Source organism: Solanum lycopersicum, chromosome 9 (assembly GCF_036512215.1).
Source record: "Solanum lycopersicum chromosome 9, SLM_r2.1".
Taxonomy (NCBI): domain Eukaryota; kingdom Viridiplantae; phylum Streptophyta; class Magnoliopsida; order Solanales; family Solanaceae; genus Solanum; species Solanum lycopersicum.
The window spans coordinates 68,337,040-68,409,128 of NC_090808.1; the positions used below are offsets into that span (position 1 = coordinate 68,337,040).

Below are 72,089 nucleotides of genomic sequence, written 5' to 3' on the forward strand. Positions count from 1 at the left end.
ACGGTAAGAAATAAAAATAAAAGCACATTTATATATAAAAATACAAAATCTTTAATTAATTAATATATATATATATATATATATATATATATAAAACTTTAAAATAATAGCTATGAATCGTAATCAAGTAAAATATATTAGAAGTATACGTTGAGATTTTTGTATCAACTTGTGTGCTAAAAGGAATTGAAATTCAACGTGAGGGTATATTAGACTTTTGACAGAATCATCAAGGCAACGTGTCAATCAATCCTAGCCTTCTCATTTGTGATTATGATATTTTTTTGTCAATTCTTATATATACATTATTAATTATACTTTACTCCAATGTCGTACAAATTCTTTGAAAATGTTGATAGATTGCAATGTAAAATTCGAAAATGTTGATATGTTATCTTATAACGATGAATGACACCCAAAGTTTTAATAAGCTACGTCACAAACCAACCATATTATATTGTAACTACGCCATATACATATTCGCAATATTTCCACCTAATATATTATTCTCTTCACATGTTTATATGATATTTACACAATTTTACATGAAATACAAGTGCAAAGAATACATATTTAGATGACAAGAAAAATATACAATTAGTTTGATATGACTAATTACATGATTGAACCTCTTCAAATTGAAATAATTATATACATCATTGCATTTAACTGCTAATAAAAATTTTCATTGACCATCTTCGCTTAAATAAACGATTTTATTTACTACAAGATATATTTTTTGAATTGGTAATCATGTGCAACGCATGTGTCGAAAAGCTAGTCCAATAAAATAGTAATAGCTCTTTTTCATACATTTAAACAACACTAAAAGATAGATTATGTGGTTTTAAATTAACAAAACAAAATCTGCGCCACATTTAATAATAATTTGATTTTTTACTCTCCATTTTCTGAAATTTCACACTTCTGTGGGCTAAATTCTAAAACCTTTCTTTAAAAAGGGTTTCCGTTTTGGGAGCAGTTCGTGTGAAGTGAAAAATGGAGCGACTATTTTTGGTGGATCTTGAAGGCAAAACTTATAATTGCAAATTCTGCAAAACCCAATATATCATGAAATCAAATATGAGTGAACAACAAGAAGAATATCTATTATGTTATAATTTATAAAGTAAAAATTACTATACAAAAAAAAATAATTTTTAAAAATAAAATACATTTGTTCTCTTCACATGTTTATATGACATCTACATAATTTAACGTAGAATACAAGTTCAAAGCACGTGTGCTTAGATTACAAGAAAAATATACAACAAATAACGTTTACGAGGTAATATTAGTGAGATATACTGCAATAAAATTTTGTGCAAAGTTAATTATTCAAATCTTCGTTTAAATAAACGATTTTATTTACTACAAAAAATATTTTTTGAATTGGTAATCACGTGCAACGCTTGTGTCGAAAAATATGAAGATGAATCAATGGGCTTAGTTTGGGCACAATTAGGGGTGTCAATATGGTCCAAAATTGATGGTCCATCTTATGTTAAACCCTAACCCTAGTTGTTTCCCCCCATTTTATATAACTCTAACTCTAGCAACAAGCAGCCACAATACATATCAAAATGCATAAAACAATACCATTCCCATGATACTAAAACTTTCTGTGAAATCACTTCTAAGGTTCAAATGCGTTTATAAATCAGGTCCAAACGTTTTTGTAAATCAGGTTGTTCTTCAATTAAAGATGAAAAATTCATCGATCTTTGTCGAGATCTATGAAAAAGTGATATAAATAGACAAAAATCGTTGGTGTCTTTGTTCTGCAAGAAGGATGATCCTTACTCCTCCTCCTTTGTAGACGCTGTACTTCAACATGATTCTGTTGTTTCTCTTGTTGAGGTAATTCCTTGAATTAATTTAGTAACTTTCTGTGAATCATTTCTAAGGTTCAAATGCATTTGCAAATCAGGGTTCAAACGTGCTTGCAAATCATGGTGCTCTTTAATAAAGTGATATAAATAGACAAAAATTCTTGGTGTCTTTGTTTTGCAAGAAGGACGATCCTTACTACTACTACTCCGTAGAGGCTCCACTTCAACATGATTCCGTTGTTTCTCTTGTTGAGGTAATTCCTTGAATCAACTATGATCAATTTAGTTGAATATGCATTATTTCTCACAATGGCATTAATACTTTTCATATAAAGATTTTGCGTCGCTCACTAAATTCTGTGGTTAATGAGATTTGTAAATCGATTGTTCGTATTTGGAGAAGAATCAACAGAATAGCTAATAACATAAAGACTCGATTTTATATTTTGAAGTTTGGTATATGGAAAAGAATGCATCATGGAGTAAGATTATGGTTGAGCTGCTGTGAAGTGAAAGATGGAGGGACTAATTTTTGTGGATCTTGAAGGCAAAACTTATAATTGCAAATTCTACTAAACCCAATCAATCGTGAAAACAAATATGAGAGTCAACAACATGAAGAATATCTATTATGTTATAACTTACAAAATAAAAATTAATATACAAAAAAATAATTTTAAAAAATAAAATGTAGTTGTTCTATTCGCATGTTCATATGACATATATACAAATTTAACTTGAAATACAAGTCCAAAGCACGTGTGCTTAGATGACAAGAAAAATATACAACAAATAACGTCTATGAGGTAATATTAGTGAGACATACTGCAGTAAACGATTTTGTGCAAAGTTAATTATTCAAATATTCTCTTAAATATATGATTTTATTTGCTATAAGATATATTTTTTGAATTGATAATCACGTGCAACACACGTGTCGAAAAACTAGTCCAGTAAAATATTAATAGCTCTTTTTCATATATTTAAACAACACTAAAACATAGATTATGTAGTTTTAAATTATCAAAACAAAATATGCGCCACATGTATTAATAAATCGATTTTTCACTCTTTTTTTTTCTTAAATTTGACAATTATGTGGGCTAAATTCTAAAACATTTTTTTAAAAAAGGGTTTCAGTTTAGGGAACTTGAGGCTGAGTTGCAGTTCGTATGAAGTGAAAAATGGAGGGACTATTTTTGGTGGATCTTGAAGGCAAAACTTATAATTGCAAATTCTGCAAAACCCAATCAATCGTGAAATCAAATATGAGTGAAAAAGAAGAAGAATATCTATTATGTTATAATTTATATAGTAAAAATTAATATACAAAAAAGTAATTTTAAAAAATAAAATGTACTTGTACTCTTCGCTGACATCTACACAATTTAATGTGGAATACAAGTGCAAAGCACGTGTGCTTAGATGACAAGAAAAATATACAACAAATAACGTCTACGAGATAATATCAGTGAGATATACTGCAATGATATTTCGTGCAAAGTTAATTTTTCAAATCTTCACTTAAATAAATGTTTTTATTTACTATAAGATATATTTTTTGAATTGGTAATCACGTGCAACGCACGTGCCTAAAAACTAGTCCAGTAAAATATTAATAGTTCTTTTTCATACATTTAAACAACATTAAAAGATAGGATTATGTGATTTTAAATTATCAAAACAAAATTCGCGCCACATGTAATAATAAGTAGGTTTTTTACTCTCTTATTTCTTAAATTTGACAATTATGTGGTCTTAATTCTAAAGCCTTTCTTTAAAAAGGGTTTCAGTTTTGAGAACTTGAGGCTGCTGCAATTTGTGTGAAGTGAAAGATAGAGGACCTAATTTTGGTGGATCTTGAAGGCAAAACTTATAATTGCAAATTCTGCAAAATTCAATCAATCATGAAAACAAATATGAGAGTCAACAACATGAAGAATATCTATTATCTTATAACTTATAAAGTAAAATTTAATATACAAAAAAAATAATTTTAAAAAATAAAACATAGTTGTTCTCTTCACATGTTCATATGACATCTACATAATTTAACGTGAAATACAAGTGCAAAGCACGTGTGCATGGATGACAAGAAAAATATACAACAAATAACATCTACGAGATAATGTTAGTGAGATATGCTGCAATAAACGATTTTATACAAAGTTAATTATTCAAATCTTCGCTTAAATATGCGATCTTATTTGCTATAAGATATATTTTTTGAATTGGTAAACACGTGCAATACCCGTGCCGAAAATTAGTCCAGTAAAATAGTAATAGTTCTTTTTCATATATTTAAACAACACTAAAAGATAGATTATGTGGTTTTAAATTATCAAAACAAAATATGCGCCACATGTAATAATAAGTCGATTTTTTACTCTCTTTTTTCTTAAATTTGACACTTATGTAGGCTTAATTATAAAACCTTTCTTTAAAAAAGGTTTCAGTTTTGGGAACTTGAGGCTGAGCTGCAGTTCGTGTGAAGTGAAAAATGGTGGAACTATTTTTGGTGGATCTTGAAGGCAAAACTTATAATTGCAAATTCTGCAAAACCCAATCAATCGTGAAATCAAATATAAAAGTCAACAACATGAAGAATATCTATTATGTTATAATTTATATAGTAAAAATTAATATATAAAAAAGTAATTTTAAAAAATAAAACGTAGTTGTTCTCTTCACATGTTCATATGACATCTATATAATTTAACGTGAAATACAAGTGCAAAGCACGTGTGCTTAGATGACAAGAAAAATAATCAACAAATAACGTTTACGAGATAATATTAGTGAGATATAATTAATTACATGATTAGACCTTTTCAAATTGAAATAATTATATATTATATTGCATTTAACTAATAAAATTTTTCGTTGACCATTTACAATAATATTTTGTGTAAAGTTAATTATTCAAATCTTCACTTAATTAAGCGATTTTATGTACTATAAGCTATATTTTTTGAATTGATAATCATGTACAATATACGTGTCGAAAAACTAGTCCAATGAAATATTTATAGCTCTTTTTTTTTATACATTTAAGTAGCACTAAAAGATAGTATTATGCGGCTTTTGAATTTTAACAAAACAAAATATACGCTACGTGTAATAATAAGCTACTTTATTTATGATAACATACATTTTTTGAATTGTTAATCACCTGCAATGCACGTGTTAAAAAATTAGTCCAATAAAATATTGATATCTCTATTTTATACATTTAAACATCGCTAAAAGATAGACAAAATTTGCCTCGCGTATAATAATAAGCGATTTTCTTTTTTATAACATATATTTTCTGAATTGATAATCAAGTGCAACACACGTGTGGAAGAATTAATCCAATAAAATAGTGATAGCTCTTTTTTATACATTTAAACAACACTGAAATATATGATTAGGTGTCTTGAAAGATTAACAAAACAAAATTTGCGCCACATGTAATAATAAGCGACTTTACTTGCTATTACATATATTTTCTGAATTGATAATCGCGTGCAACACATGTGTCGAAAAATTAGTCCAATAAAATATTAATACCTCTTTTTTATTCATTTAAAGAGCACCAAAAGATAAAATTAGGTGGCTTTGAATTAACAAAATAAAATTTGCACCACATATAATAATAAATCGATTTCCTACTTTATGTAATTATGGAATTTGACACTTCATTTTTGTGTGCTAAATTCTAAAACCATAAAACCCCTCAATAAACCTTTGTTCTTTTCATCTTTTCTTCGAAAAGGGTTTCAGATTTGCGGAATTGGGGGTGAGCTGCAGTTTGTGTGGTGAAAAATTGAGAGACTATTTTTGCTCGAGTGAGCCTTATGGGTGCCTTAGAATAAATAGACAGACTCAGTGACAATCTAAAAGAAGCTCATGAGTTGTCGTATACTGAAGTGTGTAGAAAATGCTTAGATAAATTCTTCTAAGCATTTCGATGTTCTTGTTTCTTGTTTGGTAGCCACAACAAAAATCTAGTCGATCACTATAACGAACCAACGTGTATTGTAATAATGAAATGTATTTTTCTTTCTATAGTAAATATTTCTATTTAATCATTTAATCAAAAGTTGAATGATACTTGGTGATCTTTTATGTGCATTGTCAATCCCATTAAACCTCTAGACAAAAATAGTAATCAAATCAACAAATAGGATTGCGGTAGCTCGACAATAAGAAGGCATCAACCTGTAAGTAAGCAATATCGCATTTATAATTTTATGGCACAAAGTGAAATTATTCTCTAAAATACAGTAATATGGATAAAGCAAAGTGTAATAACTTGGATGTGCATGCTTCATAAGGTTAGCTGAGGTATAATTTCAGTCATAGTCATCATCTGTTACATAAGTTAGAGAGGCGAGGGACTAGTACTCATGAATCACATATATAAGATTCGTCACTTAAATTATTTGAGTTTATTAGAATAAACATAACTAACCATATCCTCGATGACATAGTGAAAGGTAGTTTCATCCATATCAGCTAAATTTAAGCAAAAAATGTCGTTCATAAGCAAAATAGTTAGAAGACTCCGTTTTAGAAATATTCATTCTACTTTTCTAGCTTCATAAGCAGACATCACGACGACCACCAGCTTCCCCTTAGATAATTCTATAATATAGTAACTCTTTAAATAGAAACTCATTTAAAATATATTTTATATTTACATATAAATCCAAACTAAGGTTTCAGTTAAATTTATTATTTTTCCTTTTTTAATTTATGTAGAACACTTAAAATTTCGAGGTTCAGTTTTTTAAATTTAGATCGTAAATTCAAAAATATCAGCTTTTAGAACACCCTTTCCACTAGGCCAAAGCCTCTATTAATGAGGTAGTGCAAAATGAACTATATATTTGTATTTAATAAATTTTTACTCACTTTAATAGTGAAATTTTTGAATGAAGGATGATCACGTGCACAATCTTATCAAGCTGTAGCTTCAATCCTGATTATAAATCACGAAAAATATGAAGGTCAACCAAAATAAAAAAGAAAATATTTTTTTCAATCAGTATTTTCTTTGTCTGTCTTTTTATTTTAGGTTATGATTATTATAATTTATAATTTTTATTTTATGTTATTTTTAAATATACAAATTTGTATCAACATCACGTGCCAATTGAGCTAAAGGGATGTGTATATATTAACATCTCTTAGGGGAAAAAAAGATTTACTGTAACCAATTAAATTTCCATTTACCAACTAACATTAAAATTTGTTAGAGTCAAGCCTAGAGTTGATAGTAAGTAAGACATTAAATTATTTCCATTTTTTGAATTTTCTATTTGAATTATCTATTTGAATTATCATCAATATTCTTTTAATTAAAAGTTTAAACACACCTCAATAATAAAATAGTGTTCAATTTTATGATTTAATTTCGTTGATATAGTGCGTTTGTTAAGTTGCTTAATAATAATATTGTTGAAATCGATAAAAACTAAAGGTATAACTTTTGAATTAATATTTGTGGCTAATGATAAATTTATTGCGTATTTTTTAGGACAAACATCAATTTATTTAGTAGTTTTGCATTTTTCGTTTTATGAGTTTGAATTAAATTAAGGAGTCTAAACTATATTTAGAAATATTTCAAAACATAATGGGTAATGCATTGGGCTACTTCAGACTCTTGACAAATTATTAACATACCGCCCGAAAATTCATCAACTCCAGAATCAAAATTTTGTTTCATTTCCAATGATTATATAAGATTTTTTTTTGGGTGGGCAAATTTTCTAGTATGAGGTTTTTATTTTGTTATTAGTTTTAGCTATTAAAAGTGAACTTCTTGATACATATATCTATTCTTTTTTTAAATGTTGTTGATTGTATGCAATTTTTGGCTGAATGTATCTATCCTTGTATACACACTCATTTGTTTCTTTTGTTTGTATTTTTAGTTTATATATATGTAAATATAACAAGTTCAAGCGAACAAATCACAATGTATTCAGTAAATTTTTACATGTTAATAAAATTAGATTGAACGAATAGATACACAAAATATAGAGAGAAGAAATACCATCTAAAATAATATCTATGAGTTGTAATAAGTCAAACTATTGTTATGTTTGATAAGTAGGCCTCAAATTATTGTTGTTTATGAATTGTGGGCTTAGTTTGGGCACAATTAGGGGTGTCAATATGGTCCAAAATTGATGGCCCATCTTATACTAAACCCTAACCCTAGTTGTTTCCCCCCATCTTATATAAAACTCTAACTCTAGAAACAAGCAGCCGCAATACACTTTCTATGAAATCACTTCTAAGGTTCAAATGCGTTTGCAAATCAGGTTAAAACGTTTTTGTAAATTAGGGTGTTCTTTAATTGAAGATGACATATTCATCGATCTTCATCGATATCTATGAAAAAGTGATACAAATATACAAAAATTATTGGTGCCTTTGTTTTGCAAGAAGGATGATCCTTACAACTACTCCTCCGTAGACGCTCTACTTCAACATGATTCTGTTGTTTCTCTTGTTGAGGTAATTCCTTGAATCAATTAGTAACTTTATGTGAATCACTTCTAAGGTTAATGCATTTGCAAATCAGGGTTCAAATGTTTTTGTAAATCAGGATGTTCTTTAATTAAAGATGGCAAATTCCTCGATCTTCGTCGAGATCTATGCAAAAGTGATATAAATAGACAAAAATTGCTGGTGTCTTCGTTTTGCAAGAAGGATGATTCTTACTACTACTCCTCCGTAGACGCTCTACTTCAACATGATTCTGTTGCTTCTCTTGTTGAGGTAATTCCTTGAATCAACTATGATCAATTTAGTAGGGTATGTATTATTTCTCGCAATGGCATAATACTTTTCATATAAAGATTTTCCGCCGCTCACTAAATTATGTGGTTAATGAGATTTGTAAATTGTTTGTTCGTATTTGGAGAAGAATCAACAAAATAGCTAATAGCATAAAATCAGATTCAAGTAAAGTATAAAGGAATTTTTCCTTTATGATGAAGTTATTTTATGGAGTCCAACTACTGGAGAATCAAAAAAAAAAAGAAATCCTTAGTCTAATTTTTTTTCTAATCCTTAGACATTATTATTTCCGGGTAGAATTAAATTTGGGGATAATCCACAACTGTATATTGTAGGAGAAAATCTTTGTTTGACTCGATTTTATATTTTGAAGTTTGGTATATGGAAAAGAATGCATCATGGAGTAAGATTATGGTTGAATTAATAAACTATACAAATTATTATGAACTTTGTTGGATCCAAAAATGGAGACTTGGTGTTGTTGAGATATGGAAATGAATTTATGGTTTACAAATTAATAAACCATCTGATTTGGAAACAATACTTCTTGAATAGTATGAAATCATTTTCTCTCTGGCTTTTTTTTTATTCGAAAGAACCAATAAAACTTATTTTATTGAAATGATTGATTCCTGGTAGAGCTATCAAAAAGGATTGGCCCAGCCTAGCGGGCCCAAACCTCGCATGTCAAGAAATTTGAAGGGCTAGGGCTGGCCGGCCCTTCATTTGTAAGGACCTAAAAATGTTTAACCTAACCCAACCCAGAAGGGCCAAAAGGTTGGGGCGGACTAGCCGTTCATTTTTTCTTTTCAAATTTATAATTCTATAAAATTAAGAAAATGTGAAGATTTTCAAATCAAATATGATGAATAATGTTGTTTCAATAACACAAGCAAAAAATTTAGTGTAATTAGCATGTATCTTGCATACCAAATATTCTAGCGAGATAAGAGAATGACAAGTAAGATGGGAGGGAAGCGAGAGTGAGAGATTTGTGTATGTATCCTAGACACATGAGAATCTACTCGGATAGAGTGTATTTAGAACAAATTAACTTAATTTTGAGTCCATATATATTGAGATACATGTATCTGAATGTACTAAAATTTGTTTGTGTGCATTGAAGTAACTAGATTATATATTATTGGTATTAGTGTAAGTTACCCTTAAATAAAAGAATTTGGCTGATGTGTTGATCCCGACCCGACCTTAATCAAGCCTCAAGGACCAAGGACTTATATAGGTCGAACTTATAAGCCCTAATTTTAAATGAGCTTCAATAATTCTATTTCAACCCTACCCCAATAACGGGTTGGGTCGGGTCGGACCCAACCTATTTGACAGCTCTAATTCCTGATATCGGAGGCTCAAGAAGAGAGGCAACAAAATCATATTGAAGTGTAGCGTTTATATAGTAGCAATAGTCGTTCCTGTGTCAAATAGACTACCATTTATAAAAAATTTATGACGATTTACATTACGTCTAAGACATATCGTAGTGATGCTTGATGAATTAAAGATTTTCATAAAAATTAATGAGAATCGTGATTTTGCAAACGTGAATTGTAAAAGCGATTAGACTGGAAGTCTTAGAAGTATATTGATGGTGATATCATTAGGCATTTTAAAGATCTTTGGATTTAGTAATTGCTTGGTTTTGGATAGTGTTCGAGTTTGAGTTTTTCTTATGCTATAAGAGGGAGTATTTAAGCTCTTCTCTGTCAACATATTTATTTCTTCACAAAGGTAATCTTGTCATTTAATGTGTTTCACGAGGATAAAGATCATCATTTCACGAGCATATGATTGCAAGTAGAAAGTTCTTTTGTATAAAGATTTGTTTTCTCAGTAGTTACGGTCAAAGTTGTGATTTTCTAAACTGACAAAAAGGGGAAAGCACATGTTTATGCAAAGATTTTTCTACTTGCAACCATAAGTTCAAGAAATGATGATCACTATTCTCGTAAAGCACATGAAATGTCAAGAGCCCTCGTGAAGAAAATATGTTGACAAAGAATAGCTTAGATACTCCGTTTATGGAATAAGAAAAGCTCAAACTCAAAACACTACCCACAGTCAATCAATTGCTCAATCCAAAGAAAGATCTTCAAAATGCCTAATGATATCATCATTAACATTCTTCTAAGACTTGTAGTCGAATCGCTTTTACGATTCAAATGCGTTTGCAAATTATGACGCTAATTAATTGAAGATTCCTAATTCATCAAGCATCACCGTGATATGTTTAAAAGTGATGTGAATCGTCATAAAATCTTAAATAATTAATTTTGAAGTCATAAATATTAAAATCAACAGTCATATTAATTTATTTTGAATCGTGCAAGACTCGTGAGAGTCAAGTGTTTACGATAAGAAATAAAAATAAAAAGCACATTCATAAAATAAAAATACAAAATTTTTAATTAATATTTTATATATATACAACTTTAAAATAATAGCTATGAATTGTAATCAAATAAATTGTATTTAATAATAGATAACGCCTCAAACTATTATTATTTCTAAAACTATAAGCTAATTTTGGGCATAACTAGAGGTATCAAATATGATCCAAAAATAGATGGTCCGCCCAAAAATGGAGGCCCACACTCATACTTTATCATATGAGAGATTAATAGTAGTTTATCCTTAATTTTTTTCGAGTAAATTTTAGGTTTAGCAGACATAAAAATTAGATTTGTATGCTATAATTATAGTTTGTATTATTACGCTCTATAGCAATTTTTTTGTTTGCTATGGCTATTAATCTGTATATTTTGGTATACATATGTATTTGATCTATTTGTATATTCGGTATACAAATGGGTCTTCTATTTGTATATTTTGGTATATAAACGGGTTTTGCATTTGTATATATCAGTCTATTTATATATAGTATACAAATGGGTCCTGCATTTGTATATTTCGATATTCAAATGGGACCTGCATTTGTATATTTTGATAAATAAATGAGTCCTGTATTTATATATTTCGGTAGACAAATGGGTTGGCAAAAACTATGAAGTGTTTGCTGCAAATTACGAATAAAAAACTATGGATATCACATTTAATTTGAATTAATAGTTTTATTATTTCGTACAATTTTCTTTCCTTTTTTTTTCAATTGTTAAATTGAAATATGTGTATTGCATTAATTATGGTTTACAATTCAATAAATGGGAAAAGAGAGAAATCATATACTTTTAAAGCAAAATTACCATTTGTTCCTTGTAAGTTTATAATAACAAAAATCCCTCAAATGATACAATAATATAAGCGCTCATACATTAATATGATGCGCGGAGATACATTAATTGTTAAGTAAGATAACTTACATTTTATACATGATACACTATATACATTTTATACACGATACATTAATTTGATGCGCGAGATACATTAATTTGATGCGCGAGATACATTAATTTGATGCGCCAATACATTAATTTGATGTGTGAAAATAAGAGATTTTAAAAATTTATAAAACTAATAGGAGATAATGGTAATAAGAGAACTTAAAGGTGAGATTTCTGTCATTTATCCTTCAATACACCATAAATTTGAAGAAGTTAAAGTTAGTGGGCTTGTACCTTACTACACTTTATTCTCTCTTCATTAAATTGTGCTTCATCCTTAACCAATAATCTCGAGTAATAAAATTGATTCAACCTTAATCATAATATTGGGTTCGAGATCTGGGATTCGATTACACGATTTGAAGTTAGGAAAAAGGCAAATGATCTTGGAGTTTATGTTTCTTCTCTAACTGATAATTTAATTTGCTTTTAGTTATCTTTCATTGATTTTTCTCCAGTTGTTTCCTTGTGTTGTAGTAAGATTATTTTTAGGAAAAAATATCAAAACACATAATTTATTTTATCACATTCATTAAAAAAATTTATTCTCTCTTCTATTCTCGAATACATCACTCTTGACATTACACATCGAGGCATGTGTATTTGTATCAACAAAAGTAATTTGTCGGGACGCAATGTATTGGAAAGTTGAGGAATGTGTTTGTAATACCCTAAAAAATATTTGAGCTAAGGCTCAAACTATCCTTCGTTGTGAGTAGGATTCTACCAATGAATCTAAAAAATTTTAAGTGTTAAGGTCACTAGATGTAGCACCTTGAATTCAAAAAAGAACTAAAGAGAATTCATTCAAGTTATTTGTAAGTTCTTTACATTTTGGGTCAACTTCAAATAACCATAATTTTCGATACAAGATAGTTAGATAACCCATAAGATATCAAATGAAACTCAAACAATGAAAATTGTTTATTAAAACATACCTCAACAATTGATTATTATTCAATTTTTCTTGTTAACTTAATGTTCAGGTATGAAACTCAAACAATTAATAGTTGAAATGTAATTTAATAAATGATATGAAACTTAAGAAAATTAGATAATTCTTATATGGCGACTCACATTAAAAAAAGGGGAAAAAATTATATATAGTACCTTAATATAATACTACTAATTTCTTGACACGTGCATTGCACATGCAATATACGTATATGTCTGAATTTATATAATATACAATTTTATAAATAATACACTAGAAAGGATTTTCTCAATTTGTGCTACTCTATAATATATTTATTTTTTAATCAAAAGTTTGATCAAATACGTTTACTTTTAAAAAATAAGCACTTCTTATAAGAAAATAATGATATCATTTGTAACCTCTTAATTTAGTAATTGTAATTCGAGTTGATATAGAATTTCTTAATTTTAATCAATTTTAAATACTATTATAAAAAGTAAAGATTTAATAGAAACTCTAATTAATTTTGACATCTTAAATAATTGTTTTCAAAGTCATAAATATTAGAATTAACTGGCATGTTAATTCTATTTTGGACCGTACAAGACTCGTGACTATCAAGTGTTTTCTGTAAGAATTAAAAATAAAAAGCACAGTCATAAAATAAAAATACAAAATCCTTCATTAAATTTTTTTGTATATATATTAACTTCAAAATAATATCTATAAATCGTAATAAAGTAAACTGTGTTTGATACTAAGGCTTCGAACTATTATTATTTCTAAAACTTTGATCTAAATTTGGGCATAACTAGAGGTATCAAATATTCACAAATGTATAAAAATAAAAAGATTAAAAGTAGTGTTTGTAATAAATGTTAAACATATGAAAAAATAAATAATCCACACAAATAAAATATGAAGAAACATGATTTTATTAATAAAGATTGTGAGTACAAATCTGTTCCTCCTTGATTCTCATCTACAAAGATTTATCCATGATTTGAGGGCGTTAGTGCCGTATTTCTCGAACTATGATGATTTAGATTTAACCTCTATATGACTTTTATGGAATATTTCGAGATCTTGATCTCTTTATGAAATTTTTGAGATGCATTTTATTTGGTACCCTTTATATAGGCGTGAACTGGGATTTAGGCTTGAGTAGCCTCCAAGAATTCTAGTTTGAATTGAACACACCTTGTAAAGTTCCAGTTCGAATCGAACACATCTTGTAAAGTCCCACAAAATTTCAATGTCTACATGTTATTTTCAATCCTTTAATATTTTTTTTTCAATTGTCAATTTATAATTTGTATATAAAATTCACTTCTTTATCAAGCAAACTCAAAATCGAAGCATCTACAACATCAAATTAGGCCGTGAAATACAATAACTTTGAGCAATCTAATATGAGAAAATTGAAAAATATATCTTTATATATCTGCATCAAGGTTTTCATAATAAATTTAGAGAAACATCAACGAAAAAAGAAAATTAAAATATTACAAGATGATTTGATCATGTCAAACACAAAAGATAAAAGTACATTGAAATGATTACTAAACAAAAGTTAACTAGACCCTAAGGTTACATTCATTTTCTTGAAATCTTAAATCCGTCTCTGTTTAGGAGAAAACAAACTTTCTACATATGGTACAATACAATTGAAGAAAAGGGAAGACTGAAGCCCAGGAACTTCAACTATTTCGATTTGCTCTCCATCTGAATTATAGATCTCGAAATCACCCTTATGCTTCAGAAGCATTATGTATCCATCAATCTTCATCAAACACACCGGACTCAAGCAACGTCCACAATGCATCGATGGAATCGTCAAGATCTTACTCCATATGTTGTTCATTGATCCATCTTTTATCATATGCCAAACTTCAAAATCTCGACTAGTTAGATTGTGCATCCTAGTCAAACAAAGATTTTCTCCTAAAACATACAAAATAGGATCTTGGAACCTTTGAATTTGATCCGGAAACAAAACATACTCAAACTGTTCATTTTCCAAGCTAAAACTTAATATAGTAGATCGATCAATATTTCTAGATAAATCCGCCATCTCTATCATATAAACGATACCATCGATGGTAACAATGCCCCCTTCGAAGCAAAAGTTGTTAGGAGAAAACATGCCAATTAATTTCCAAGCGTTACTTTTGGTGGAAAATAATTCGATTTCAAAATGTGCATGTGAGTTATATTTTCCCCCTACCCTAAATATTTTATAATCATCGATAGATGAAACATAGCCAAAACCATAAACAGCAGGAAATTGTCTTCTCTCTGACTTTTTCTTTTTAGGAATAGGGCTAGGAATTTTTCTCGATTCTCCGGTGGCCGGGTTCCATAAAATGATTAAATCATAAGGAAAAACTATAAGAATTATTCCATTACTGGAATAACTAATGAAACTTACTCTACTTAAGGTATTGATTCCGGGTACCGGAGTCTCGAGAAGAGAGACAACAGAATCATGTTGAAGTGGAGCATCTACAGAGTAGAAATAGTTGTCCATATTGTCAGATACACCTCCTGTTATAAAGATTTTATGACGATTCACATTACTTTTAGACAGAGCATAGTGATGCTCGATGAAATTGGGATCCTCAATTGAAGTGCGCCATGATTTACAGACACATTTGAATCGTATAAGTGATTTGACAGGAAGTCTTAGAAGTATATCAAGGATGATGTCATCATGCATTATTATTTTTTTTTAATTTGGATTGAGAAACTAATAGGTTCTGGGTAGTGTTTTTCTTTGTGATTTTGTTATTCCACAAGAGGGGTATTTAAGCTTCTCTTAGTTATAGTCAGTTCACATGCTTCTGGTTGAATGTAGAAGAATCTGTTGTCTAAACACGTGTATCCTAATGTCTGACTGTAACCGTCGCGTTATTTTGTGTTCTTTTGCCAAATTTCTTGTTATGTTCGCCCTTTTCCCATTGCTATCAGTAAAGCAATAGCCAATTTGTCTGATAGTAATTTCACATGTTTCTGGTTGCATGTAGAAGGTTCCTCTATCTAAACACGTGTATACTGATGTTTGACTGTAACCGTCGCGTTATTTTGTGTTCTTTTGCCAAATTTCTTGTTATGTTCGCCCTTTCCCATTGCTATCAGTGAAGCAATAGCCAATTTGTCTGATAGTAATTTCACATGTTTCTGGTTGCATGTAGAAGGTTCCTCTATCTAAACACGTGTATCCTATTTTTGCCAGCTAGAAAATTATTATTTTACTGTAACGATCGCGTTATTTTGTGTTCTTTTGCCAAATTTCTTGCTATTAGTAAAAGCAATAGCCAATTTTTCTGATAGTCATTTTACATGCTTCTGGTTGCATGTCAAAGGTTCCTCTATCTAATCACGTGTATCCTACTTTTGCCAGCTAGAAAAAATATCATTTGATTGTAATCATCGCGTTATTTTGTGATCTTTTGCAAAATTTGTTATGTTTGCCCTTTCCCATTGCTAATAGTAAACCAATAGCCAATTTGTTTGATAGTCATTTCACATGCTTCTGGTTGCATGTAGAAGGTTCCTCTATCTAAACACGTGTATCCTACTTTTGCCAGCTAGAAAATCATCATTTGACTGTAACCGTCGCGTCATTTAGTGTTCTTTTGCCAAATTTCTTGTTGTGTTCGCCCTTTCTCCTATTGCAATTAGCGAAGGAATAGCCAATTTATCTAAACTTTTATGAGATCAAAAATATTATTATTATTATTATTCCTTTTAAAAAGGTGTTTGTTTTTAAAAATAAAGATCTTTGATCAAACTTTTGAGAAAAAAATAAATATTTTGAAACTAGCACAAATTGATTTTCAAAAGCTAAGAGATAAAATTTTATTAAAAATACCTTTGAAAATAATTACACCGCAACACCCCGAAAATTTCTAAGATAAGGCCGAATCATTCTTTAATTGCATGTAGAATTGGATCGAGTGATCCTTAAGTTACTCATACATGAAGAGTTCATTTCTTTGATATTCGAATGGATTTGGATATGAATTAAGGTCAGAAAACCCCCCTAGCACAAAGTTAAGTTGGAATCATCACTTCGGATTATGTTTTGACAATCGATTCTGCTTAGGTCAACTTCAAATGATCATATCTCCTATCACATGATGAATTAGGTGGTCTATGACCTATCAAATTAAAGGTTTTTTGAGTTTCCTTTCCAACGCCACCAAGTTTGCCTCATTTCATGTGTGGAGTAAAAAGTTATGACTGTTTCACCAAAAAATGTCAAACAAGAGTTTTCTGAGTCTGTGAAAGATGATCCCAACCGATGACTGTAGCTTAAACGACGACCAATCTTGTAAGGCCGTCGGTAGAGTACTGGGGTCAACTCTTGCGACCCAAATCCTACGGACCTACCAATGGGCCGTAGGTGGACCTACATGCTGTCATTAGACCCATAAATGAACTTTTGAGCCTGAAAAACTCAACATAGATCCACGGATGATATCTACGGTCCGTGGGTCAAACTACAACATGTAAATGGACACATAAAAAGGTTTTTTCACTAGTTTTCAGAAGAATAGTTTAGTTTTTTCCTGACTTTTCTAAGCTTAACCCACTACCTTTTTTCACCTAATTAAGGTCTAAACAGTGTTATAATACTATTTTACGTTTTTTAACACTTTAAAAACTTAGAGCACGGATTCAAGAGGAGAAAAGGTAGGATTTTCTACTATTTTTCAAATTTCATCAATTTCGCCAAGAACTTTGTTCTTCACATGTATGTAGGATATTACAGTGATGGAATGTGTTCGTCCTCACACCCTACATATACATCTATCAGTAAATAATAATCTAGGGTTACATCCTTAGTTTTGTTAATTCTTGAGATGAGTTTGTTGTTGAATTCCAAGTTGTTATTCCTGATTTTCGAGTTGCTATATATTATCGAGTTGCTATATATTATGTATTGAGATTTTTGAGTTAATTATTCATACCTGATTTTCACCATGAACAGTAGTATTATTTGAAGTATTAACTAATTTATTGATGAGAATCTTTTTAACCGAATAAAGAGACGTTTTCTAGGAAAGTTAAAAGAGACATTTTGACTAAAGCTCAAGGGAATTATTGGCTCCAAAATTTATCAGTTTTACGTTGACAAAAGAGAAACATTGATTTCTCGACGAGTAATGAGTTCAATGTTGATTCAGAGCAGTCGTCTCTTTTAAGAGGATAGTCGAACAATTATCTCAAACCAGAGAAAGAATAATGTTTTTATTCATTGAGCAAAGGTAAATATTATCGGGAGTAGTATTGAGCATCGATGTAAGGGAGAGTTTAGACAACTCACAACCCCCATAATTCATGTCTTGTCAATATGGGTACAAGATAATGTTTTTTAGATGAATCCTTAGCGCCTTCGAGCATAGCTTAGTGAATCCACTTATTTGAGGTGTTCTATATTTCGACACGATATATGACAATTCTGAAAGCATGGACAAGACGTTATATCATTGCTTAGCTCACAATGATAGTTGTCGATAAGAGAATATCCCAATAGATTTAAAGTGTATATTCATATATCACTTATTATGTTAAAGCTTATAAAATGAAAAAGTATTTTCCTAAATTTTTGATGATTTCACTTCCTTATTTATTTACATTCAGTCGATTATATGTCTACACATATTGTAGTCCTTTCATTCAATTGTTCGCTATTCAACTATATTACATACTCGTACACTCAATTTACTTATGTCATTCGACTTGAATCTTTTATGATGTAGATACAAATGTTCAGATCATCAACCGTTTCGTTGAGACCATTTTGCGCTTCAGATAGCGTTGGTAAACCTCCTTGCTTTCCGGAGGATTACACAATTTACTTTTATGTTAATTGTTGAATTGTCGTGGGTCTTATCCCGAATTCTATCCTAGTATTAGAGGCTCATAGTATAAAAAGATTAATTCAAAGTAAACTAATTTATAAAGATATCAATTTCATTTTTTTTTACATTAAAGGCATTAATGTGTTCGGCTTTTAATTTAATTGTATTACATTGATTGCTACATGAAGCAAAAAATAAACATTATGTTCTACATAACTCCAAATTACAACTACTTACACATCATAATTATATAATTTAAATTAAATAATATTATTAATATGAGTTATAGTGTAGTAGTGAGTTCCTAGGCCTTAATCAGAGGTTTCGAATATGAGTCCTCGATATAAAAAAAATCTTATTACGAGTGTCATCCCAAATCTTAATGTGATAGTTATATTAGTGTTTACGTTTTAACTTAACTCTTCATACTTCTTAATCACTTACTTAAAGTATATTAAAATAATTTTCCTAATTTTCCTCTTTTGTAAATGACTTAATTTTGGACTTTGAATTCTTTGTTCTCTCTCTCTTTTTTCCCTTTTCCTTTAATTACTTTATCCAATTTTGCCTATAGTTTTTCTCACTAAGTACTTTAAAAGAAAACTATTGTAAGCAGTTTTTAAATATTTGCTCAAACACTAATTATTACTCACAAAATATTTTCAAAATAAACTGATTTCAAAGAATTGTTAAATAGTCTATAAAATGACTTTCTTTTGAGGTATAGATAATAATTTAGTTACATTATTACAACATGAAACACAAAAAATAAAAATTAAATTCTATATTAGCTTTCATTATAATTACCAAACCAGACACCTTATAAGTATATAAATTATGTTTAATTAGAATTATATCAAGTAGTGTAATTTGAGATGATGCTAAGTGCTTACCTTTTAACTTTTACTCCTCATACTTCTTAATCACTTATTAAAAATATATTAAAATAATTATTTTTAATTTTCCTTATTTTTTAAAGGGAAAATTGTATATAATAACAAACTAATAACCTAAATTAAATGAAATAGCTAGGGTTTGATTTAATTGTGCTCCATAGCAAACGTTGGCAAAAATTTGTCAGGCGTCTCTCTCCCAAAAGTCTCGCTCGCCACTCTCTCATTCTCGCCTCTCTCGCTTTATACACAGAAGTGTATAATTTCTGTTTCTGTTTTGTATAAAGCGAGAGAAAACTGTATATACACATGCAAAAATGTATATCTTCGTGTTATACACTTAATTATATAATTTATAAACATTTTACTTCAAATATTGCAGAGAAAAATGTCAAAGAACTATACAATTGTGAATTATACAATTGCAGTGAAATACCATTTTTTCTAGCTTTATACAACAGAAGTGTATATATTGTGTTTCTGTTTTTGTATAAAGCGAGAAAAATATATATCTTCTTTCTATACACTTATAATTATGCAATATACATACATTTTAATTCGATTCAACTGTATGCAAAGCTAATTATACAACTGCAGCGAAATAGGCCAGCGAATTATACAATTTAGGCCAGCGAATTATACACTTGTATATGTATAGCGAATTATACAGTTTTTATGTTTGCTATGGAGCGCAATTATGCAAAGTTTGCTATAGCATACAAATATGAATTTTTTGTTTGCTATATGTGAAAGTTGCCCATTTTTAAATGACTTAATTTAGGACATTGATTTTTTGCTCTTTCTTCTTTTCTTTTCCTTTTTTTTTAAATTAAATTATTCCAATTTTGCCTAAAACCATAATTTCTTCCCCTTTCTTATCTTTTTCTTTCTTATTTAATTTCCTATCAAATAAATCCTACGTATTCCTTAGATATACTCCCTCCGTCCAGAATTTTTTGTCACGTTGCGTTTATCGAAAGTTAATTTGACTAATTCCCAAAGATAAATTAGATTACATTAATTTGATATTTTAAACAAAAAAATTAGATATTCTAAAATTATATGAAAAGTACTATAAATTATAATTTTTTGCATATTTATATGATGAAAAAATGCATCTTAAAATGTTAGTCAAAGTTTTTATAGTTTGACTCTAAAAATAGAAACAATATCGGATGAAGGAAATAATTAATATACATAAAACCATGTCATATATTTATTAAAATTATATAAATATTAAATGCCATATACTTTTGGACCCCCTACCAATGTAGTCATTCCAATACAATACATTTTATTGAGGTGGTTTTAAATTGTTTTTTTTATCAAACAACTGTTTTTAATTGTCAAAATAATTATGTTGTAAGGAGCAAGTAGTTCTAAACTATTATTTAATTTTCAAAAATAATTATGTTGGTAAGGAGCTAGTAGTTCTAAACTATTTTTTAATTTTCAAAAATAATTATGTTGGTAAGGAGATAGGAGTTCTAAACTATTTTTTAATTTTCAAAAATAATTATGTTGGTAAGGATCTAGTAGTTCTAAACTATTTATGTCGATTGCTTGACAATTATATTCTAAGTATTTCTTATATGCTCGTTCCGTTTAAATTTATTTAATCTTATTTTATTTTTAGGTTCATTTAAAAAAAAGATGTTTCTTTTTATTTTTGACAGGTTTAATTTTAACTTTCAACGTAGCATTTAATATCGTTACTATAATTTTACTTTTAAAATCATAAATTTTAATTTTTTAAAATTTCAAATAAAAAACAAACAAATAAAAAAAAAGTATAATTCTTAAATAACTCGTTTTATATTGATGTACAATTGAGAAAGCATCTTCAACAAGCGAAAAGTTATGCCCATCTTCAAATTTAACAAACAAGACCTTTCCAATTGGTCAAAGAAGCTATTATTTTGATGGAATTTATGACAATAATAACATATTTAATAAAATTTTATTATTATTTTATGAATTTTTTTTGAAAGATTCTCTATTCAAATGTAATAAATTTTAATATAAAGAAGAAGATAATAACGAGAAAATTGAAATAGAAAACAACGCAAAAATAGCCGAATCAATAATAAAATTGTGTGACAATTCAAATGTCATGAACAACACACTAGGGTAGATTATTATTAACAAATAGTAAACCATGCCATCGCAAACACCAGCCACCTAATGCAAGACGACACTACACTGCCTTCTACTCTTCTACGTACCCTAATACGAGTCCTCCATACCTCATATTTAATAGGTATTTAGCCATACGATATCATCTCACGATAATCAGTGTTTGAACATACAATTTCACGCTAATTCCATTTCGATAATCTAAAACTGCATTATATTCTATCTTATCACTCTCCCAATATAGCATCATAATTTATTTGTTTTAAATAACAATTCTGTTAAATATTTAAGTTTTGTTAATTTGAAGGATCAATTAAATAATACAAAGGAGAAAAATTGTTTTCAGACGGGTATTTATGGAAAATCACATTCTTCTTTGCCGCCCCTTTCACCTTCCCATTTCCCGCCAAAAATATAGCAAAGAACACTTTAGAGAGAGAGAGATCGGAGAAGCCATGGATATGGAGTTTCCAGATGCAGCAGAGCTCGAATGGCTCGAAGCAAACGCTACTTACCCTGATGAACAAGAAGATGACCTCGAGTTCGATGACGATTTTCTTCAACAACCTCCATCACCACCCGGATCCGAACAAATTGCATCCCAACCCGACCCGAAACCAACTCTCTCACTTCCCCCGAAACCTTCACTACTGAAGCCCCAACTTCCGATCAACAATAGGAAACGGTTCCTGCCTGATGATCCAGAGTTGTCGTCGGATGATGGAAATGTAGTAGTTATAACTGAGGAGAAGAGGAGTAGAGTTGAGGATAATGATGAGGATTGGCTTAGGTATTCGCCTCCGAAGCAGCCTGAGGAGGATGGACCTATGGTGGTTGAGCAGGAACCGGAACCGGAAGAGAAGATTTTGGCTAAGTATGCTTTGGAGATTGATGGTGATTGTACACCGGTGACTGGTTTGGACGGTGAGAGGGTTTATGCTAAGATATGCAGAGTTGAAGATGAAAGGGTTAAGAAGCTAGAGGTTAAGGAATATTCTACTGGTGAGTTCAATTTTTATTGTTATCTAAAAATGTGGCTTTTTTCTTTATATCACGTCAAGTGCATATGCCTAGTCATTTATTTTCACAATGGATTATAATTTAATATGTCTGATGAGCTACTCACTTTGTGTCGTGATTGTTGGATGTCTGAGTCTTAGTGTAATGGTTAAAGGCATAGATTTTGGGTTGAAGTTTCTGCTGTAGGTTTATGAAGGAGTAAACAAAGAGAGATGCCAAACACAAGAATGTGTGGATAAGTGAATTTGAATTTTTTATGAGAAGGAAAGGGAATAGAAGTGTGTTAGAGTCCCATATTGGTTGGGAATCGAATTTGGAAATCCCCCTCATGAACTAGCTTTTTTGGGTTGAGTTAAGCCCAAATGCCATTTCTTTTACATGGTATCAAAACCAAGTCTATTCTTGTTTGGGCTCTTGACTGCTCCAGTTTGGCTTGGTGTGAAAGCGGTGATAGAGTGGCCTAGAATTCCCCATTGGTTGAACAATGGATTGATGATCTACTTATATGGACTTGAACAATCCTCCCTCACGAGTTAAGATTTTGGGTTGAGGAAGGCCTACAGACCATATCTTTATTAAGTGTTAATCGGTTGATTTTCATTCACATACTCCCTTTGTTCTTACTTTTACGTACTTTTAACTTTTTACCTGGTTCCTTCATATCTGTCCTTGTGTAATTAGATGATTGCAGATACTGGAGTTGATCAAGCATTTCAGTACCTGCTGTAAAAGCTTATGAATGTGAAAGTACTACTCCAAATTATATGTGTTCTCTGTGTAATTAGCCATCCTCTACATCTTATTGGCATACTCTGTGGCCTGTGCTGTTTTTTCCATCTTTTGTTTACTCGGATCTGCAAATCGTAGAATATCTAAGAGAGTGCAAATGTTATCCAGGTCTTATTCAGGAACCTGTCAGGGCCCTAATGCAAAGAGTGGAACACGACCAATTCACAAAGGTGCGGTTTCTATTTTGCTATCCCTGCTCCACTATCATTCTATCAATCAAATCATTTAATCATTTATCAACTACGCCTCAATTCTTCTCCAATTTATAACTATAATTTTTTTTGGTGATCAAACTTGAATTAATCACCGAAGTGGAGAAAAATTACAAAGCTGAGGTCCAGTTAACACAACTGGCCTTCCACAGTTGAATATATAGCTAAATTTACTCTGAGTGATCCTGTCAAATTGAAACAGAAGAAAGATGAGAGGAGAAAAGAATTTGAAATTCTCTTTGACCTTTGTAGATTCTTCTCAGGTCCATGATTAGAGAACAATGAATTCATACTTCTCAATGGAATAAGTAATAACGAGTAGTTGTGAAATGCAAAAGGAACCCGATCAGTTCATAAGAGTTGAGTTATTGAATAAGGTTTCCTAAATCTCTGAAAATACCACAACAGTTCTGAATCGTCTTGCATATTAAATGGAGGAAAACAATTCGCTACTACAAACTCCTTTTAAGAAGATGCAAAGGAGATATTTGTCCAATCCTGTCAATTATAGTTCTTTTTGAAGTCCTTCATTGTTTTCCTTCTTTCTTTCTACTAAACATACTAATAGTACTTCCTCATTTCATCTCAACTTTTTTTATTGAGAATTCATCTCAACTTGGATTTTGAAGAAAATATCTTAGTTCCCCAAGCCCTTTTGCTTAATAGGAGGGATAATATCTTTGACGGTTCACGGGTTGTCTCTTTTGCCCAATTCCACTCCCAATTTTCCTTTGGATGAATTGGAGATTTGTGAAATGAAGCATTAACCTTGTAGCTAAAGTTTCCAACAATTTTGTACGTGCTTTTTACTTTTTATGTATAAGATCTTTATTCCTCCTTGAAAGCTTTCCTCCTTTCTCTTGAAGGTCCTGGAAGCTAGTTCTGAAGATCTAAGTGAAGCAAATCTTCCAATAGGAGCTGTGGTGAATGAGAAACTTTGGGTGGATAAATATGCCCCTAGTTCGTTTACAGAGCTCCTCAGTGATGAGCAAACAAATCGTCAGGTACTGCATATCTTAGCAATTTATTTTTTCTTATAATAGTTTCTATTTAGTACAACAAACAACATACCTAGTATAGTCCCACAAAGTGGGGTTTGGTGAGAGTAGAGTACGCAGACCGTACCCTTACCTCAAAGGTACAGAGATTGTTTCTAATAGACCCCCGGCTTGAGAAAAACAGTCCAAAGCATATGGTTTCTATGTAGTATATTTCATTTAAAAATTTAAGGTATTTCTCACCTATATAATCTTTTTAGGTGTTTGCTTAGAGATATTTTGAGTTGGGGTCTTGACTTTCTGGTTACTCTCCTGTAGGTACTAATGTGGTTGAAGCAATGGGATTCCTGTGTTTTTGGAGTTGAAATTAAGAGTACTACAGATGACGTCTTGTCTTCTCTAAAACGGCATTCATTGGCTGTCCAACATCCAAGACGTTCTTCCAAGAGTTCTTTTGGAAATAGCAGAGGACCCAGAATAGACAATGAGAACGCTCATAATGATTTGCATCCAGAGAATAGTGATTCGGACAGAATGAAGGACCTATGGGACAAGAAGCACAGAAAAAGTGGCCCTCCAGAACAGAAGGTCAGTCAAACTGGCCCTTTTTCCACTTTCTTTGTTGGTGTTCGAACCCCTAACCTTGTAGTTGTAGGTGGATGACCTTAGCTAGGCTATCCCTCCCTTGTCAATCTTATAGTTTGTGTTTGGAAGGACCCTTAGCTTGTGTGCTTTATCGCTTGCCTTGCTCTGATTTTTTATATAAGCACATGATCAAAGAGTTGATTCTGATCTTCTCTTTTTTTTTCTCCATTTTGCACAATATTATTGTAGGCACTGTTTACCTCTCTTCTTTTGAAATACATATTCCTTCTCAAATGTTAGCATCCAAGGGTGTGGCGTAGTCGTCAATGAAGTGGCTGAGAGCCATGATATCTCAGGCAACGGAGACAAAAATACTTGGTGATTCTTTCCACTTGTCCTAACCTTGGTGGACAGAGTTACTTGGTACCTGTTGCCGGTGGGAGGTGGCAGGTATCCTATGGAATTAGTCAAGGTGGGTGCATGCTGGTCCGGACACATTTTCTTTTTTTGTAACTATAAGATGAAGTCAACAACAGTGAAACGAATGACTGTAAACCCTTAGTGGTTGTTTGGTGTGTAGACAAGCTATGATGGTTTTAGTTATGCAAGGATTGGTGTTTTTGGAAATAGATTAGTGGTCCAGATGCCCGATGATCTCTCATCATGTACTTCCTAATATTGCATCTGTGGTCATATCCCCATTATATTCTGTTAGCTACTATTCTCCCCAATTTTTATAGTACATATTGCACATATGGAAATTATGTTAGTGCTATACTTGTCATCTGCTTGTCCTCTATTTTTCATTCCTTGTTTCTTACTCATTTTTATTCTAATTTTACTAAATTGTGAGAATCCAATTGCTTGCAGATTCTTTTGCTTTGCGGTCCTCCTGGGCTTGGGAAAACAACACTTGCACATGTTGCTGCTCAGCATTGTGGGTATCGAGTGGTTGAGGTCTTGTAACCCACTCATTCCCAACAGTCCCATATAGTTGTTCATTTAAACTTTTATCTCCTTTATATCTTATCATCGCATCATTGTTAATGAGGTCTGGTGAGAGAGTGTTAGCTCATTGCCAGTCACATTTATGAATTATTTTGTTACCATGAAAGATCTGAACAGGTTTACTTATTCTACTCTTTAGTATGTGCTAGAATAACAAGTGTACTTGACTCCATACTTAAATTCTACATATCTCTAAATCTCATGGTGCTAGTAGTTTGTCTCTTATTTTAAATAAAAACTTTTCTGTGAATTGTATATTCTTTAAAATCAGTTGAAACAACAAATGTGCGATGCAACTCGGCCCTACATATTAGAAGCCTGAAACCGATTGGACACTATGCTCTGTGCCTGCATTCTAGTGTATGCTTGACTTCTCTCAAGTTTCATGGATAAGTTTCATGGATAAGTTGATGGCAAAACTCAAAATGCCTTCATACCTACCACCAACCTTGAATATCTTCGAATCAAATTAATATGAGTATAGGTGTCTGTTTATCTGTTGATTGAAATACTTCCTTTGCAGATTAATGCAAGTGATGATCGATCATCCGCCAGTATTGAAGCTAAAATACATGATGTGGTTCAAATGAACTCTGTAAATGCTGATTCAAAGCCCAAATGTTTGGTCAGTTTTAAGTTCTGTTTTTTTGGTTTTAAATCTTCCTCTGATGATTAAAGCCCAAATATTTTGTCAGAATGTAGTTGTGATTTTCGATTTCAAATATTTATCAGCGGAATCTACAAATTTTTCTTTCTGAACCATGGTTCATCTTTTGCTGTTCTAGGTTATTGATGAAATAGATGGGGCTCTTAATGATGGAAAGGGAGCTGTTGAAGTCATCCTGAAATTGGTAATTTACGTATTCACTTTTGATTTGTTTCACTTTTGTAATTTTAGTAATCCCAGTAGGAGTGGTAATAAGAAAACTGTATGTGAATCTTTTGTATTGGTACAGTAATATTACTGGCTCCTGAAGAGTCAATTGAACTATCTTCAACTCCTTGAACCCTCTTTCTTGTTCATATTCAAATTTAGAAAGTAAAAAGAAACTAAGATTTGTTAAGAATTTTAAATTGGACATTGATAGATTGATTTAAGGTCTTGTGTACCTACTGCTGATTAAATTTCAATGGAGTCTATTTGTTGCTATCTTTCTATTTTGCAGCTTGAATGATACATATATGTTCAACTTCATAAATCAACTAATCACTCCAAAAGTGGGAGTCGAGCTGTCCTTTTTCTAGCCCTAGCTTTGCTTTATCAGTTCAAGCAGCTTAGACTCACAAATCCTTAAAATACCATGGTAGAAACTTCCACTTGGTTACTTGGAACTTGATAGAACGATAATATCAGTACTATGGAGTACTTTGGCACCATGTGTTATTCGTAGTAATTATGAAGTGAATTTCAACCTTTGGTTGGACCTCTTTTTTTGAAACTATGTATGTTTTCTGACAGAATAACAGTGTGTGCTTTATCAATGCAGGTTTCTGCTGAAAGAAAATTGCGTGCAGGCAAAGAAAATGAACCTGAGGGAGGAAATGCTGGGCAGAAGTCATCTAAAAAGAAGCATCAAAAAACATCTTTGCTAAGACCTGTAAGAGTGAATTTGTCTAAAAATGTTCATTTGTATATGTGAACTTGGCTATATTCATGGAGTTCTCTAATCTCAACTTGTGTGTTTCATTTGCAGGTTATTTGCATATGTAATGACCTTTATGCTCCTGCCTTAAGGCCTTTGCGTCAGGTAGCAAAGTAAGTATTGCTTAAGTTTTGCAGGACATCAGATTGAAGTGCATAGATTAGCATCTAGAGATCTAAATACTAGGTCCATGAAGAAAGCCATAGACTGAATAATCACTTTTATATGACATTGCTGGTTTCACATGGATTCTTTGAACTTGATCTGAGTTAGTTAAGGTTCTTATTGCTATGCACTCGCTTGCCTACCTTCAGTTGTCTTATTCTAGTTCTATGCATCATTTTTTGGTTTTTGGTTCTGTTGGGGCTGTAAGCACAAAGCGTTGAAGTGTAGACTTTAATAGAAAAAAATACAAATATAGACTAACAAATATAAGCATGAATAACAAATATATGGACAAAGAAATTGTATTTTTTTTTACATAAAGTGAATTACCATTTGCTTAGTGTCTCCTATTCAAGAAACACTCATTCACAAGGAAAAGTTTGTCTTATACCTTAATGACAACACTGAAGTGCACATTAAGCGAGTCAAAGCGCTCAACATGTTTTGGGCCTTGCTTTAGGGCTAAAGCTTGCATTAAGAGTGTCTGTCTTTGACAACACTGGCCTGTATACTAGTGGTCAGGTCATCGGTCATCCAAGACTTGGGCAAATAGAATGGGTGAAGCTTGATCCTTAGTGTAAGCCCACGGTTAAATAGAACTCATGTTGTAGCTCTGTCCATTGTTTTCTCATGCGTGACCGCTCTCTCGTACATATCCTATTATGTTATTTTATATTTGATGTGAACTCTTTCTTCCCAAGCATCCAAAGGACTTCACTTACCCACTTATTGTATGCCTTCTCTATGTAGATGAATATCAATGGGAGATTCTTCTTCATCTCCCTAGAAATTTCCGTCGATCATCTTAACAAAATAATAGCCTTTGTTGTAGGTCTACCTGACATAAATCAGTTGGTTCTATGTCACCCTCGTGATGTCCATAAGTCTATATTCTACCACTCTTCCCCATAATTTCATGCATGACTAAGTTAGTACATCCACAATAGTTAGCCTAACTTTGAATGTCACATTTATTCTTATATATTAGCATCTGTTCACTAAGTATATGGAATAGTTTGGTTAGCCATACCACTTCAACCTCTTCAAGGTACTTCCAAACTTCTATTGAGATATTATCTGGCGAATAGTCTTCTAATTCATATTCATTGTTGTATCTTTTTATTTCACTATACCTAAATTTAGTTGTGCAGCTAAGAAGGTTTTTATCTGTTGTGGATGTATGAATATCTATGAAGTTATCTTTGTGATTTGTGTTAAGCAATTGATTGAAGTAGCTTCTCCATCTCTTTGATCTCATTATCTCTTAAACTTGTGGAGATCTTAAGTGCACTTAAGTGGAGATCTTTAGTTCACTTAACTTGGTTGAAGTATTTACTCCTCTTCTCTTCAATAAGTTGAACATTTCTTTTTTCCTATCTGCATCCTAGCTTTTGGTACTGGTTTCTTATGTACTGGTCCGCCAATAGTCTGCTTAGTTCCTTGATTTCCATTAATAGTCTGCTTAGTTCCTCTATTGTTATACTATTCAAAACTTTCTATCTTCTGTTGATGATAAGTTGCTGCACCACTCCTGTTTTGATTTAATAGCTTATTGCTCCTTCAAATTCCACCACCATTATTCCTGTGGCCGAGGTCATAGGTTTCAAGACATGTTTCTTGGTCAAAAGGTTTCTAGACATGCATAGTGCTTCACTTGTTATTTTCTTAATGCAACTCATTGTTTCCTACCCCAAGGTATCTGTGTTAGCATGTAAGTCCCATGCAACCCCTATCAATAATTTGTCATTAAATGCTTTTGGTTTTTACCTTTTAATGTCCATCATCAAATTGTTATTTCTACTTCTCTTCCTTTTCGCTTTACTCCTTTGCTTCACATCTAGGACGAACAATATGTGTCGCTCAATTAGTGCTTTTCTCCTGGTGTAACTTTATAGTCCTTATCCTTTCTCTTTTTCTGGTATTGGATGCAGTCTATTTATGTATGATCCAGATTCCCTTTTTAGTGATATTTTAACACTCTCTATTGGACACTTTCATATATTACCTACATTATATCTAATTACATAACTAACAAAGTGCTTATTATGTGGTTGAAATTGCAGGGTTCATATATTTGTCCAACCAACTGTAAGTCGGGTTGTTAACAGGTACTTACTACTAAATTATCAGACGAATCCCCTGGAATCTGTTTTCCATTCTGTCTGATTTACTGCTTGGCAGAGTATAAAGGAAAACCTACTGGATTAACATCCAAGCATAAGGCCATCTTTCAGATATAAGTAATGCAATACTCCAACCAATTTGAGTGATTTCAAATCCTAGGGAGATTTTGTAACTTGTAACAAAATCTCCTAATAATTTGGCCATGTTGAGCAGATAAAATAATTAAAATTCAATGATTGCTCGTCGTAAAGTCGCAAAAGGCAAGGATTTTGAGTCAGATACAATTGAGGATATTAAAAAAAGCTTAGACATTAACAAAAGGATTTGCATCTCATTGAATTTTATGGCCTATAAAAGGACTTCAAAGTTTCATTCAAATGGAGTTTAAGATACCGCAGATTGAGGGGGCTAATTAATATCCAAAATTGCAAATCAGAACGTTTTTCTGCTATATATATGCTATTATCTAACATTTAGAGTTAACAAATTTTTTATTTTGGGAGTTCTATATTTCAGATGGCTTCTTAGCCTATCATATTGACGAACAAGAACTCTATTTGCCATTTGGTGTAGATGTCTAAAAAGTCATGCTATATTAAATTATTAATTACCTGTAAAAATCTTCCCGTTGAAGCTATTGGAAAGTTGTATCTTGGCTGACAAGGTGATTGACAGAATCTGATAAAGCATCAAACACATTCTGTCCATTCGCTTTTGTTTTGTGTTCTTATTTCTTGGATATGATCAAATGGGTGATTGACGTTTCCATGTTATAATTCAAAAAGTATTGACACTTTCATGTACTCCAGAACCGTTTATGTTTTTAGGAGTATGCAAATAGTGGAAAAGCACGAATCTTGTTCCAATTTTCAGTTTTTAGGACCTTGCTTTGATTTAGACTTAGAACAATGTGTTTATTTAGCAGAGCCAGTATCTTCACAAGATATTTCTAAGTCTAACAAAAGCCTAATTTGTAATGCGCAATTGTAGGCTCAAATACATATGTAACAGAGAAAGAGTGAAGACAAGTTCCATCGCTCTTACTGCTCTAGCAGAGTATACTGGTGAGTGCCATTCCTTCGTTTTGGTTGAAGACATCACTTATTAAGTCTGAATTTCTCTGATGAGATGTGGTGTAATTATCTGAAACTAAAATTATTTGAGTTCATGAACTTCAAATTCTTGTTGTGAACTAAAAATTTGTTGAGAATAGTGCCTTGATCTGCAGTTACATCTAACAGTAATGACGGGTGACTGCAGATGTCACTAGTAGAATGAGTAATGATTGAAATCCACACCAATTCTGCTCGATTATACCTCGATATAAACTCCAGTTTGATGGGGAGGGAACATACAGTTTGTTTGGTAAAGACAATGAGAAATTAGTCTCTTCAGTTGTCTTTTTGCCCTTTTTTAATAAGGTAAATACTTTTATTAACTATTGAGGAACCCTGTATACAAGTCATATACCAAAAGGAGAGAAACTGCATCAAGACAAACTGAAGTGTAAATGAGCCTGTTTTATTTTCTTTATTTTTTGTGTTTCAGTGGGTTATACCACCCTTATGAGATGATTTATTTGATGGGACTTGATATAACAAAGATTGGGGGAACTTGTGCCTCACCAATTCTATGATAGAATTCTTAGGTGCTTTGAAAATGTGAAGACGTGAAACACATGCTGATACCAAGTACTTAAATACATCTTTTGATGTATGGAAGAATGTGCAGCAAGGTTGAAGAGAGTTGTAATTTTTAGCACACCTTAGTTTCTGCCGTTTGTTATTTATTCCTTCTTTGCCTTTGTTACTGCTATACATTTTGTACGCATCATCTTGGTTCTCTCTACAGATGGCATTCTTACTTTACTGATCATATCATATCATAAAATAAATTGTTGTTCTTGAGAGGGAAATGCTATAAATTGCAGTTTTTTTTGTTTCTTTGTATTATTGAAAATTCTTCTAATTGGATCTTTACTCAGCTGCTGTAATAGCTTATTTATTCAATATCCTGCATTATTCCTTCTTTTTTTGTGCTTTGGATTGTTACATCTTGCCAAGTATGTTTTCCTGTTAATCTGCAACTTGAACTTGATTTCAAATATTTTTTTTTTGCAGACTGTGACATAAGATCGTGCCTGAACACCCTTCAGTTTCTTAATAAGAAGAAGGAGACTCTTAATGTGGTATGGATTTGTTGTACCATACATTTGTTTTTGTGGTATTACTTGCGCGGACTCGTCACTTTTGATGCCGCACCCGTCTCGGATTTCTCAAAAATACACTACTTTGGCGAATCCGACACGCACCCGTTGGCATTTTTTAAGAGTCCGAGCAACATAGGGTATTAGTCCAATAGAGGAAAAAGACTAAGAATTCGTAAAAAATCATACTATTATGACTTGTAAAGATCAGTTTGCTTGCAACTACTAGCTTTCCATCAAGGATGTTTTTTCTAATTACTTCGGGGGAAGGGGAAGGGGATTACAACGTGGGGAATCAAACCCTCACCAACAAGCTGAATGTTCAGGTAGTGTTAACCAACTGAGCTACTAAGATTCCTCCACAAGGATGAGATTGGAAGTGCTTATCAGATAAAGAATTGCCTCAATCGACCCTGACTCAGTTTATGTGAACAATATGTAACATCTGCTAACTATCTAAATCTGAATCTGTTTGTTTTTTGACTAATCCAACCCTTCACTTATCATGTGAATTCTAGGGATACTAGTTCATGGTTCTTATCACCACCCTAAATTAATTTCTATGGAGCCGTTGTGACATCTTTAAGAACTGTTTTGTAAAGCATAATTTTTTTGCTTCAACCTCTGAAAAATATCAAATTCAAGTAGGAAACAAGTTACACTTTCAAGGCATATTACCAGTTAACATTATATCATGACTCAATTTGCAATTGACGTAAGTGAACTTCACTGAAATTGGGAACTTCACTGTCTAAATGTTAAATGTGTTATATAAGCTTTTCTTTTGCGCATCCTTCTATTTTCTGTTTGATGAGAGATGCGTTCTTTCTAAACTTAGCTGGAGCTCAGTTCTCAAGTTGTTGGGCGGAAGGATGCAACAAGGAGTGCTTTTGATATTTGGAAAGAAGTAAGCATAACTGCTTAAATCATCAAGTTCTACTTCCATCTAACTATATTATTTGTCTTTTCTCCTTTGTGATCAATCTGTTGACCCTCTGTATTCTTCTTCTTTTTGTTTGATATTTGAAGATTTTGCAAAAGAGGAAAGTAAAGCAGTCAAAGAAATCCTTTAATTGCTTCAGCAGTGTGTCCAATGACTTTGAGACTTTGCACTCTCTAATATCTCATCGGTAGGTGAAAAATTGGATTACCTTGGTTTGATGTCCTGGATTATCTAGTTAAACCTTTGATGATTCTTTAGGGGTGACTATGACTTAATTTTTGATGGGATCCATGAGAACCTTTTGCAACTCCATTATACAGACCCTGTGATGCAAAAGACAGTAAGTGCATCGAGTACCAGTTACCACAAATGTTTTTCTTTGTTCTTTTTATTTCATCTGATCTTCCGCATCTAGTTTGGCAATATCACATATATGCTAATTACTTATCTTGAAGGTCCAATGCTCAGATATTCTTGGTTACTCAGATATATTTCATCAATACACCATGCGCACTCAACATCTCTCCCTTCAAGGTAAATGAAATACTACTATCTGCTTGCTTGAAACTTAATATTTTTGTAAGCCTTAAGCCTTACTTTATTATTCTCTCTGCAGTTTATCAGTCTCCTCTTGCAATGTCTATACATGGTCTTGTAGCTCAAATTGGAAAACCAAATATTGAATGGCCCAAGTCTTTCCAAAGGTACTGCTAGCTTTCCCTGGATACTCATCGGCTCATCCTGAATATTGATAGTGGTGACTGATCTTTCTTCTTATCATAAACTGCAGATATCGAACAATGTCAATAGAAAAGAAGGAAATCTTACACTCATGGAAGAACAAGATACCACCTTCCATCTCTAGGCATCTGTCAACTAAATCTTTTGTGGAAGACTTGATTTCTCCATTCCTACATATTCTGTCCCCATCAACACTGAAACCGGTAATTCTTGCTGAATTGTCTGTTGGTTTAGTTGCATTTGAGTTTTCTTTTCCTATTTAAATACACATAAAGCACTTTTGTTTTGACTATCATATTGTGTTCCCTAGGGTTTTGTCCAGTTATGCATATTTGGAAAAGGATTTTACCCAGGCTTTGTCTATTTATCATTTGTAAAGTTTGCAAGTGTATAAACATGGTGAATTTGAGTTCTGAAATGATATTTCACCATAATGGGAAAGAAAATGTTTCGCTCATTTGAAATGATTTTGTGGTTACTGCCTCTTTAGGTTATCATTCTTCTGCCTAATTTCTTTATTTATGCTTAGGCTGGTGTTATTATGGAAACTAACCCAAGTTAGTTATAGTTTGTGAATGTTGCAGTGAGAACTTGGGTTCACCTACTGGTGAGAATTGGAACTGATATATTCTTCCTTTTGCAGGTAGCTTTGCATTTACTCTCAGAGAAAGAAAAAGCTGATTTGGCTCAGTTAGTAAATACAATGGTGTCCTATGCCACGACATACAAGAACATAAAATCTGATCCTTCTCGGTTTATGCATCATGGTGCTTCAGATGTATCAATGCTTTCATTGGATCCCCCAATTGGTGAATTTATAAACTTCAAGGTTAGCATGGTCAACTGCACCCATAGAAGGAAATTAGATTTGAGTAGTCTTTATATCCCAACGTTGTATCAAACTGAAATGAACTTAAGATTTCATCTGTTCTCTTTGATTTGGTATTTCTTGGACAGGGTTATGATTCCTGTCATATTGTTCTGGCATCGGCTGTGAAAGTTTTCTTGGTACATGAGGTAAGTAGAGTACTCTCAACTCTCTGCTCGTGAATTTTAATGCACTATATAGCTGAAAAATAAAACTAGGTTGATATACTTTTGACACGTATATAGATCCCAAACTAGTCCCGCATCAGTGAACATCGGCTGGATCTCTAGGAAGTAGTTCCTCCATATATATGTGTATTGAAGTGTGTGACCGTCCCACTTAAAAACTTAAGCTATTAGACAGAGCACATCTTTAATTACTTGATTTATATGTCTCAACACAGCCCTCACTCGTGGGCCTGATTTTTTTTCATGGGCCAAACACATGGAAATATATTTTTGTCTTTAGGAGGTAGTGAGATTTGAACCCAGAAACGTTGCCTGCTGTAGCCGTCTCATCAAAAAACTTAACTGTCAAAGATAGCGCACTTTTAATTACTTAATTTTTATTATGTATCGACAAGACACACATGTAGGTGGACACCGACATTTAAATGCGGTATATTGTGCTGGATATTCTCAGTGTAGAGTATAGTTGTTGGATGGCTAGGTCGCGACCCAAACTAGGGGTTTGTGACCAGCACCAACGAGCCTAGCTCTTGCCGCTTGCTGAGCGAACCTTTTTTTATTAATGTCTCTCTCTCTCTCTCTCTCCCTCTGTTGCATGTATGTGCATGTGTGCCTATCTAGTTTTCATGTGACATTCTTCCTTGTCCAATGAGCATTCCTGTGATTCTCCCGAGATTCTATTTCTAGATTATGTTCCTTTTGTGGTGCATTATAGGAATTTTTTTATGTCGTATTTTCATGTATATGTTGAACATTATTTTAGGCGGAAAGGCAAAAAATTTTGCAAGGAAGTAGCAACCTTCACTCACCATCCACAGGTGCAGAAAGCCAGGAAGTTTTGAGGTGTGAGAATAGTAGTACTATGTCTAAAGCATCAGCATCGTTAGATAAAACAACACATTTCAGAGATCCCTCTAGACAAAAGCAATTTGACTTGCCTAGCGCTTCTGGTCAGAATAAAAGATCTGCTGGTGGTACCACAGCTAGCGGGAAAGTGGGGTTGCCTGAAGGAAAGAAGAAACAGTTTGTCGATTCTCGTTCCTTTTTTGACAGGTATTGTCAGGCTTACATTCCTCTATTTTCTGTTGGAATCAATTATGCGAAAACTTATAGAATCACTATCAACTTTGGTTTGATTATGTTACGGTAAATTTGAGGCAGGATAGGTCAGTCTTTTCCCCTCGTGTTTCTGTTTCACACATGTTTTAAAGAACAAAATCAGTCCAAGTAGTTAGACTAACAAATTTAGAGTGGAAAACAATAAACACCATATAGAAAGATCCTATTTAAGCAAAATATCTAACCCAAAATACCAAGTGAGGCATTTCCTTAGCATGTGATTCCTAGAAATAGTCACTTTCAAACTTGTCTTCTTTCAATAATGTCATGTGCAGTTCAAATAAGTGAGAGCAAGCAGAAGTATTCAAGCCTATATTTATTATTAAAAACAAAGCCTAAGTACCTTATGTATGAGATGAGCCTAATCCTTAGGAAATTGTGGTAGAGCAATAAGAGGTAGCAAGCCTTACAACATGCACACTTTTCGTCTTTCCAATTAGCTTAAAGGATCAATATCTTTTTGTATTATGTTATGGATCATACCTCTTTGCATCATCTGGACTATTTGGTTAGAAAGAAATACGAGATGTTTTGGAAATCAATAGAGTCAATTAGTTAATTGTTAAAAGGGATAATATGATAGAATGAGGGGTCAGCTTATGGATTTCATAGAAGCTTTGAGATTGTAATTGCATAAATTTGTTGTAGCTTGTTTGCTTCCAGTACCTTCTTGGTATCTGGTTAGCGTAATTTGTAGTACCTTGTTGAAAAAAGAAGTTATGTCTCCCTTCAGTAGGAGGGTCATCACTTGGTGTTTAGATTCATCTCATGTTTTGACTGATCTTCTGTTTCACAGCAAAGTGAACAAATGATCTTATGGCCATTATTCACAAATGACATTTATATCTCTGCTTTGGGTACTCGTTAACTGCTTTAAGACCAATGCTTCCAGCCCATGCTACTTGATGAGCTTTTCGGAGACTATGTAGTCAGCTGAGACACATCTACTCAAAATGATGATTCTCTGTTTATCAGGTTTAGGAAGCCAAGTGACAAAACCCCTCAAGGTAACGACCATGCTAAACTCAAGCAAAAATTGGAGGAGAGGGATTCACGTCCATTGTTGTTCAAATTTAACGAGGTATTTTAACCAATCTCATATATCCTTGAGCTCAAACAGAGTATCTGCGTCTTAACTTGTCTACCATCTTACTCTAGCAATGCTAATAGTACTATAAACTTGACTTTTCGACAGTGAAGAAAGTGAATGTCAATTGATTTCGACATTTTGTTTGTTCATTCTATACAGGGGTACACCAATGCAGTCAAGAGACCTGTAAGAATTCACGAATTTCTGAAGTAACATATTATAGAAACTAGTAAGAATTCGCGAATTTCTGAAGTAATATATCATACAAGTCTTGTATTTTATTTTTTTTTGATTTTTTGTTCAAAATAGTAGTTAAGGTTGAAGAAAACAGAACTACTGTATATTACCAATATCATTTATGTTAAGTTGGTTTTAAATTCAGTTGGAATGTAGCTTTTTCGTTTAATTACAAAGACAATATAATCCTTTTCCATTACTTATTCTTAAACTATATTATGCTATGGTGGAATTTAATTTCTTTCTCTACCAAAACCAAACTACGTAACAAGTCGGTTATTGTAAAACCTTGCTACTATGCAATAGCTTGCAAACCGCATAGAGATCATCTAAATTATCTTTATCACATAAAAGTTTTTTTCTTTTTTAAGTATTATTTTTATCATATTAAGTCATTTAATTTTTCCTGAATTAACTAAAAGCTTAATTTCAACAAAATTTTTATATTTAAAAAGAAATAGTTCTAAATGCTTCATGTTTAGAACAAGAAAATTGGTTACAAAAATTGCTGGAACTTAAAGTTGTTTTCTTTAAATTTTAGCTATAATAACAGAAATTCATTATTTAGTGGGTAATAAGCCCAATTATATTCAAAAGTAGGCCCATTACAAATTCTACATCTCCTTGAATCTACAACTTTGTTGAACTTCAAGAAATCTACATTAGGGGGGAATTTCATCGGATAGAAATAAGATCTGTACATATTTTATCGTCTTTAAATTAATTTATGAAATTTTAGTGGATATATTGTTGTTATTTTAGAGAAAAACGGGTGGTGAAAGAATAGATAATATTCTTAAGTATCTTACTCTATTTTATTTATCAATTTTGATTTGATACGGTTTAGACGAATTAAAAAATATTATTGAATCTTGTGGTCTTGAAATTAAGTAAACGTAAATGTCTATAATCTTATCGTCTTAAACATTTTATATGACAAAATAGAATTAAAAAACTGCCAAAAAGCAGGGGGGGGGGGCATTTATTTTAAAAATAAAGGGAAAATGCAGGAAAAAAATCTGAAAAATGCTTCAACTCTGGCCGAAATTGTTGTTATGATACCAAATTTTATCAAGGACCTTTTAGCTCTGCATTATTTAATTGTATATTTAAAAAATATATATATATGTCAACGTGAATACATTACTATTTATAGTGATGCAATATTTATGATGTCCACGTTGACACATATATACCTTTAGAATACACTATTAAACAGTGCAGGTGTAAAAGATCCTTTATAAAATTTTATATCGTAATATAATAATTTCCCTGTTATGTATTATGATGAAGTTAATAAAAAATTTCATCATTTAATATTGTTAAGAAAGTCAACCAATCATGCCAAACTAGAAATTATTCTAATTGAATTGCTCCTTTAAGTCTTAATAGTAACACTAATAAGATGAATCCACTAAATTGTACCTAATTAATTTAATGATTCATCCACGCAAAAAGCATATCATATAATAAGATTAATATATATATATATAGTGGGTACAGTACTATTTTGTATCCACTCAAATTTCTAATTCTAAATTATAGAAAGTGGAAAAAGTATGATCTAGCCTATGTTATTTTATTTAATATTATAGAATTAATTATCATATTCTAGATACGCACATTTCGCAAAATAATTTTTGATGTTGACAATTGTAAAAGACAACAATGTAATAGGGATAAAAAAATAAATAGCTAGTTTAATATTTTTTTATAATTAATAAATTTAACTATTATAACGGTATATAATATGTTCATACTACTTGAGTCGTAATCAATAATAGAATTAAATAAACATATTGGAGTGATAAATATCTTTTTATAATAATAACTATGAACATGTAGAATAACAATTCATGTAATTATAAAAATTCTTTTTTAGACTATTAATCTGCCTAATCAAGCTTTTGAGAAATGAAAGTTCTTATTAATTTTATTTATAAAAAATATTTATACAGAAAGCTATATATTTTGCCAAGATTATAAAAATTTAAAAAAAAAATTACGAATATGATTTTTCTATGGGTGTTTTATTGAACAAAAAATATAAATTTAATATTGGTAAAAATATTTTTTAATTTAAGTAGTCAAATTAATATTGCTCTCTTCGAAAATACTTTTAAATTCTCACACAAAAATATTCTTATTAAATTATGTAATAAATATTCATTCATTTAGTTTAATTGGGATAGTTGAGTCACCTCAAAAGAACATCCTATTTTTCATGTCAAAATCACATTATTTTAGTTAAGAATAGTCATCTTGATAAATACTAATAATTGAAGAAAAAAAAGGAAACAGCACACTAAGGTTGAAAAATTCTTTATGGGACCCTTTAATTTAATGAAACTAGAAATCAATAAATTCTTTGTAAAATTATTTTTTAATTAAGATTATCCATGACCATATATCCCTTTGAATGAGTATTACTATATTTTATATTTTTTTATACTAGGTTTTTATTATATACATTTTTAAAAGTTTGAAAATAACAACTATAAAATTTGATTTTTATTCAAATTATATGTAGTCCCACTAAATTATTTTGTCAATCATTGTCTAGACATTCTTAATAATTTTTTTTTAATTAACTTTTTAGTTATTAGTTTTCTTGATCTAATATTTTTATAAGATAAAGTCTTCGATAGAATTGAATAAATAAACATGTTGCATTCACCTTTCTTCATTATATTTCTTTTAAATTAAAGGAGATTGAATTCTAATATGTTTGAAATTTTAATTTTAACTAGGAGAAATAATTAGGTCAAATAAACAAGATAATTCAAAAAGTAAAAATTTTGACTTTGTATAAGAGTTTAGTGGACGTTATTGACTTGGATAATCATTACTTTGAGAATTCTTAAGCAAAATTTTTTATATAAAGTTCTTTTAAATCGTATTATTATATTAATAATATATAAATGGTGTGGCATGTAATATTTAGACTTAGGACCATCATTATTATTATTATTATTATTTAGTAAACTATCGTATACAGTGTGGAAAAAGTAAATTATAACAATTATATATTTTAAATTTATTTTAAAAAATTATAATGAATATATTGTTGTTATTATTGACTTTTACTGGTTACTAATTATATTGGTGAAATTGACCAAAAGAAGCTTCTATTATTATACAAAAAGGTCAATAAAATTAAAGAAGAAATTAAACGGATGTAACAAGCTTGAAGGTTCCAAAATACATTATATTATTTGATTTTTATACCAAAAATAATAATAAATTTTACTCGTTTAATTTTTTAAAAATTAAGAAAAGTTATCTTTTGTCTTTAATATTAAATAATTATATAAAATAATAATTGTGTTTAGATTTCTAAAGTAATATAGTTTAGTAAAATAGTATAATAATAAAAACACATTCAGTAAAATTTCATAGGGAAAATTACATGAATTAATACGTTTTAAAAAATAATTACTGATTTTAGCGATACTTTTTATTTATTACTATTTATAGCAATACTGTGATAAATTTGTAATATGTATTAAAAGTGAATTATGTATGCAATATATTTGAATTATAATTGTTTTGAAATATCTTATGTTTGTTTGGTAAAATATTATCACATGGTATTATAAGTGTATTAAAATGTGTGATAAATGCATTATCCATCATTAAACTTGTATTATATGTGAATAATAAATTGTTCTTTGTAATATGTATTAAACTTGTATTATAAATGAATTAAAAGTGATCTAAGTGAAAAAAATGTTATTGCTATAAATGATAAATATTTTTTATCATAGTATATTTATCTAAGTTTCCCAATTTCATAAGTGATATTTACGGAGGTAAAAATACTGTTTTTCGAAAGACCTTCAACTCTACTAAAAAAATTTTCGATATAAAAAAGAAGACAATAAAAAAAATATAGCAAATAACAAAAATAATTTAATAAAATAAATATCTAACATTTTTTAAAGAAAATTTGTGTCAAAATAATATGAAACAAAGATAGTTATTGGATAAACATTACATGGTCAAAATATGACTTGAAAAAAATTGTCGTGAAGTCAACTTAGTTTTGAATATCTTGTCTCCTACAATTAATTTTATGAATTGATTACAATTTAAAAGAATAAAATAATTTATAAATTTTAATGAAAGATCAATTGTAGGATAAATATTGAACATAATATTTTTTCTAATATAGCAGGGAAGAAGGATTCTAGACCAAACATTTATAAAAAAAGAAAAAAGAAAAAGAGAGAGATAATAAGAACTAACTATAAAATTTGTTGTTTATTTATTACTATATATATATAAATAGACCTTTATTAAAAATACATTTTGATAATTCGTTACTAAATAGAGTTAACATAAAATTCGAATGGTTTACGACAGAAATTATTCATCATCAACTAAGGTGCTATTACCCCCTGAACTTATTTTATAAGTAATTTTTTATTCCTTTTCGGCCTACGTGATGCTAGCTTAAAAAAAGTCAATCGGCATTGGGTCCACAAAATAATGTCACGCAGATCGAAAAGGAGTAAAAAATTATTAATAAAATAAGTTCAGAGGTAATAAGACTTTAGTATAATGTAAGTGTGTCTTTAAAATTTCGGACATAAATTGGAAAACTACTCGTACATTATCCCTAAATTTAATAAAACACTCTATAATTAATGAATATTAACTATGTGTTTTCATTTATAAATTTATCACTCAATCATAATTAAAAGTGATGTGACACATTATCAAATTAATGGTTTATATTATACTTATAATAAGTTGTGAAGTAATTGAAATTTCAATAGCTAAAGTCTAATCGTTTTAATTCCTTTACGGTTCATTTATGTGACAACTATGTAACTTTGAACAAACTATAATAATGAGTATTATTTTATTTTTGTTTTATGTAACGATTGAATCTTTCTATGAATAGAAAAAAGAATGTTATTAATTAGACGTAAGCACATGTAATTAGGAAAAAAAATAGAGTGAAAGAATAATCTCAACCTAATTCGACAAATCATTGATACAAATAATATAAAAAAAATAATTAAACTTGACCCAAAAAGAAAAAAAAAAGAAATATTTGTCGATGTTTACATCTGTTGGATTAGAGGGAATAATACTTTATGAAGTCCTAATTTAAATTCACATAAGATTTATGCTATTAATATCCTAATGTTTTTTTTAACCTCTGTTATTTTTGAATGCACATAAAGTAAATTTATTTCTATTTAAAGGCTAGCAAATTAAATAAAAAAACGTAAATCTTACTGATTAAGTCAAATACAATGAATAATTCTATTGAAATATAATCTACTGCACCAACACAATCATTCGTATGGATTAATATAATTATAGTGTTGTGCCATGTATTTAGATGGGGGACTATTTGTTTCTTTGTAAATTATTGTAGACAACATGTATATATATATATATATATAAAAGTATTGTATATAGTATGATTATCTTAGAGCTTCAACTTGTATTAAGCACATGGATAATGTATTTATATATCTCATCAAGAGATTATTGAAATTGATTAACTTCAAGTAACATGAAATTTAATAAGTTAATCCCCTTTTTTTTTGGCCGTATAGCAACATAAATTAGCCCACTAATTTTGAAATATTTTTTTTTATTTTTTTGGTAGTGAACACAACTCATCAAAAGATTACAAAAAAAATGTTGGCATACCTTGTGAATATTTTTCTTTAATGTCTTTATTGGAATTAAATGAGCACTCAAATATGAAATATTAAAAAATATTAAAATTTAAAAATAATATATATTGAATCTGTATTAATACGAACTTACGTACCTATAGAGACCTAACAAAAATTTAAAACATTAAAGGCTATATGACAAAGATTTCAAATACTAATGTTTTGTCAAAGGTCAAGCCTTAGAATTAAGTCTATGAAAATTGTCTCTTTTTTTTTTTTCTTATGAATATTCAACATTTAGTTGTGAAGGTAAGTATGAGTTAGTTGACCGCATAATAATAGCACATATTTTGATGACGAATTCCACAATAATTAAAATTTGAAAATTATTTGTTTGTCAACTTAACCTAATTAGGAGTTGTCTTGAATAAGACATGAATAAAAGCAAGATTGAAGGAAAAATAATTACCTTTCGAATGAGTCTCTATCCTATCTGAATTTAGATTAGCTGAATTTTAATATATGTGTCAAAATGTCGATTTTTTTTCTTTAAATAAAGAAGAAGCAAGAACAAGAGGGAGAGGGAATGAAATACTATAAAAGAATTTATTTTTAGATGATCCATTAAAATTTGAATATAGAAGCAATGTTTTTATCTCTGAAATTTGGTCTTACGTCTAATTCACACCCCAAAAGCTAGCTTAAAGGGAATAGGATTGTTCAGACGTTATAAAAAGTCCATCCATCTCATTAACCACCAATGTGGACTTTTTGTCATTCTTTAACCTTATGAAAATTTCATACGAATGTGGGACTTTTTGTCATTCTTTAACCTTATGAAAATTTCATACGAATGTGAGACTTTTTGTCATTCTTTAACCTTATGAAAATTCCATACGAATGTGGGACTTTTTATCATTCTTTAACCTTATGAAAATTACATACGTTTTATTTTCAATTTTTTACTACTTTTCGTATGATAAAAAAGTTTTTAATTGAAGGCAAAAATGTTTTTACAGTAAAATGTTAACTCTCCCTGTTTAATAATTATTGTTCATTATTGACTTGGCACGTACCTTAAAGTGTATCATACTTCATATTATTCACTTTTTTTCATTTATTTAATATTAAAAAAAATAAAATTACACTCTTTCTTGTTATGCTTTTTTCCAGTTTTACCCTCAATAATCAGTTATTTCCAAATCATTTCTCTAAGATCTAAGACTATATATCAATTAGTATGCCTAAATCATTACTCATTTCTTAAAAAAAACATGAAAATTAAAAAACTTTAAAGAATTGTTGGAGTAATTTATTAACAAATTTAATGAAGGCGTTTGTAGTTGAAAGTTGAAACATAGTAATCACGATTTCAAGTTTTCAACACTATTAGTTGAAATTTCAAAGTCTTATTTCTCAAGTCTGAACCTATTCATTCCCTTGGCAATTACTCACTTTGTTCAGTTAAATATTTCGTTATTCGAGAATCAATTTAACTTAAAAAAAAATATGTTATATTGAATTAGATTACTTTCGATATCTTAAAATAATGATCTAGGAATTTTGATGTTATACAAAAATATTACAAGTTATAATCCTTCTCGTATATCAAGAGTAATAAAAGTCTTAAAATATTAATTGAAATTTATTTAGTTTAACTTTTAAGAAAGAAAATCTAGTATGAAACCAAATTTCCTATTAATAATATTATTTATATATATTTAAATTAAATTTTCCACATTTGTTTCATTTATTACGATAATAAGATCGATATGAAATAAAATGAATCAATTTCATTTTATTTGAGACGGAGGCATAATTATTGTTATACTATATGCCTTAATTTATTTGCGCATGATGCAGATTTTAGTTAGTTTTCAGGTTAAATTATGAGGATATTCATAATTAAATTTGAAATCATCTGCATCATTAGTAATCAGTATTTGTTTATACAGCTAAAAATCTTGGTTGCCTAACTTTAATTTTATTTTCTTAATCACGTAATTATAAAATTAACTCTCTTATTGAATGCCACATCTAGGTTGAAAAAAGAAGAAGAAAATAGTATTTAAATACTCCTACTAACTAACTTTAGTTTTTTTTCAACTTTTTCATTCGGGTTCGGTGATATTAAAGCTCTGATCAAATTTAAATCGTGCATGCAGGATTTATTTGAAATATTATTTTCAATAAGATTTTCCTAATATTTGAGCTCAAATTTAAGATTACAACTGTCAAAATGGGCTGCCCCAATCCAACCCAATCCAATCCTAACGGGCTAGAGAGTTAAATGGGTTGGGGCGGACTGATCCTTTTAGTTAAAGCGCCAACAAAATAACGGCCCAAGCCAACCCTAAGCGGGTCACGGGTTGGGACGGGTTGACCCTTCAATGAAAAAATGAACAATATTATTCTCTTAGAAGGAGTATCTAAGAGAATCGAATGTTGACATCTATGAACCAGATATCAATACATACAAATTTTCATTTGTGAATCACACACTTCAATGAATGCTTATAGAAGTACATTTATGAATCTCACACTTCGGTGAATGCTTATTGTATGCGTCTAAAGTTTCGTTCCTGAAAAACAACAAACAGAAAAGAAAAAATAGCAAGCAAACAATAATATTTGAATTTGGATTTATGCGAATATTACAATCTTTATGAAATCTTTAATAAAAGATGTAATCCTCTGATTTTTCTCTTCACGAATGATCTTGATTTGATGGAATACTTGAAGTGAAACTTCTTTGTATGCAGAAGACTTGCAGATCACCACTGAAGAACAACTATGTATTTTTGTATGTATGTCTTTTTTTATTTAAGTCATACAATTTTGACTTAGATATTAATTCGACTTTATCGACCAGAAGTTTGACTTGGTCAAGATATGCTGATTTAAGATTTAATCCAATTTTAATATGAATTTATCAATAAAACTTCACTGTCTACACTTATCAAAGTACATAATAGTCAACGTAAGATTTAGCGGAAAAATGTCGATCATTCAACCATAACTCTCACAAAAAAAAGCTAATTTAAAAGACTTGATTTTTTTTTTTATGTATTTAACATTTTTATTGATAAAACATTTTTATTGATCTTTGAGGCTAGCGGACCAAGTGAGGCTGAGCTAAAAAGCCTCGTTCCTAAATAAGCCAAAAAAACTAGGCTCGACCTCACTTAATTCAAGAATTGAATTGAACCGGTCTCGCAGATCAAATCCATATTAACAACTCTATTTAAAATATTTAATAAATAAATGAAATAGTTTTATCACTACACCACAACACAATCATTTGTTAGTAGCTTTTGTTAATTCAGCATTTGACATAGAATCGATACTTCTTTATTTTAAATTAAAAAAATTGCACGTGAAATAGAATTTTGATTTTGCATAAAAAGTTGGGAAAGTTTAGTTGGAATTATTGACTAAATTTTATAATACGTATAATTAGTATTATCGTTATCATTATATATTATGCAAGTAATAATATACTATTGGTGTGGCATATATTTTAGACTTAAAGGACCATCCATATTTTTTAAAAAGTAAACTATTGTACATATATAGTATAATGACATAATATATATATATATATATATATATATATATATATATATATATACACACTTTATCCTCCTTATATTTTATAAATGAGATTAAGCTCAAACTATGGTGACGCTAGGTAGGATCATGGGCCATTCAATAAAAAAAATTATACGTTTAAAATAATTAAAAATATTTTTATGATATAAAAATATTTATACAATATGATTAATTTATATTCTTGAAGTCTGGTACAAAAAATGAAAGAGCCGCTGCCGCACACGATATAGTATATAATAGCCTAAATTATGGAAATATTTATTTAAATTATTATTCATTATCTCTCCTTATTTTTCCATTCATACAACTAGAGAAATAGTGTTTTTTTTCTTTTATTTAAAAAAGTCAATATTGTTTTAGAAAAACAAGTAAGCAAAACGTATATATTCAAGACGAGAATTATAATATATCTGACATCGAATAAAAAATAAAAAAATAATAATTAAAGGGATATAAAAAAGAATTTTAACATGTCAACCTTGTATGTGACGATATTTCTTTTAGCAAAACTTTTAATGCATTCACATGAATATATATATGGAAATAATTCAGTCAATATACTTCTAGAACGATAGGCAAAATCAACCAACAAAAGACATTTCAAAATAGAAGAAGATAAAAGTAAGTCACATTAATAAATGTTGGATTTATACGTGGATAGCATATGAACTTTGTGAAAGTTTTTATTAAAATATTAAAGTTTATTTTGATGAAGCGTTTGAATATATAATAAAATATTTTAATTTTATATTTTTTAATTTTTTTCTTGTGTTTCTAAGTGTTCATTTCGTAAATAAGTTAGTAACATAAAGTGTGTCATTTTACTTTAATTACATGCATTATCTTCAATAAATCATAAAAATTCAAACTTGTTTCAATTGATGTTGCTGTTAAGGAGACGACATGTGTGATAACTGTCAATTTTTTCATGTTTGATTGATTAAAAGTTTGAAAAATTAATTTTTTTTTATGATAAACTATATTTTTTAATAGAAATAGAGAAAATAAGTTCGAGAACTAACATTTCGATTTTGATTTTTCTATCCTCCAACTGACTTCGTCTTCAAATCCAAATCACTTAATTCCCATCCCCACCTCCTCATCACCTTATTGTATATTTGTCTAGATTATATATAAATATTTGAAATAATAATTTCTTTTACATACATATTAAACATACTCGACATATTTATTATATGTATAATTATTTTTCAAAATAAAATTTATAAAAGACAAATTAGTTAGGTTAGTAGTATTATACGGTTTGAAGTTGTGCCCATACATTTGGTCAGCATTGATCCTATATGCCCCATACAAAATATTTCATTTTCTATTTATATTATACAACTTTTTTAACTTTTATTATTTCATTTTCCTTTTTAGCTTATTTTAGGCTACTTCTTTTTCTAAGCAAGCAAGTGGTATTTTCTTATGAAGATTCAAAGAAAGTTACATATGGGGTTTCCAATTTTTTGATATCTTTATTCTCCCACATGTGTGCCCAAAGATGCTACTATTTAGCTACAAGTACTTGAAGTTCAATAAATATAAATATTACACATATATATATTTAAGATTTTGCACTTTTAGCCTCCTTATTATTAATAAATTTCGACGCTAATCATCATAATATCTAACTAAAAATATTTATCTTTATCTTAAATTACTTATTATATATGGATTTGGTCCTTCTTTTTTTGTACAACGAAGATTTGATATTTAAATTAAGTAATAATAACACATTTAATACGATTTCATAAGTGAGATTCAGAATATGATAAAATATATTGGAATGCGGTTTAATTCACATTCAAGTTGAAAAATTTCACATAAGACGTAAAATGCTCCCAATAAAACGACTTCGTACCTAATTTATATTTTTAAATTTGGTTGCGCTTTTAGTCATTCGATTATAAATAAATTTTAATATCGATCATCATAATATCTAAATAAAAACATTTATCTTGAATTACTAGAAATATGTAATTTGGTCCTCCTTTTTTTTTGTACAACGAATATTTGATATTTAAATTAAACAACAACAACATACTTAATACGATTGGGATTCAGAAATGATAAAATATATTGGGGTCCGATTAAATTTAAATTCACGCTGAAAAATTCTACTCAGGCATTAGCATTCTCCCTAATAAAGGCAACTTCCTAATCAGAAAGATTCAACCTCGAGACTTAGTTAAAGATGAACAAGTACTTATCACTCCATTACGATTCTTGTTGATAGAGAGTTTGTTTCTGATAAACCCTTGTCTCGAAAGATTCTTTCTTTAAAAAATTTACAAGAACCAAAAGTAGAGTTTGTCAATTTTGAAGGACTCAAAACACACATTTACATTTTCTTTTGGGAGTCTTTTGAATATATCAAATTTCTAAAGCCGCCTTTTCTGAAATAACTAACTATATAAATCCCTTCTTCTCTTTATAGCTTTTAACATCTCTTCTTCATTTTCACAACCAAAAAAAAAAAAAAAAAATTCTTTTGAATTTTTTTTAACAACCCCATTTTCTAATTTGTGATGATTTGAAGTTTTTCTTAGTTAATTTTTGAAAAAAAATTGAATCTTGATTTTTGTTTTTTTAATTTTAAGAATTTGGGGTTTCCAAAAAATGGAGCCTGCAAATTTGGGTAATTTGAGAGGTAGTAGTTTAAGAGGAAGTATAAGTGGAAGTAGAAGAGGAAGTGTAAGCTTAAGAGCAAATAGTAATTCCATATGGAGAAATACTGGGGTTGAGATATTTTCAAGATCAGCTAGAGATGAAGATGATGAAGAAGCATTAAAATGGGCAGCACTTGAAAAATTACCAACTTTTGATAGATTAAGAAAAGGTTTATTGTTTGGTTCACAAGGTGCTGCTGCTGAAATTGATATTGATGATATTGGTTTACAAGAAAGAAAAAATTTACTTGAAAGACTTGTTAGAGTTGCTGATGAAGATAATGAAAAGTTCTTGTTGAAACTCAAAAACAGGATTGATAGGTATGTTCATCTTTGTTTGATTCAAATCTCGCGTTCGAATCCTGAATATTAAATACTTGTACTATTTTCTTCCGACCCCACTTTGTGAAACTACACTGAACTTGTAGTTGTTGTTGGGTGGGAAGTTAAATTTTGTTTTTTTTAATGGTTACCATAGATGTTGTCTACGATTCATATTGAATCCGACTTATTTGGATTCACATAGTATAAGTCGGAAATGTCTTTATATAAGGATTTTTTTTTTATATTCAGAGTTGAAATTCAAGACTTTCGCTTAAAAATACAAATATCTTTTAACAAATGGACGGAAAGGTCTTCATATTAGAATTTTTTCATATTCAGAGCTGAAAACTCGTAATAAAAAAGGGAGATATCCTAACAATCTCACCACAATGCTTTGTGGTGCGATCGGTGGGAAGGTCTTCATACTAGGATTTTTTGTTCATATCTACACCTGAAATTCGAGATTTTTGATTAAGAACAGAGACAACCTAACAATCCCGTTACTAACACTTGTTAATTTAAGTGGTTAAAAATTTGATTTTTGATACTTATTTTGTTATAAAATTTGCAGAGTTGGGATTGATTTGCCAACAATAGAAGTAAGATATGAAAATTTGAATATCGAAGCAGATGCATATGTGGGAAGCAGAGGATTACCCACATTTATCAACTTCATGACTAATTTTCTTGAGGTATTACAAAAAAAAAAAAATCGATTTTTTTAATTATTCATTATTACAAAAAAAAAGGTCGAATCTAACAAAAAAAATAATTTTTGTTTTGTAGACATTGTTAAATACTCTGCATATTCTTCCAAGCAGTAAGAGGCAAATTACTATTCTTAAGGATATTAGCGGAATAATTAAACCCTGCAGAATGACTTTGCTTTTGGGACCTCCAAGTTCTGGGAAAACAACATTGTTATTAGCTTTAGCTGGAAAACTTGATTCTTCTCTTAAGGTATAATTTTTTCTCGTAACATATTCGATATTTACTGGTCTGACTAATATGAATTTCAATCGAGGAGAGTGGTGTTTTTTTTTTTCAAAAGCGATTATTGCATTTTTGATCCCTCGATTATTGGTTAATTCTAGTTTGGTCCTTGTACTATTTAGTTAACTATATAAAACATGTGTTTTTGGTACCAAATATGTGAGTTTTAGAGTGTTTTTTAACCTTTTAATATGGAGTAAACATGATAAATTGATCATAACAAATCATAAAATTTTCAAAGATTTACCGTTTGAATGATCAAAACTGCATATATATATATATCAAATAAATAAAGATCATTTGTTCTTTAAGCAGGAATCGGAACCAAAACTACTATTTATTCATATTTGAGGGACTAAAAATGCTAATATCATGAAATCGCGAGAAACCAGAACTACTATTTGTTGATATTTGAGGGACTAAAAATGTTAATATTTCGCGAAAAAAAGACTAAATTTTTTTCTTGGAATATTAGGTGACTGGGAAAGTGTCATATAATGGACATGAACTACATGAATTTGTACCACAAAGAACAGCAGCTTATATTAGCCAACATGATTTACATATTGGAGAAATGACTGTAAGAGAAACTTTGGAATTCTCCGCGAGATGTCAAGGAGTTGGTTCTCGTTATGGTTAGTAACAATTCATCGCTATTTTTTGAAAAAAATATAATTTTCTATGAATCGATATTGTTTGGTAAATCTTGATATATCGAAAACTTAATTTTTTTTTTTATTTGTTGAAAATTTTCTGCAGAGATGTTAGCTGAACTATCAAGAAGAGAGAAAGCAGCTAATATAAAACCGGATCCTGATATTGACATTTACATGAAGGTTAGTATGTGGACCTATACTGTGTTTACACGTGTGAACAGAGGCGGAGCTAGAATTTTTAATAAAGAGATTTAAAATGTGTAGAAATAGACACATGAAGTAGAAGTAGCCCAAGAATATTCGACATCTACTATATATAAATAAAATTATTTTAACTATATATAAATAATATAATTTTTTTCTCCATTCGTACAAGGTGACTCCGCCCCTGTGTGTGAACATCAGCGGGGGAGTTAATAGTCGATGCATTAATATATTCATTAAATATGTAGAGATGTTAAATTTAGAAACTCAATTATTATGTTATAGTGAAAATAATCGTAACTTTTAATCCAAAAATAAAAAATAAAAATGAAAGGAAGTTGAAAATTATTGATCTATTAATAGAACCCCCACAGAAATAAATGATTTTTTATTAGAAATTATTGGACAGATATTAAGGAAAAAATATTAAAAAGTATTCTTTTTGTGGTCCAAAGAGTAGGCTAATTAATTAATTCGTGGTATATTTTGACCCCACCACTCCCAAAAAAATCCTAGATAGGAGACAAAGAAATCAAGAAAAATAGAAAAAAATTGGAAAGTAAAAAAGAAAATTATTAGAAAATTCAAAGTTATACTTATAGTTTACTTTTTATTAATTGCTTTTAAATGTAAGATAAATTTTTTTTCTTAATTTCGATATTTGGTACCGCTTTATGGGCCGATTAATATATATTTACACATGTGTTATAAGTTATTGATACTTATAAGTATGGTAACTAACCTATTATTAATAGGTTAAACTACGTCGATAGTTTAAATTTTTTTTTTACGTGATGCATATAACTTAAATCTTTTGGTAAAATAAAATAAAAAGATCCATTGATATTGTGCATATAATTTGTAGTGTCATTATGCCTGTAATTTGAGATGCATTTTATAGTATTAAGAAAAAAATTAAAATACATTTTACTTGTTCGTTTTAACAAATTAAGAGAGTTTTATTACTTTTTCTTATATTATCCTTCGAATTTAATTACTACATATAGTAGTTGTTATAGTTACAAAACATCGTTAATAAGGTTACTTCAGTAAAATACACCTCTAATTAAAAAATTTCAAGTGAATTTTTTTGTTCCTTTATTGGAAAGTAATCATACTTATTACTTCTTTTGTGGAATTTAGGCTTCAGCAACAGAAGGACAAGAAGCCAATGTTGTCACAGATTATGTTCTTAAGGTAACGTTTAGAATATCCGATTAGTCTTATATTTGAATTATGAAAGAAATGAGTCGAGGGTCTTTTGGAAACAACTTTTCTACCTCCATGAGGTAGTGTTAAGGTTTACGTACATTCTACCTTCCCCAGACCCCACTTGTGGGATTTCGCTGAGTATGTTGTTGTCGTTGAATTCTAATAATGAAAATGATATTGCAGATTTTGGGACTAGACATTTGTGCGGATACTATGGTGGGAGATGAAATGTTAAGGGGTATTTCAGGTGGACAAAAGAAGCGTGTAACGACTGGTGAAATGCTTGTTGGACCATCAAAGGCACTTTTCATGGATGAAATATCGACTGGATTGGACAGTTCCACGACATATTCCATCGTGAATTCCCTAAGGCAATCTGTTCAAATCTTGAAGGGAACTGCTGTTATTTCTCTGTTGCAGCCTGCCCCCGAGACCTACAACTTGTTTGATGATATCATTCTGATATCGGATGGGTACATTGTCTACCAAGGCCCTCGTGATGATGTGCTTCAGTTCTTTGAATCCATGGGATTCAAATGTCCAGAGAGGAAAGGCGTGGCCGACTTCTTGCAAGAAGTATGTTTCATTATAAGAAACGAGAACGGTACTTAAAAATTTAGAAGTGTTGATGCAATTTTGGTTCTAACGTGGAAAATCGGAAATTTTTGCAGGTGACATCAAAGAAGGATCAACCACAATATTGGTCAAGGAGGAATGAGCATTATAGGTTTATCTCATCGAAAGAATTTTCTGACGCGTATCAGTCTTTCCATGTTGGGAGGAAACTAGGCGATGAGCTTGCGATCCCATTTGACAGGACTAAATGCCATCCTGCTGCTTTGACTAATGAAAAGTACGGTATAGGAAAGAAAGAGCTCTTGAAGGTTTGCACTGAAAGAGAATATCTACTAATGAAGAGGAACTCATTTGTTTACGTGTTCAAGTTCTTTCAGGTGACTTACTTGACCTATATTAGAAATGTTGATTTAAGTCTTGATCTTGTCATATCCGCGTGCACGTTGTAATGCTTACCTTGTTTTCATTTCTTTTCTCAGCTTACAATAATGGCTCTTATGACAATGACCCTCTTTTTCCGAACTGAGATGCCACGAGATACAGTAGATGATGGAGGCATATACGCTGGGGCTCTCTTTTTCGTGGTGGTTATGATTATGTTTAACGGGATGTCTGAGATGGCCATGACAATTTTCAAGCTTCCGGTCTTCTACAAGCAAAGAGACCTTCTCTTTTTCCCTTCATGGGCTTATGCAATTCCGTCATGGATCCTCAAAATCCCCGTAACACTTGTTGAAGTCGGTCTTTGGGTGATCCTTACGTACTACGTCATTGGATTTGATCCTAATATTACAAGGTACGGAAAGAATAGGCCACACAAAATAATGATGAAGTTATCATTTTTCTCCCCCGACTCTTGATTAATCACTAATGTTTTTGCAGATTTCTGAAACAATTCATGCTGCTCGTATTAGTAAACCAGATGGCATCAGGATTGTTTAGATTCATGGGTGCAGTTGGAAGGACCATGGGAGTTGCAAGTACATTTGGAGCATTTGCTCTTCTTTTACAGTTTGCATTGTGTGGTTTCGTTCTTTCACGAGGTATGTTTTGATGATATAGGTATTTGCAGAAACTCTTTTTTTGTTCTGACATATTAATATTTTGTAATTTTTCCTAATGCTGCAGAGGATGTGAAAGGCTGGTGGATTTGGGGGTACTGGATCTCACCGTTGATGTATTCCGTGAACTCAATCCTTGTGAATGAATTTGACGGGAGCAAGTGGAAACACGTAAGTTTGTATTACATAAAGTAACCTGCAATAGTCTATTTTTTTCTTCTATGAATGCTGACATCAACTCACACTAAAACAGATTGCACCAAATGGAACCGAGCCCCTTGGAGTTGCAGTTGTGAAATCACGAGGGTTCTTTCCCGATGCATACTGGTACTGGATTGGTTTCGCGGCACTTTTTGGATTTACAGTTGTCTTCAACTTCTTCTACAGTCTTTCGTTGGCGTATCTCAAACGTGAGTTTCCTTGAATTATTTCCTTTTTATGTTTCACCAAGAGAAACAAATAATTTACTAACGTAGTATAATTATTTGCAGCATATGGTAAGTCGCAAACAGTGAGACCAGAAGACAGTGGGAATGCTGAAAATGGTCAAGCTGCATCCCAGATGACTAGCACAGACGGAGGAGATATCGTCAGTGCGGGTCAGAGTAAGAAGAAGGGAATGGTTCTTCCGTTTGAACCCCATTCTATCACCTTCGACGATGTTGTATACTCTGTTGACATGCCTCAGGTAACATGCCAAATGTTTTAGTAAACGCAAAATTGGAGCTGTCAGGCATTAGCCACACTCTCGTCTCTGACTAATACTAAAACTGATTTCGGATGACTTGCAGGAAATGAAAGAACAAGGTGCCGGTGAAGATAGATTGGTACTTCTAAAGGGTGTGAGTGGAGCTTTCAGGCCTGGTGTTCTCACAGCTTTGATGGGCGTTAGTGGTGCTGGTAAAACAACTTTAATGGATGTTTTAGCTGGAAGAAAAACAGGAGGATATATAGATGGCGACATCAAGATTTCTGGCTATCCCAAGAAGCAAGAGACGTTTGCTCGTATTTCTGGATACTGTGAGCAGAATGACATCCATTCACCTTACGTTACAGTGTATGAGTCCCTGGTTTACTCAGCATGGCTGCGTTTACCCAAGGATGTTGACGAAAAAACTAGAAAGGTCCGTTCCTCTGAAGTTTCTTCATCCGTTAATAAGACTATCTCTTACAGATTGGACAAACCTCTAAGAGAAAGTAGCAGCCTCATAACATTTTCTTTTGTTTATTTTTTTTTACAGATGTTTGTTGATGAAGTTATGGAACTTGTTGAGCTTGAACCCTTACGATCTGCCTTAGTAGGGTTGCCAGGAGTTAATGGTCTTTCAACCGAGCAACGCAAAAGGTTGACCATTGCGGTAGAACTGGTTGCGAACCCCTCTATTATATTCATGGACGAACCAACTTCAGGGCTGGATGCAAGAGCTGCTGCTATTGTTATGAGAACTGTTAGGAACACTGTCGATACAGGAAGAACGGTTGTTTGTACTATCCATCAGCCAAGCATCGACATTTTTGAAGCCTTTGATGAGGTAGAGTTATTATCTTTTAAGCAAAATCTAGCTAATATATATTTCATCTATTTATAACATCGAGTACTAAAATCAAAATGGCTTCGCAGCTATTTCTCATGAAACGAGGAGGACAAGAGATATACGTTGGTCCATTGGGTCGCCATTCTTGCCATTTGATCAAATACTTTGAGGTAAGTTGTACTAAAGAGAAAATGACGACTTCTCTATTTCCGATATTATACGAGAAAATACTGACCTCCGTTTTGGGTTGAATGCAGTCGATTCCCGGGGTAGCTAAAATCAAGGAGGGTTACAATCCAGCTACTTGGATGTTGGAAGTCACAGCCTCGGCTCAAGAAATGATGTTAGGCGTTGATTTCACCGACTTATACAAGAATTCTGACCTGTACAGAAGGAACAAAGCGTTGATTACTGAATTAAGCGTCCCTCGCCCTGGTTCAAAAGACCTGTATTTCGAAACTCAATACTCACAGTCAATATGGATACAATGTATGGCTTGTCTGTGGAAGCAAAACTGGTCCTACTGGCGTAATCCTGCTTACACTGCAGTCAGATTCATCTTCACAATGTTCATAGCACTAGTCTTTGGAACAATGTTCTGGGATATCGGTACCAAAGTGTAAGTACCGAAACATGAAAGCTTACAAAAGTATACTTATTAAAATCCTTCATACATACTTAACTTGATCTTTATTTGTTACAGGAGCCAGAGCCAAGATCTTTTCAACGCTATGGGATCGATGTATGCTGCTGTTCTCTTCCTTGGTGTACAAAATGCATCATCAGTGCAACCAGTTGTAGACGTTGAGCGAACAGTGTTTTACAGAGAAAGAGCTGCTGGAATGTACTCTGCCATACCTTATGCCTTTGGACAGGTGAATAGACAAGTTCGATTTCTGGTAGCGATAACAACTTTAATGTTATAATAGAAGTTCATTGAAACGTTCCTATATTGCAGGTTTTCATTGAAATCCCTTACGTATTCGTACAAGCTATAGTATATGGTATCATCGTCTATGCTATGATTGGATTCGAATGGGAAGCTGGCAAGTTCTTTTGGTACTTGTTCATCATGTTTACCACCCTCTTGTACTTTACATTCTATGGTATGATGAGTGTGGCTGTCACACCAAATCAAAACGTTGCTTCTATCGTTGCTGCCTTCTTCTATGCTATATGGAACCTCTTCTCAGGATTCATCGTTCCACGACCTGTAAGATCCTATACCTTTTATATTCTTGCTTCAAGATACACATCTAGAGCTCGGAAAAATGATTCATTTTCTTTCCTTACAGCGTATGCCCATATGGTGGAGATGGTACTACTGGTGTTGCCCTGTTGCCTGGACCTTGTATGGTTTGGTTGCATCACAATTCGGAGACATCCAAAGTAGACTAACTGATGAAGAAACCGTGGAGCAATTCTTGAGACGTTACTTTGGATTCAGACACGATTTTCTTCCAGTCGTTGCAGGTGTGCTCGTTGCATACGTAGTTGTTTTTGCCTTCACATTTGCTTTTGCTATCAAGGCATTCAATTTCCAGAGAAGATAAGTGAAATCTAACCAAATGAAGAACTTTGAGGAAACAGTGGGTACAAAATTAGTATAGAGGGATTAGTTACTACTTAAGAAAGTTCATATTTTTCCACTTTTTGATGATTACTAGGTATAATTTTTCTTTGTAATATTCATTTTAACTCTTTATGTTTATTTGTCAATGTACAATGAAAATATAACAAGAGTTTTGTTACAAGGTTTGTCTTCATTTTAGTTTTTACCATTCCCTTCCAAATATTTTTTATTTTTTCGGTACGTTATGATTGAGCTACCTCCTTAGGGGTACGATGTGCGTACATGTTACCCTATCATACTCCACTTTGTGGGATTTTACTATATGAGCAGAGATAGTAGGGACATACCTTCAAAAGTGTAACAAAGGTTAAAATTCCATGGCTTCCTTAAAAACCTGGAAAAAAAAAACGAAGTAATGATTATTGATAATACATCAAAATTAGTGGGAATAATTGCATTAAGATCGTGGATTCGAGTCCTAGGTATAAAATTGTCTTAGGTAAGGAGTGAATGTCCCATGCATGAATTCGGATTAGTCAGATCCAAAGCGACACCGTATGGAAACAAAAAAAAACCCTACTTGATTGGACACTAACCCTATCTATAATAACCTATAAGTAATCTGGATTAGTCAGATCCAAAGCAAGTCTTCGACACTAGATGAGAAACAAAAAAATGCTACTTAAGTGAACACTTATCCGATCCTATCTATAATGATTGAAAAGTACCTTGCTCCGACTCATCAAAAGTATTTTCAGATGTGTGGCAGATCCTAAAAAATTAAAAATAATATATTTTTTGGAGGATTCGACACGAATACTAACCTATATTGATAATATATGCTATATCAAGGCTTTGTTAAAGTAAGATACTAACACAAAGGGAAACAACATGTGGAAATTTACATTGATCAGAATATTGATATAATATGGCTCTCAATATGTGAGTCCGGAGCCTAAAGGGTATAGTATATTAACAAAAATTCTAAAACGGTATATAAAATTTTATATTAACCAAAACGGCAAAATCGCTGGAACAGTAGCGATTTCCTACGCTTGGAAAAAGCAAAATCGCTGCAGTAGCAGCGATTTTGCAAAATGTGATTTAAAAAAAAAAATAATTTCAAGAAAAGGCAGCGATTTCATTTTTTTTAAAACAAAAAAAATTCAAATGAAGATGTGTGCCGTCGATTTTCATGATTTTTTTAAGCAGCGATTTTCTTGAATTTTTTTTTTTAAAATTTACATTTTGCAAAATCGCTGTTGTTCCAGCGATTTTACTGTTTTGGTTAATATAAAATGTTGTATACCGTTTTAAAATTTTTGTTAATATTTTATACCCTTTAAACTCCGGACTCCTCAATATGCTAGATGGTAGAACAAATGTATACACATTGAAGTAACCAAAAAAATACAACAATTTTTTTTTATAGAACAAGTGAGCAACCATATAATACATCATAAGGGAACAAAGGCAGGTCTGTCTCGATCATAAAGCCACTAAAGCAATCACAATATTAAAAGCAAAAATACGCGATATTGAAACACAGTAGCCATGCACGTTAATTTAGTGAAGCTTACACTTCAAACATGTTGTATAAATTGGTTCAATCAAGAATTAGTTGCTTCTTGAATCTCATGTTTGAGGAGTTTGAATAAATATCTGAAATCGAACACAAAAGAAAAGATAAAGAAATGAGAGAATATTATAAAAATCATACCCGTTATTACTAATTCTATATTCTGAATCTACATCTGAATATCACCTAAGGATTGTAAATAAAAAGACATATATCATATTTTCACCAAAACATATAAATTTGGAGATGGTAATAAAGAAGAGTTCACCTTTTGCACTTTGTTGTAATCCTTCAAAATCTTCATATGTATCAAACTAACATTCATATTATATATATTAAAAAATTTCCTTTAGGAAGATGAGAAACTTTTGATCCATATATTAAAAAAATGAAACATGAAAAAAGAAATGGTAGTTTTCTAATAATAGAGTTTATGAGACTAGTTAAGGGAATTGTTGTGCGGAATTTGATATAATACGAGAAAATATAAACGTGAAAAACAAGACAACAGATTTACGTGGTTCACCAATAAATTGGCTACGTCCACGGGAAGAGGGGGAGCAGTTTTATTATGGAGAGGCAAAAAACAGAATTCCAAAATAGGGTTTCCCATAGCGTCTATATATAGTGCTAAGCTACGCCCTAACAGGCTTGGGCCCAACATACAGAATCAACAGAAAATTAAGGGCCCAAGGCATTCAACAGGAATGAAAAAGAAGACTAAATTAAATTTGGATAATATAAAATAAAAATTTCTCATACATCTCTAGAAGAAAAATAAATGTGTAGGGTGTAACAACATAACTACATCAATTTAAGGGTTTATATATTAGACACACATACTTGAATGTTGTTCAAGACTTTGAAAACTCAACTTTAAGACATATTTTCACATCATGTCTATTAATTTAAACACATAGATAAAAAAAAATATTTATTCGTATCAGGTGTTTACATTAAACTAATAAATATAAATTATGCGTATACATTTTTATCATTTAGCCGTGATTAAATTTGTATTCTAACTTTAATTTGTGTCTTTTTATGATTTAATTGTTTGATTTGATGCACCACAATATTGTATGTTTTCTCATTTACAAAATATATTGCACAAATGTAACATAGATAAATAAACTATATTTTTTCCAAGATGGCTAAATTTATTATTGGCAAACACCTATATAATTTTATTCGTATATCTTTAATCAAAGGTTTCACGAATACGAGTCTTTGAAACTAAAAAAATTTTGTTAGGAGCATCAGTCTCGCCTTGTAATGCGCGAATTCAAATTTAATTAGACTTCAATAAAGCGGATACTGAATTAAAAACAAAAAACAATCACATATAATCTTGATAGGCTTAAACTCATTGATTTTGATTTTTTTGTGGTTATATGATCCCAAATAGTATTTGTTGAAATTCAAGATTTGTGAGCTGTTTGGAAGAGAAATTAGTCAATCTTGTAGCCAAATGGAAAATGGATTAGTAAGCCATTCCAGAAGGTCTCTTAATTGTCAATCAAAGTCTGTTAATTATTTTTGTCTATAATAATCAACTTTTTAATTTGGCATCAAGAGGGGAACCTTTTGAATTTTTATTTTTTTTTCCATCTCGTATTTGATATTTACATCAGAGTTTGATTGATTTTAAATTCGTGCTTGAAAGTATATTTAAGGGTGAAGCATGTCCTAATAAAGACAACTCCCTACTCGAGTCCGATTAAATTTATCAAGAATCCAAAAACTTTAATTTTCTAAAATTCTAAAATCTGTAAACTATCAATTTAATGTAAAAACCCAGTATAGATAAATATTTTTATTTGTCATTTGATATATTTGGCAACTTCTAAGCAAGAAGAAAAAACTGAATTTTTAGATATTTAAGAAGAGTCATGTTTAAATGCTATTTAGATTTGGTAATTTTGAATTTTCATCACATTCCATATATAAATAAAAAGATTAAAAAAGGACTATGACTTAGAGAAATTTAAAATTTATATTTTTCTATGTGTACACTTTCAATTTTCATCGTCTCCCCAATAGTCCACATGCAATAAAATATGAAGAAAAATATGGAAGAAAGTTTTCCATATGACTTCAAGTATTTTATTATATGTAAACTTTCATGTAAAACCTAACAAAAATTTATTACCAAAAATATAAAGGACAAGTTAAAATTTCCTAATTTTTAGTGAAGAATATAATCTCCTAAGGAAAATAAAAGTAGCTCTCCACAAGTACAAAGTAAAAAATAGGCATAAAAAAGACACGTAAAGTTAATTTTAGCTGACATATAAATATTTATATATCTAGATATCTTAGTTTATTTTTATTGTGTTCTTTGAACACTGCAACTTATAATCATCTAAATACCTCTGAAATATATGTGTTATGCACGTCAATATTGAATGTTCACGAGACACATTAGAGCCGAACTGAAACACTTACACTTTGTTTGGATCATTGTTACCATTTGTATCATAAAGTATTGTATTGTACTCTATTATACTGTATTATATGATAGATACAATGTTTGGCTAGACTGTATTGTTTGTTGTTGTTTAATAGCATTTTAATTGTTTGGTTTGGTCGTATCATACTGTATTGTAATTTATAAATTTACTGAAATATCCTTAATTGTTTTTGGATAGGAGGTTTGACTAGATTAAAATAATTAAGATAAAGGATAAAATCGTATTTTGAAATATTATGTAAATATATAATTAGAAAAAGAAATTAAGTAACAATGGGAACACACCAAATTGGTTGTTCCATAAAATAGGGATTTTCATTGTTACGTAACAACGAAATTTAACAATACAATACAATATATTTTAAGTAACAATCAAAACAAATATCGTATGTATAGTAACGATACAATACAATACAATGGATAACAATGATCCAAACATAGTATTAGTTATTAGTTAAGATCATATTGAAGTGTCTAGATGTGTATATACTAACGAAAAGTAAAAAAACGCCTAAGCTATTATAATTTTCCGAGTTTTCTACCTGAATTGTCATCAAATATTTATCCATACACACCTCAACTATAAGTTGCTCACTTTGCCTACCTGATTTGGTGGGTGATATTTTCGGTACAAAAATCAAACAACTAATAATCGAAGTGAGTTTAAATAAACATTTGCTAATAATTTAGTTAAAACAAATCACATATCTAATCGTTTATATAAAAAACTCAAAAAATCAAATACTTTAAACATATTTTTGACATATTTTCTATAATAACATCTAATATATCGTTAAGAAAAATATCCGAACAAACGACATCATAAATAAGCCCATACATTATTAGTTGAGGAAGGAATGACTATATGTTGTTGACTCTCGTGTGCTTCTAGACGCTGGTGGCCCTTTTTGGCTGCTTTTTGACTCACAAATTATAAGCTTCTATTTTTATTATATTATTCTATACGTTAACTTTGCCACCAAGCTTAAATGCAAAATCTAGTTTTCTGATTTTGGTGTAGAAAATATTTTAGAATTTAGAATAATGAGTAGATTCTTTTTTTTTGTGTGTTTGATACGTAATTAAATATAAATAAAAAATATATCTTAAAACATTTTTATATAATTTAAATAAATGGTCTGGTCGTGAGAGGTGGAGGGGATGAGGACTATGCAATAGCGGAGCCAGAATTTTAACTAAGAACTGTCAAAATATAAAGAAGTTAAATTATGTAAAAATCGAGAAGTGTCAATATATAACATATATACACAAAGAATATATTTATATATAATTTTCTGACGAGCGACATCTCTCAATTGTATGTGACTCCATCGTTGAGGCTATGCTGATAAAGTGAAGATAAGGTGTGTTAGAGTTTGGAGAGAACATAATCAACGTTTTTCTTAAATTGAATTTATATCATTAGACAATGTTTAACAACTTTTTATTACTAAACAATAATAAAGATTTCAACAGAAATAAATACAAGCGAAGCTAGACATTCTCTTATCAATTCTAATAAGTAACAAACCTCTACTAATTAATCAACGAGCAGAAAATAAAAATTAGAGAAAACTAATTATTTTATGATCATCGCATAATTTATTTATGAAATTTAATTATTTCACTACAATTAAAATAATCATTTTCCTCATTTATTAAAAAATCTAAAAAAAAATTAAAATTATCAATTAGACATAAATAAAAAATTAAAAATATTTTTCTCCGTAACAAACTTTTATGTCTCAGGAAGAAAACATAAAATTCCTCCAAAAATCTATAAACGTGTGACTGCAAATAAACAGTAAATCTTAAAAAATCCCTCTAGAAGTATAGTACTATTTCATCAAATAATTGTCAACTAGTCAATAAATCCAAAAAAAAGACCAATACATGTACCTTAAAAAAATATATAATTAAAAAAAATCAACATTAAAATCCTCAATATTCCATTTTCTTGCTTCTATATAACACCTTTACATTTAACATGAAAACTCCAAACTCAATAAGAAAAAATATAAACTTCATTTCATAACATATTAATATAACAACAACTATATTGATCAATTAGTATAAGTTCAATTATTTTTTTAAAATTTAGTTCCAATATGGAGCCATTAGATTTAAGTAATTTACGCGGTCGTAGTATTAGAGGAAGTATGAGAGAAAATAGTAATTCGATATGGAGAAATAATGGAGTTGAAGTATTTTCAAGATCAAATCGAGACGAAGACGATGAAGAGGCATTAAAATGGGCAGCACTTGAAAAATTACCAACTTATGATAGATTAAGAAAAGGTATATTGTTTGGATCACAAGGTGTTACTGCTCAAGTTGATGTTGATGATCTTGGTGTTTCACAAAGAAAAAGTTTACTCGAAAGACTTGTTAAAGTTGCTGATGAAGATAATGAAAAGTTCTTGTTGAAACTCAAAAACAGGATTGACAGGTACTTATTTTTTTAAATTTTTGTATGCAGTATAAAGAATTTTTACGCGATCACAGACAGTGTTATTGATACTTGATATTTGGTTTTACTTGAACATAGAGTCAAGAGTTTATTTTACTAAAAAATTGAAAATTTAATTATAGTGGTTTGCTAAAATGGATAAGTATAAAAGGGAAAATATGTTGTACAAATAAAATGAAATGAAAGTGATTTTTTTTTTTGAAAAAAAAAATATTAATTCATGTGATGTAATTTTCATTTAATATGTTCAAGAAAGGCATAATACACGTATTGACTTCAAATTATAATTTTGACCTCCAACTTTCATTATGTACAAACAGACATTTTAACTATCCAATTTTTAAATAAATAAACACATGAGTCCTACATGGCAAAATACACGTAGGACACCACGTACAACAAAAAAAGACATGTAGGATGACATGTGTGTCTATTTGTTCAACATTATACAAGTTTAAGTGTCTACTTGTGCACACCCAAAGTTAAACAGCATAAATCTGATTCGAAGCAAAGTTAACAGACATATTTATGTATTATGCGTTTAAAAAATAATGATATATTTTTTTTTATATTTAGAAAAAATTATATGGGATAATTTAGTCACACAAAATTTCAGAAGTATTTTTTTAAAATTTCTTTTTTGACTATGCGTTCAGTTAAAACTCGTCGTATAAATTGATATACAAAGAGTATTAACTTGTTATAATACCCTAATAACCAAAAAAAATTTTTATACGGTCGATGTATACGAGTAAAACATAATATATCTTTGGTGCTAATTTTTCTAACTTTTATTTTTAATGATAAAAAAAACAGGGTTGGAATTGATTTTCCATCAATAGAAGTGAGATTTGAGCATTTGAATATTGAGGCAGATGCATATGTTGGAAGCAGAGCTTTGCCTACTTTTACAAACTTCATTTCTAACTTCATTGAGGTAAAAAAAAAAAAATTGATTTATATTGTGTATAACTATATATTATCACATATAGGAGTACTTATGTTTTAGTGTTTGTTTCAATGAAAAAAAAAAAGATTGTTTGATTCAAGAGTCGTATGGCTCTTGAATTGTCGGAGTTGATTTCTCATATAGTCACTTAATTAACTGTTATTATCTTGTAAAATTACTTTTCTTTATTGACTTTCTAAGCTAATAACTGTTAGTTGAGTGATCATTTGAGAAATCAACCTGAATTGATGGCAATCTTATAATCTTAAAAGTTGTCTACTTTTCGCCCCGGTGATTTCTTAGTATGGTAGAATCATCGATGAAGAAGAGATATAAGTTCAAATATACCTCAAGAACAATGTGAAATGGTCATTTCTATCATTTTTCGATTAAAATCAGGCGATTTTTGTGGTGCTAATTGTTTCCATTAGTGGAAAGGGGCAAATGTAGGCAAAAGTAGACAATTTCGCATACTTTAGGAGTAAATTTGAACCTTTAAGAACAGCAATAATAAATGTGATAATGATCAATCTCGAAGATATTAGTAAATTATACGTTCTTCATTTGCAGTGTGATTTTATATAAGTGTTCTGAAAAATTAACATTTGTTGTTGTTGTTTGTTGTCTTATAAAGAGCTTATTGGATTCAATTCACATCACTCCATCGAAAAAACGTTCAGTTACCATTCTCAAGGATGTTAGTGGCTACGTCAAGCCCTGTCGAATGACTCTTCTTTTAGGACCTCCTGGTTCTGGAAAAACAACTTTGTTACTTGCGTTGGCTGGAAAACTCGATTCTGATCTAAGGGTAAGAATTTAAAACAACTTATAATTTTAGATTCGAATACATATAAGACTAAAGTTTATAATGATATGATAAAATCAGGTTACTGGAAAGGTGACGTATAACGGACATGAATTACATGAATTTGTGCCACAAAGAACAGCGGCTTATATTAGCCAACATGATTTACACATTGGAGAAATGACTGTCAGAGAAACTTTGGAGTTCTCCGCAAGATGTCAAGGAGTTGGTTCACGTTATGGTTAGTTCTATTTTTCTAGTTCTGTTTATTAGTTTTGTTCGCGTTACTGACTATCTTTCTTGAATTATGTTTTAGAAATGTTGGCTGAACTATCGAGAAGAGAGAAAGCAGCTAATATCAAACCGGATGTTGATATTGACATGTTCATGAAGGTAAGACTGGAAAAACGATTTTAATTTCTCTTAACTGATAAACGTTTGTGCTATGACCGAATAATTAATATTACTATTGATGAATGGAAATGCAGGCTATATCAACAGAAGGACAAGAATCCAAAGTGATTACAGACTATATTCTTAAGGTAATTTTCATTTTTTCCAATTGTTTTTCATATGTTCGAGCTATTGAAAGGTTGGAGAAGTTATTCATTTGTCTGTAAATTCTGTTTTTTCAGATACTTGGACTGGATATTTGCGCGGATACTATGGTAGGAGATCAAATGATAAGGGGTATTTCGGGAGGACAGAAGAAGCGTGTCACTACTGGTGAAATGATTGTCGGACCGTCTAAAGCCCTTTTCATGGATGAAATTTCAACTGGACTTGACAGTTCCACAACTTACTCCATTGTGAATTCCCTAAAGCAATCTGTTCAAATCTTGAAAGGAACAGCTCTGATTTCTCTCTTGCAGCCTGCTCCCGAGACTTACAACTTGTTTGATGATATCATTTTGCTATCAGATGGATACATTGTTTATCAGGGTCCTCGAGAGGACGTGCTCGAGTTCTTTGAATCCATGGGATTCAAATGCCCTGACAGAAAAGGCGTGGCCGATTTCTTGCAAGAAGTATGTTTTATAAGAAACAAGGATATTAAAGTTTTCGAAACGTTGATGCAGTGTTCAGTTCTAAGTTCTAACGTGGAATGTTTCGAACTTCTTGCAGGTGACATCTAAGAAGGATCAACAGCAGTATTGGGTAAGGAGGGATGAGCCTTACAGATTTATCACATCGAAAGAATTTGCTGAGGCGTATCAGTCTTTCCATGTTGGGAGAAAAGTAAGCAATGAGCTTTCAACTGCATTTGACAAGAGCAAAAGCCACCCTGCTGCTTTGACCACTGAAAAGTATGGTATCGGAAAGAAACAGCTTTTGAAGGTTTGCACAGAAAGAGAATTCCTGCTAATGCAGCGGAACTCGTTTGTTTACATCTTCAAATTCTTTCAGGTGAACTACTTGGTCTATTCTTATATCGATTTATGTCATAGTTTTGTCATATCCATGTGAAAATCGCTAATCGTCTCTTTGTTTATCCTCAGCTCATGGTCATTGCACTTATGACAATGACCATATTTTTTCGAACTGAGATGCCTCGGGATACTGCAACAGATGGAGGAATATATGCTGGTGCTCTCTTTTTTACGGTTGTTATGCTTATGTTTAATGGTTTGTCGGAGCTCCCTTTGGCACTCTACAAGCTTCCGGTCTTCTACAAACAAAGGGACTTTCTCTTCTATCCTTCATGGGCTTATGCAATCCCTTCATGGATCCTAAAAATCCCTGTAACTTTTCTTGAAGTTGGGATGTGGACGTTCCTCACGTATTATGTCATTGGATTCGATCCTAATGTTGGAAGGTATGTGAAGAAAGACTATATGGTGTAATCGTTCTCATAACATCACAAATATATATTGATCTGCTTTTGTTTCCGCAGATTTTTCAAACAATTTTTGCTACTCGTACTAGTAAACCAGATGGCATCAGGATTGTTCCGATTTATCGCAGCAGTTGGAAGGACCATGGGAGTTGCTAGCACATTTGGAGCATGTGCTCTTCTTTTACAATTTGCATTGGGTGGTTTCGCCCTTGCACGAAGTAAGTTTCGTGCTTTAAGTATTTATGGTAGCTCTTGTGTTGTTCATATGCTTACTTTTCTCTTATCTCCGAATGTTGTAGCTGATGTGAAGGACTGGTGGATTTGGGGATACTGGACGTCACCACTCATGTACTCGGTGAATGCAATTCTTGTGAATGAATTTGATGGAGAAAAGTGGAAACATGTAAGTTTGTGTACATAACGCGGCCTGTAACTTTTTTTTATTATTCACCTATGAATCCTGAAATGACCTCACACTGAAACAGACTGCCCCAAATGGGACTGAGCCACTTGGACCTTCGGTGGTGAGATCTCGAGGATTCTTTCCCGATGCATATTGGTACTGGATAGGTATAGGGGCACTTGCTGGATTCACAATTCTGTTTAACATCGCCTACAGTCTTGCTCTCGTTTATCTTAACCGTGAGTATCTTGAGTTTCTTCATCGATATATCCATAAATAAAAAGATGACATGTACTAACATGGAATGAGTATCTGCAGCATTTGGAAAGCCACAAGCTACGATTTCAGAAGAGGGTGAGAACAACGAAAGTAGTGGATCATCGTCCCAGATAACTAGCACAACAGAAGGAGATTCTGTCGATGAGAATCAGAATAAGAAGAAGGGCATGGTTCTTCCATTTGAACCCCATTCCATCACCTTTGATGAAGTTGTATACTCCGTTGACATGCCTCCGGTAAGTAATGAAAAATTACTAGTATCATAAACCGATGCTTTAACTTCCCTTAAAACGAAATGTGACTCGATTTTTTGACAACTTGCAGGAAATGAGAGAGCAGGGTAGCAGTGATAGATTGGTACTTTTGAAGGGTGTTAGTGGAGCTTTCAGGCCAGGTGTTCTCACAGCTTTGATGGGAGTTAGTGGGGCCGGTAAAACAACGTTGATGGATGTCTTGGCTGGAAGGAAAACCGGAGGTTACATTGACGGGAGCATCAAGATATCTGGATATCCCAAGAAGCAAGAAACTTTTGCACGTATTTCTGGATACTGTGAACAGAATGACATCCATTCACCTTATGTTACAGTTCACGAGTCCTTGGTTTACTCGGCTTGGCTGCGTTTACCTCAAGACGTTGATGAACACAAAAGAATGGTAAGTTCCCCTTATATCATTCTGTTTCCTTCCCTAATGAGAATTTATTGTACTGATCATCTTATACGGGTTATCCCATTTCAGATGTTTGTTGAGGAAGTTATGGATCTTGTCGAGCTTACACCACTAAGATCAGCCTTAGTCGGGTTGCCAGGAGTCAATGGTCTGTCAACTGAGCAACGTAAAAGGTTGACGATTGCTGTTGAACTAGTAGCAAACCCCTCGATCATTTTCATGGACGAACCAACTTCAGGGTTAGATGCAAGAGCTGCTGCAATTGTGATGAGAGCTGTTAGGAACACTGTTGATACAGGAAGAACCGTTGTTTGTACCATTCATCAGCCTAGCATTGACATTTTTGAGGCTTTTGATGAGGTAAAATGTAACACCTTTTACGTCTAATTCCCTCGAGATACCAAGATACTAATACAAACATGTCATTACAGTTGTTTCTAATGAAACGAGGAGGACAAGAGATATACGTTGGTCCATTGGGTCGCGAATCATGCCATTTGATTAAATATTTTGAGGCAAGTTAGTTTTCTTTCGAAATTGGAAAAGTATGTTCCTTTTACTGATTTTAGATAATCAAGTACTGATCGAGCTTATTTTCACCGTGAATTCAGTCCATGCCCGGTGTTGGCAAAATAGAGGAAGGTTACAATCCAGCAACTTGGATGTTAGAAGTCACATCTTCATCTCAAGAAATGTCATTAGGGGTCGATTTCACCGAATTATACAAGAACTCAGACCTCTGCAGGAGGAACAAAGCCTTGATTACGGAACTAAGTGTGCCACGACCAGGCACAAGTGACCTGCATTTTGAAAACCAATTCTCACAGCCATTTTGGGTCCAATGTATGGCTTGCTTATGGAAGCAACACTGGTCGTATTGGCGTAATCCGGCTTACACTGCAGTCAGATTTCTCTTCACTACGTTCATAGCACTCATGTTCGGGTCAATGTTCTGGGATCTCGGTACCAAAGTGTAAGTACTATAACACGAAAAAAATGAAATAAGAAGACAAACTTTCAACTTTTAACTTAAACAAATGCTAAGAAAGTCTCATTTTGCTTCTTTATTTTTTGGTTCCGATTACAGGAGTAGGCCTCAAGATCTAACCAACGCGATGGGATCTATGTACGCTGCTGTTCTCTTCCTCGGTGTACAAAATGCATCATCAGTTCAGCCTGTTGTATCGGTTGAACGTACTGTATTCTACAGAGAAAAAGCTGCCGGGATGTACTCTGCCATACCATATGCCTTTGCACAAGTAAGTAGCTAGACGAACAATGAAAATTTTTCGTATTAAAACTTCAAAAAACCATTCACATTTATTTACGAAAACTTCAATGTTTTTTTCGTGCAGGTTTTTATTGAAATTCCTTATGTATTTGTACAAGCTGTTGTCTATGGTCTCATTGTCTACTCTATGATTGGATTCGAATGGACCGTAGCAAAATTCTTTTGGTACTTTTTCTTCATGTTCTTCACTTTCCTATACTTCACCTTCTTTGGCATGATGACTGTGGCTATTACCCCGAATCAAAACGTTGCTTCCATTGTCGCTGGATTCTTCTATACAGTATGGAATCTCTTCTCAGGATTCATCGTTCCACGACCTGTAAGTTCGTCTATAACATATACACATAGTTGAGTTTTTTGTCATTTTCGTTTACAACTGATCATTTTCCCCTGACTAAAAAAACAGCGTATTCCCATATGGTGGAGATGGTACTACTGGGCGTGCCCTGTTGCCTGGACGTTGTATGGTTTGATTGCATCGCAGTTTGCAGACCTTCAAGATATCGTCAATGGCCAAACTGTGGAAGAATACTTGAGAAATGACTACGGAATTAAGCACGATTTTCTCGGTGTTGTTGCAGGCGTGATCGTTGCATTTGCTGTTGTTTTCGCCTTCACATTTGCTTTGGGAATCAAGGCATTCAATTTTCAGAGAAGATAGAAAAGTGTGTTTATATAGTTTGTGTTGAATAAGGTTTTATGAACTTTTTAGATTACTGAATACTTATCTTGTTAATCTTTCTGAATTCCCAGTTTCTGTTGTAATTGTCATATTCATGATTTTTTTTTGTGGAAATATATATACAATTTTATTTAATGGTTGCTTCAAAGTATTGTCCATGTTGGGAGCACTTGAAAATTTCCAATTCAAACTTGTACTTTAAATTTTGGGAAAATGCACAAGTACACTCTTAGACTATAACTGAAATCTCTCTTAGCAAAAACTAAGGTTCTATTAATCTCTGAACTTACTTTTTTTTTTAATTTTATGCATCTTTGTGACTTACGTAGCATTTGAATACCTCCCACGCGCTTCAATATATATATATATATATATATAAACAAAGTGTTAAAACTCTTTTACTTTTTGGTAAATCAAGAAACAAAATCCTAAACTAACTTGGTATAATAAATGTGTAGTCCTAATTGCCTTATACTATTATATCTAATAATTATATTGACGATTGGATTTTGTTTCTTGATTTATCAAAAAGTAAAAAGAGTTTTAACGCTTTGTTTGTTTGAATCATTGTTATTCATTGTTTTATAATGTATTGTGTTCTCATGTACTGTATTATATGGTAGATACAATGTTTGGCTAAAATGTATTGTTTGTTGTTGTTATTGTAATTTATAAATTTATTAAAATTATCATTAAGTAATAATGGGAACACACCAAATGGGTTGTTCCATAAAACATGGATTTTCATTGTTTCGTAACAACCAAATAACTTATTTTTAATAAAATAAAAATAATTATAATAAAGAAAATTGGAAATTGAATCAAAAGTTGTATATATTCACCCAAATATAA

At 31.1% G+C, this 72,089-nt stretch overlaps 4 protein-coding genes and 3 long non-coding RNA genes across 10 annotated transcripts in view; 6 read left to right on the forward strand and 1 right to left on the reverse strand.

Annotated features, from left to right (window-relative positions):
- LOC104649406 (uncharacterized) overlaps positions 1-419 on the forward strand; it is a 3,785-nt gene extending 3,366 nt beyond the window's left edge. Inside the window, exon 6 of the long non-coding RNA XR_743345.4 lies at positions 1-419. This exon is cut by the window's left edge and continues 2,111 nt beyond it. This is a non-coding gene — a long non-coding RNA (uncharacterized lncRNA).
- A 1,021-nt stretch (positions 420-1,440) lies between these two features.
- Positions 1,441-2,142, forward strand: LOC138338296 (uncharacterized). Its single transcript, XR_011211733.1, has 2 exons — positions 1,441-1,860; positions 1,931-2,142. It is a non-coding gene; the product is annotated as an uncharacterized lncRNA (long non-coding RNA).
- Positions 2,143-8,077: 5,935 nt separating this feature from the next.
- LOC101259372 (uncharacterized) lies at positions 8,078-18,986 on the forward strand. Its single transcript, XR_003248195.2, has 3 exons — positions 8,078-8,345; positions 8,437-8,609; positions 18,671-18,986. It is a non-coding gene; the product is annotated as an uncharacterized lncRNA (long non-coding RNA).
- LOC101243828 (F-box/kelch-repeat protein At3g06240-like) lies at positions 11,491-18,639 on the reverse strand. Its single transcript, XM_069288957.1, has one exon. The coding sequence runs from the start codon at positions 15,619-15,621 to the stop codon at positions 14,515-14,517; it is 1,107 nt and encodes a 368-aa protein (XP_069145058.1). The 5' UTR covers positions 15,622-18,639; the 3' UTR covers positions 11,491-14,514.
- A 3,187-nt stretch (positions 18,987-22,173) lies between the features above and the next one.
- On the forward strand, positions 22,174-37,936 carry LOC101259579 (uncharacterized). Of its 2 annotated transcripts, XM_010328518.4 has the most exons (24): positions 22,174-22,803; positions 23,719-23,780; positions 24,689-24,826; positions 25,139-25,408; positions 26,276-26,362; positions 26,937-27,038; positions 27,199-27,264; positions 27,901-28,011; positions 28,108-28,169; positions 30,285-30,329; positions 31,336-31,409; positions 32,466-32,533; positions 33,390-33,458; positions 33,581-33,681; positions 33,753-33,834; positions 33,950-34,028; positions 34,111-34,198; positions 34,285-34,438; positions 34,879-35,064; positions 35,193-35,252; positions 36,055-36,134; positions 36,247-36,344; positions 37,386-37,491; positions 37,660-37,936. In XM_010328518.4, the coding sequence occupies exons 1-24, from the start codon at positions 22,257-22,259 to the stop codon at positions 37,688-37,690; spliced, it is 2,766 nt and encodes a 921-aa protein (XP_010326820.1). In that variant the 5' UTR covers positions 22,174-22,256; the 3' UTR covers positions 37,691-37,936. The 2 variants fall into 2 exon arrangements, with proteins under 2 accessions (XP_010326820.1, XP_004247840.1); XM_004247792.5 differs by having other exon boundaries at positions 22,175-22,803; positions 36,055-36,344.
- A 5,712-nt stretch (positions 37,937-43,648) lies between these two features.
- ABCG46 (ABC transporter G family member 46) lies at positions 43,649-57,981 on the forward strand. 3 transcript variants are annotated; one of them, XM_069288758.1, is made up of 21 exons: positions 43,649-43,688; positions 49,705-49,987; positions 50,562-50,682; positions 50,777-50,950; positions 51,459-51,618; positions 51,743-51,819; positions 52,987-53,040; positions 53,239-53,631; positions 53,727-54,008; positions 54,111-54,427; positions 54,514-54,674; positions 54,760-54,863; positions 54,946-55,102; positions 55,184-55,380; positions 55,484-55,816; positions 55,934-56,224; positions 56,314-56,397; positions 56,485-56,846; positions 56,931-57,102; positions 57,186-57,440; positions 57,523-57,981. In XM_069288758.1, the coding sequence occupies exons 3-21, from the start codon at positions 50,665-50,667 to the stop codon at positions 57,778-57,780; spliced, it is 3,849 nt and encodes a 1,282-aa protein (XP_069144859.1). In that variant the 5' UTR covers positions 43,649-43,688; positions 49,705-49,987; positions 50,562-50,664; the 3' UTR covers positions 57,781-57,981. The 3 variants fall into 3 exon arrangements, with proteins under 3 accessions (XP_069144859.1, XP_069144860.1, XP_004247841.1); XM_069288759.1 differs by having other exon boundaries at positions 49,798-49,987; XM_004247793.5 differs by lacking the exon at positions 43,649-43,688 and having other exon boundaries at positions 47,748-49,987.
- A 5,811-nt stretch (positions 57,982-63,792) lies between these two features.
- ABCG47 (ABC transporter G family member 47) lies at positions 63,793-71,385 on the forward strand. The gene is made up of 20 exons (XM_004247794.5): positions 63,793-64,301; positions 65,139-65,259; positions 65,906-66,079; positions 66,158-66,317; positions 66,393-66,469; positions 66,565-66,618; positions 66,712-67,104; positions 67,202-67,483; positions 67,576-67,892; positions 67,971-68,131; positions 68,213-68,316; positions 68,399-68,555; positions 68,635-68,831; positions 68,920-69,249; positions 69,334-69,624; positions 69,696-69,779; positions 69,876-70,237; positions 70,352-70,523; positions 70,620-70,874; positions 70,962-71,385. Exons 1-20 carry the CDS (start codon positions 63,961-63,963, stop codon positions 71,214-71,216), a joined length of 4,287 nt encoding a protein of 1,428 aa, XP_004247842.1. The 5' UTR covers positions 63,793-63,960; the 3' UTR covers positions 71,217-71,385.
- Positions 71,386-72,089: the final 704 nt, after the last annotated feature.

Excerpts from the sequence above, each read along its gene's own strand:
- LOC101243828 (XM_069288957.1), bottom strand. The coding sequence starts at position 15,621 with ATGCATGATGACATCATCCTTGATATACTTCTAAGACTTCCTGTCAAA.
- LOC101259579 (XM_004247792.5), top strand. The coding sequence starts at position 22,257 with ATGGATATGGAGTTTCCAGATGCAGCAGAGCTCGAATGGCTCGAAGCA. Across the intron at positions 27,265-27,900 it reads TTGAAGTCATCCTGAAATTG|GTTTCTGCTGAAAGAAAATT; the intron begins GTAATTTACGTA and ends TTATCAATGCAG. Across the intron at positions 33,835-33,949 it reads ACCCTGTGATGCAAAAGACA|GTCCAATGCTCAGATATTCT; the intron begins GTAAGTGCATCG and ends CTTATCTTGAAG.
- ABCG46 (XM_004247793.5), top strand. The coding sequence starts at position 49,617 with ATGGAGCCTGCAAATTTGGGTAATTTGAGAGGTAGTAGTTTAAGAGGA. Across the intron at positions 51,820-52,986 it reads ATATTGACATTTACATGAAG|GCTTCAGCAACAGAAGGACA; the intron begins GTTAGTATGTGG and ends TGTGGAATTTAG. Across the intron at positions 54,675-54,759 it reads TGGTTTCGTTCTTTCACGAG|AGGATGTGAAAGGCTGGTGG; the intron begins GTATGTTTTGAT and ends CTAATGCTGCAG.
- ABCG47 (XM_004247794.5), top strand. The coding sequence starts at position 63,961 with ATGGAGCCATTAGATTTAAGTAATTTACGCGGTCGTAGTATTAGAGGA. Across the intron at positions 66,619-66,711 it reads TTACAGACTATATTCTTAAG|ATACTTGGACTGGATATTTG; the intron begins GTAATTTTCATT and ends CTGTTTTTTCAG. Across the intron at positions 70,875-70,961 it reads GATTCATCGTTCCACGACCT|CGTATTCCCATATGGTGGAG; the intron begins GTAAGTTCGTCT and ends CTAAAAAAACAG.